This window comes from Kogia breviceps, chromosome 2 (genome assembly GCF_026419965.1).
Source record: "Kogia breviceps isolate mKogBre1 chromosome 2, mKogBre1 haplotype 1, whole genome shotgun sequence".
Taxonomy (NCBI): Eukaryota; Metazoa; Chordata; class Mammalia; order Artiodactyla; family Physeteridae; genus Kogia; species Kogia breviceps.
This window is the reverse complement of record NC_081311.1, coordinates 100,353,808-100,413,874: the sequence shown is the minus strand read 5'-3', so window position 1 is coordinate 100,413,874 and position 60,067 is coordinate 100,353,808. Positions and strand designations below refer to the sequence as shown.

Genomic DNA, 60,067 nt, shown 5'->3' with positions numbered 1-60,067 from the left:
AGCAGAGCTTTATCAATTAAATTTACAGCAATACAGTCTTTAGAAGTACCTAATTCTTCATTTTACAATAATACTTCTCCTTTAAAAATTTGTCATGGTTTGTCACAGATTTAAAGTAGAAGGCACCTAATGCTATGAAAGGATAATACAGTATATATAGTGTAAGTGAACCAGATCTTTTCTCAAATGTCGATTCTTTCTAAAGTCCTACCAAATTTGTGTGAATATATTTGCTGCATAAATTAAACATTTTTTGTGTTGTTAATTTGTAATATTCTACATAACTCAAAAATAAAATCCGTACCTATTATGGGCAGCTTATTTTAGCATTTTACCTGTAAGAAACACCGAACTATGTACTTAAAATGATTTCTTGAAAACATTTTCGTAATATAGTCCAGTATTTAACAAATAATACGTGAAAATAAAGTCTCCAGAATATTAAAATTTTATCCCTTGACTAGTTCAAATTATTTCATCAGCTGAATTCCTTGAGATGTGTAAGGCAGGTTGGTCCTTTAGATGGACTGTAGACTGAAACTTCCTATAACTGTAGTGATATGTACACAGCTACATAGCAAAGTACTTCATTATGAAAATAAAGAAAACAGACAAGAGGAAAATATGTTTTAGAGTTCCAAAGAACTGAACTGTTATTTTTCAGACTAGGCACTGAAATATTTTTCTACAAAAACTTGCCAGAGATTGTCTCTTCACCGTACATTGTTCCATTATCAAGCTAAAAATAAAAACAAACACAGAATCATCATTAGATTACAACTGTCATAGCTTTAATTTCTATAGTTTATATTTTAAAAAGCAAATTATCTTACCATTGAAATATATATCAAACACAGCCTATATACTTAATAACTGGATACCAGAAATTGAGGGGAGTTCTAAGAACTCATGAAAGTGAGTTCTACAGCAATGTCAAAGGCTGACATCCAATACTACTTTAAGATCACACAATAACAGTTTTATTCATGGTACATTCCACCATTATCCCTGTCAAGACAAAGACTGCTGCCCAACCTGCCCTACTTTATTCTACTCTATTGTAGTCCATCTTCTTCAGTCTTCACTATCTCCTCTTTATCTAGCTCTCACTTCCAAAAATCTCTGGGTGAGGGTGGGTATGACTTTGAGTATGGGAATAATGCACAGCATACTAGGGAGGGAAAATGCATAAATTATAGCATTAAAAAGCTTTCAAGAATATCTATTTGCATTTTTTTAATTTTAAAAATTAAAACAATTTTAAAAGAGCAAAATATACATACTTAGTTCTACTCTGTCCCCAAAACCTCAGTAAAAAGATAATAAAGGGATTTTTCTTTTTAAAGTATAAACCACATGGACATAGAGAAGAACAGAGACAAGAAAAGAGCAGCCACCTCTTAGCTAGCAATGAAGAAATACAACCAGATACCTCTGTAAGGAGAGGTGAAGAAACAACTAAAAATAGGCAGATTGGTACAAAGTTTATAGAAAAAGCAGTGAGACACTCAGATGCCCACCCCTCACGTTTCACAGCTGGTCAAGGGTCTCTTCTCTATCCCAGGAAAAGATCTGAGGTTTATTCTCCAAAAAGGGTAGTAACAGAGGGTCTCTGGAGTAGGGAAATGCCAGGCACAATCCTACATGGCTTAGGTAAAAGTAACATTTATATAGGCATAACAATGTAAACACTGATTACACATCTATTCAAAATCACAGGATAAATATCCTGGGTCGATGAGGAGGTAGGAATGACACAGGGCTGGAAGGCAGGCAAGTGCAGTGGGAGCAGAGGAGGGGGAAACTGAAAGTAACCTGTCCTCACGTGCCATAGTGGGAAAACCAACTGAAGATGCCTGAAACTGAGAAATCAAGAAATAGAAGTATAAGCATGGTACTTAGATGGAGAGGAAAATATGAAATGGATCAATGAAGAGTTTAAAGAGACTCCTCAGGGTGGGAAAAGAATGAAAGCAGGATAGGCAGTGCAGGGCAGGGGATAGCTGCATTGTACAATAAGAATTGTAGAACTCTAACTCTTCAAACTATGTGCATATACAACCATCCTAAGAGGAAAAACCAGAATACAAAAAGACCAATCAAAGAAAAACATAAAACCAAGACAAATAGCCTTGGGTTAGAAGTGAATTTACCATGAAGATAAACTTAAGCTTCATGGCCAATGTGAGTGCAAGGAGTTGACAGGAGTTGTTCAATGTTCTAGGTGAAGAGGGGAAGCCCAGGTGTAATCAAGAAACATTTCAATATAAATTGTCTAAAGTTATCTCAGAAGAAAGGGACCAGAATTTCCAGAATTTCAGTAATTTACTGTGATCTCTTGCTCTAAATAAATAATTGCTTTCCTACCTACCAAAGATATACGGTGGATATATTTCAAGGGCTCATTAAGAGAAACATAAACTATCACATACTTTCTGTCATGTAAGAAATATACAAGATACTATTTCTTAAAATTTAAAAAAAATGTGGAAATGTTCTTGAAACATTGTTAAGTGAAAAGCATAGTCAGAGAATCAGGATATGTATTGTGCCAGTTGTGGTAAACACGCACACATACAAGGAGAAGAGACTGGATATACACTGAAGTACTACATTTTTTCTTAATTTTATAGTCAGAAAAAAGTATTTTTCTAAACTGTATCATTAAGTAAAATGATGGCCATTAGCATGAATATAAGTAATAGTTAAAACTTGGGATCACCTGTGATCATTTTGTAGTGTCTAGTAATATCAAATCACAATGTTTTGTACCTGGATCTAACAGTGCTGTAGTCCAAGTATACTTTAATTTTAAAAAATAAACAGATAAAAAAATTTTTAATTGCCTTATTTTAGGACCATCTTGCCAATTTCCACAAAAAAGCTTGTTAGAATATTGACTGGGATTGTACTCAATCTATAGATCAGTTTGGGGATAACTGGCTTCTTAATAGTACATCTTAATGGGCTGAGTCATTCAACCCATGAACATATTATTATATCTCTCCATTTACTTATATCTCTAATTTTTCTCTGAATTATTTTTTAGTTTTCCATCTACAAGTCTTGTACAATGTTTGTTAAAGTTTGAAAGTATTTTTAAAAGTTCATTGTTTATGGAATTTTTCTTAATTTCATTTAATTATTGTTCATTGCTACATATAGAAATAATAGGAAGATTTTTTATATTGACACTGTATATGTGATCTTGCTAAACTCAATTATTCTAATAACTTTTTTTGCTAATTCCTTAGAATTTCTAAATAAAATCATGCAATCTGCAACTGAATATAATTTTATTTCTTCCTTTTCAAAAAACAAACAAACAAAACTTGGGAATCACTTAATCTGACTCAGGTACTATATTGTATGTGTTTTAAATTTACCAAGTATTTATTTCTTCTAACAACTTTGTGAGGGAGGTTCTACTGCAACCCCATTTTACAGATAAGAAGGCTGAGGCACAGTGAGAACCTTGCATAAAGTCACAGAGCTAGTACATAGAGAAGCTGGAATTGGAACCCAGGAAGTCTGACTCCAGAGTTGGACTCCCTTAGCCTCTAAGCTGTACTGCCTCTCAAACAACTAATAATGGAAAATCGATTCTGTATTTGAGCAATACAAGAATAAGAACCTTATTCAATACTACTGTCAGCTAACATACAAACCTGGACTACAGCTAACTAGCTCCATCCTCCTGAGAAACACCGTGCATAGGAATGAGACTCTCACACTGTTCGCTGTCTTCTGGAACCCTTCAAAAAAGACAATAGTTAGGAAAGCTTTAGACCTAAGGAACCCTTAAAAATGATCTATTCCACTGGCTGGGGTTTGAGGTCAGACCTAAGACAAGGTCAAGATTCCCCAACAAATTGTCCCAAATTCTTTTTAGAGTAGAATGTAAAAACGTTTCTCTGTCTTAAAAAGAAAGAAATTGAAAAAAAATGGAGGCAATGTTATCATATTTTATTATGAATTTTGTTCAAACAAACAAATGTTTTCTACATTTAAATTTGTTTTAGCAAAACAGTAAGCACTTTGGTTGTACCTATGAATCAAAACTTAAAAAAAAAAAAAAAAAAGCAGTTCCACACCATTGTAAAGCAATTATACTCCAATAAAGATGTTAAAAAATAAAAAATAAAAATAAATAAAAAATAAAAAGCATTTGGGAAGAAACTATCTTATCACCTGAAGGGTCTGAACAAATTCTTTTATCTGGCACTGTACATATAAAATTATATTTTTAAAAAAATTCTTCGCAGAATCTCTAAAAAATGAGGCCAGCATGATATGATTCCTAACTTACTTACTAAACATTATTTTTAAAAAATCTATATTAGAACTTAACCTACCTCTGAATTCGATGTTTTCTGCATATAAAGGCAAAAATTCTTCTGATTCCCACCATCACAGGATCCCAATTATTATAATGGCACAGGAGAGTTACAATAAAAAATGAAAAAAATACAGGGATAGCGCCTGCAAAAAATAACCAAGAAAACTGCACCTAAAAATAAGAGACAGAAAAAAAAAAACACCCACAATTATCATTAAGACAATTTTCCTTTTAACCTAAGTTTTCCACTTATAATAACTTGCAGGAATAAATTAAAACACCAAGAAAATAATACTAATCTTTGACAACATTTTAAGTATGCTATTATTAAATATAAGGATTCAGGACTTCAACATATTAACTACTTGCTTAAATTACCAACAAAAATACTTCTTGCCTGGAAAATAGCCTAAAGGAAAGCATGCTTTTCACTAATAAGTACAGACATAGTACATCAGAAACAGAATTATGAAATTTTAAGCATTTGCCTTACACATCACATTGCCCATTTTTTCTTTACTGATTACTGCCTGTTCTCAAGTTGATTCTTCCCCTTTAGTTCCTGAAGTCATTTTAAAAAACTCCCATTTTTGAAAAACTAGGTTATGCTATTGCTGTGATATGTTGCGTTATGTTATGGTTCTTAAGACAGTACTAAAAGCAGATGAAACTCAAGTAAAACTTTTGCAAACATTTTATTGATGAAATATAGCTTGATTATCTAGTAACAAATGAAACAGAAATTTTCAAAAGGAAATCATGACTAAGTAAAATAAAGATTACAAAGAGAAAAACTTTCAGCGGTGAGGAGCCCTCAGATCACCAAGCGTGACCCTCCAATCCATCATTTTATCAGGGTCGTCAAGAAAATTAAAAATAATGAGACGCCATAAAGTTACCAAAAAAAAAAAAATCATTCTTTCCTTTACCATCTAGATTCAACTAAGGATCAAAAACAATTGCTAAAAAGAGCCTGCACTGATTAACTATTGAGACTCAGCTGCAACACACTGGTGGTTTGCTTTCAAAATAAAGACAGAAACAGTAACTCCTATCTTTAAAATAGGGAAGAAAAACTGCTTGCCCTAAGCATTAAAAAAATGAGGCTGAGAATCAAAGGCAAGACTCCCTCTGGTGGAAAACATATACTATTCCATTTCATACCACCCATTTAGTCAGAGTAAAGGTGTTTTGTGAGAGTAATGGTTTTTTTATGAGGGACTCATAATGTGTAACACAAGAAAAACTACTGACAACTTTTAACATGCACGTTCTGCTTGTATGGTACACACACACAGGCTGAGTCAGTATAAGAACACCCAGCAGTAAGTACTAAAAAGCCTTCACACTGTTATCAAAGTATTGGTATAACATTCTTGGAATATTTTCCAGAATATTTAATAATCTAGAAAAACCATGATGAACTTAAATGACCCAAGAAAGGAAAAAGTATAAAGAACTTATGACTAATGAGAGTTTAAAATGCAGATATAGTTGATAGAATGATTTCATGAATATTCAACTAAAAACCCTATTTTAGAACTGAAAAAGGCAAACATTATAAAGGTAGGTAAAACTCTAGATGACTTTTAAAGACAAAGTTCACTTTTAACAATGCAGTTATTTACATGTTGCCAAATAATAAAAAAAACCTTTTAATTTGATTTCCAACAAGCTATGAAGACAAATTTTTTTAAATGAAGACATTTATTAACAATGAAAGCTGCCTAAGTAAACAAAAAGAGTCTAACTCCTGAATATATCTGAATATAAACCTGAAAACAATCAGGGATGCTTCCTATTATACCAAATATCAATAGGTTTAAAAAATATATATTTTAAGCACAAGAAATAAAGTTGATAAATGCTAAAATTTCAGAAACTATATATAAATATGCTTGGATATTAGAATTTTAAAAAAAACAGGAAAGTAGGTTTCTCCTACCATGTTTCTATTACAGGTCTGGGGCATACCCTGCTACTTGTACCAGAAGGTATCTTCCTGCCCTCAATTCCCACCAAAGGCCCAGCCTACTCATTTAACTGATTCCCTAATCTTGATGCAAACACAATCAAGAAATGACTGTTGGTATGTTTTTCTAATCTATTATATATACATACATTTTTCCCTTGTGTTTTGCCTTCATCTTAAAATATTTGAACAAATGACATAATCATTTAATAAAATTAAATCCGCTGGTACAGTTCTTTTTTTTTTTGCCGGTACGTGGGCCTCTCACTGTTGTGGCCTCTCCCGTTGCAGAGCACAGGCTCCGGACGCGCAGGCTCAGCGGCCACGGCTCACGGGCCCAGCCGCTCCGCGGCATGTGGGATCCTCCCAGACCGGGGCACGAACCCATGTCCCTTGCATCGGCAGACGGACTCCCAACCACTGCGCCACCAGGGAGGCCCGTGAGGATTCTTTTGATAAATGCTGGCCATGATAACATTGCAGAAAAGAGAATTGGGGTGGAGGGTCCCTCCCAGCAGCCCAAAGGGAGAAGTTTCTTTAGTGCTTCTAGGGGTACTAGGGAGAAAAAGATGTGCCACTGGCTAACACTAAAAGATGTGAAGATCCCACAAGCCGCGGAGCGGCTGCGCCCGTGAGCTGTGGCCGCTGAGCCTGCGCGTCCGGAGCCTGTGCTCTGCAATGGGAGAGGCCACAACAGTGAGAGGCCCGCGTACCACAAAAAAAAAAAAAAAAAAAAAAAAAAAAAGAACCCTCACATTCAGACCAGGACTTCACAGACGAGGGAGCATCCGGCCTGGTGAGGCCAGACAGAAATGAGCCGTCACTGAGAAATGACGCTAATCCTGTGCCACTCACATCTATGGGAGCACTAACTCCAAAGGTTAAGAAACCTTTGGAGTCTATCTTAGAAATCAAAACACTACTGTTTATATGATTAAACTATATCCCCTATTCCATACCACTGACTTACCAAAGAACATCTGGAACATAATCAGCTCCAAAACTGGAGAACTATATATAATATAAGACACTGCCCTTAATTTAGAAATTAAGGAAAAATATTGAAAGGCTAAAAAATGCAACACATTGCCCATTTCTTTGGTACTTTTTATATCTCTTTGTAGTAAAACAGCTTGGAAGAGAAGGCATCAAGTATCATTCATGGTCATCTTTATAATTTAGTCACATTCCTTACCTTTCATTAGCTCTGTTTTAATAATACACTTAAAATATCTAATAAATAGTTCGCCTTACCTTTTGCATACACATGTCAGCTATTATGGACAGAGGTATTGTAAGGCTTAGTGCAAGTGTGCCTATCAGTGATGAGGTAAGAAAGCAGCCCCTAAAAAGAAAAAAAGAAAATATACATTTCCATGTCAAAAAAGTAAAAGAACCAAAGAAAAACTATGATCAAAAACTATCTTACAATATAAGCAAGAGAGATCAGGAGCAAAAATAAAAGCTCAGGATGGACTAAGACATAATAAAAAATAAAGTTACTAAGATCATTCTTACAGTTTATCTTCAAATATTAAAAATTCAATATATAAGTATACAAATTTCAAAAGACTTTATGCTATTTTCTAGATCTGCTTACAGACGTTATTCAACTTCTGATGTATAGTTTATATTTTATTAACATTTTTAATAAAACTGTCAAAAGGGTTCTTATAGTTTTGTGATAATGATACTTAGCTAACAAAGGAAACTATATTAAAGCTATATTAAAATTTCAGGACAATACCTCATAACACAGACTTTAACAGACTGATAAGCCAATAGGTGGGTCTATCATTAAAGCAAAAATATCTCACCCTCATTAAAAACTAAAGTAGTCTTCAGATGTGTGCTGCTCTTTTGATTTGGCTTAATGTCAGAAAAAAAGAACTTGAGTATTTTTCAGGGATATTTCATTTTTCTAGCAATTGTCCTAACCAAAACCTAAGCTCTTCATTTTATTTTCACCTTGAACTATCAATGTTGGTATCAAATTTTGACATACCAATTGCATATAATTTTATATAGTTGAAGGAAAGCATTATATTGAATAGATATTTGGGTATAAAAGAAGAAAATGAATTATAGGCCAAGATAAATCCATAATGTATATAATTAGGACTACAGACCCATGGAAATTATAGGCAAGTAAATTCTAGCTCAGCATATGTTAGGATTAACAATGCTGTCCTACAATAAAAGAGGCTATCTCTTGATAAAGTGTCACTTGAAGTATTCACCAGAGGCTGAACAATTAGTTCTTACTGATGTGGTAAAGAAATCTCAAGTGCTAGTCCACTATTCATGAGCTGATCTGTGAAAAGAGGGTTCAGGGATCAAATATCTTTTTTTTAATTAAAATTTTTTTAATTAATTAATTTATTTATTTATTGGCCACACTGCAAGGCTTGCAGGTGGGATCTTAGTTCCAGGACCAGGAATTGAACCAGGGCCCCGGCAGTGAAAGCGCTGAGTCCTAACCGCTGGACCACCAGGGAATTCTCTTGGTTTCTTTTTTTTTTAATGCAGTATATGTTCTTAGAGATTTATAATGCAAAGTAGAATCACACTGAGTCTGAGATGAATTATTAAAAACCCTGTTTGACTTATACCAGCTTCTCCCAATTTAGTTGATGGCTGAATACATCTGATTTATTTTTTTTAATTAATTAATTTACTTATTTATTTTTTGGCCGAGCCACGCGGCACGCAGGATCTTAGTTCCCCAACCAGAGATCGAACCTGTGCCCCCTGCAGTGGAAGCTCAGAGTCCTAACCACCAGACCACCAGGGAATTCCCCACTTGATCTATTATTCATTCAACATGCTCCAGGATATGCTAAGACAGAGGACTAGGTAGATAATCTCACATCTATACTAGCAGTACAATATATGGAGTTAACAGTGCACTTAAAAATTTTTTTTTCAAATAAACAATGAGTGACAAGTACATATCTTTAACTTCCAAAAAATTCGCAACTGCACTTTTAAATCTTTAGTATACTACTTAGCACCTGATTATATATGCTGAAGTTTGTTGTCTATTTATAGTTAAACATACAACAATCTTGCCTTCCTAGAAAGAAATCATCATACACACACAGATTATGACTTCTGATTTAACTATTTTTAATGATCTAAAAAAGGTATAAAATATGTAGATATGCTCCTTATAATTGTTTTGAGTTACCAACAACACCTAGAATTGAAGGGATATGAAGTTTGTTTCATTACTGACTAACTTACTGCTTTTGAGTTGTAACCATAAGTACTCTTGAATGCTTGAGTATAGAAGTATATCTGAAAAATGAACCTCTTTGAGGTCCTGAAAAATCCACCCCAGGTAAGGATAAACATAGCTTTGATCATAATATATGATCTTGAGTGTCCAGTTCAGTCAACAATAAACACTTATATACACAATTGGGAATATAAATTGTGTTCCTTCTGTAGAGAATAACTTTGCAATTCTCTCAAAATCTAAAGTCTACACGTTTGATTCAGTCTTTTCAGTAGTTATCCTATAGAATACTTACATGTATATGCAAAAACATATATGAGGATGTTCAACGCCATATTATTTACAAAGCAAAAGACTACAAACTAAAATGTATCTCAAGAAGGAACTGGTAAAACACATTATGTTCTATGCATTATGTTACATAATAGATGGGAGCATAACAGATTGGAGTACTACATAGGCTTTAAAAAAATGAATCTAGTGGCTGATATGTAAAGACTTACAAGACAGTAATCTGTGTATAGAATGATATCCATAGTTTGCATGTTAAAAGTAAAACAAATTGGAGGGGGGAGGATTAAGAGACTGATAACACACTTCTGTAATATACAGACAATTTTGTAGAAGGCTTAGAAGTTAATAGTGGCTGCCTCTGGGGAAAAGAAATGAAAATTTGGGGCAGAAGGGAGAATACCTTTTCATTGTAATCCACTTTGTACACTTTTGTATGTATTACTCTCTTAATTAAAAAAAAAGTTAAATACAAAAAGAATAAAAATATTTCAAAACATGTTACTTATTATTTCTTTAACTGTAAAATTTTCCAAGGGAGCAAACTCAGGAAAGCTCACATATAGAGAGATTACATATGTCACAACTCATATTCATTCATCCCCAAAGCCTACATTAAAATCTGCTGACATAATGAAACTCTAGTGTATATATTTATTAAAAATAACTCTCTCGGGCTTCCCTGGTGGCGCAGTGGTTGAGAGTCTGCCTGCCAATGCAGGGGACACGCGTTCGTGCCCTGGTCTGGGAAGATCCCACATGCCGTGGGCCCGAGAGCCATGGCCGCTGACCCTGCGCGTCCGGAGCCTGTGCTCCGCAACGGGAGAGGCCGCGACAGTGGGAGGCCCGTGTACCACAAAAAAAAACAAACAACAACAACAAAAAAACCAAAAAAAAAACACCAAAAAAAACTCTCTCAATAAAGAATGAGTATTTTAATATTTGTAAGTGGTATAGTTCATGTTTATTATGAGTCTCAATGTAATACAAACCATACTAAACCTTTCTCTCATCTAATATCCAGAATTTTTAAAAATTATTTCTTTCAAATATGTAAAAACTCCTTGCTTTGAAATTTTCTAATCTAAGCTAAACTTAGAAAAGTAGGGAATACAAACTTCTATTAAAATACAGTGAGTGCATAATTGTTTAAAGGATATGGTTCACTGGGTTGAACCCTATGAAACTGCCATCAAAAATGGTTTAAGATCAACAATTCCTTATGGTTCAACTAAGTTCAATCAAAACACTACCAGTAAGCAGTTTCATCTGCCCAGAACCAAGACTGGAAAGAGGCAAGAGAAATGATAGAACAAAAGAAGTGATAGGACAAAAGAATGAGACATATGGTATATATTAATATATAAAATAAAATATGTAATTCTTTTTGGTTAAAAAAAAATGAGCACCTCAAATAATTTGCACAAAATGAGCAGATTTTGATACCAAAGAGTTTTAGATCAGCAAAGGAATTTAATTACATAAATTACTACAATACAAAGTAAATCTTTAAGTACTACACGAAAGGGAGTGAGTACAGAGGATATCAAGAAAATAAAGATATTTCCTTAATTGGAGAGGGGAGAGAAATGTAGGCAGAGCATTAAGGAAGACTTGATGGAAAAGGCTATTTTTGTTGCAGTCTTTTGCAAGGGAAAACTAGTCAGTAGTCTTAAATGGTATATAATAAAATACATTTAGGAGTTTAAGTACAATTTGTGTTTCTTTTAAAGTTCATATTAGATGGAAACAGGACTAAGTATTAAGCTCTCTATTTGAAGTTTTCTTAAACTCCATATACGATACTGTTGTCAAAATATTTTAAGATTATTATCATATATCAACATAGTTGATATTACAACATATCAAACTATGTTAAAATCTCAAGTTAATCAGAGCTTAGGGTTTATATATCTGCCTCACTCATATGAAAAGTCCTGAGAATAAACAAAACAAAAAGTCTATGAACAACCAAACAGACATTCCAAAGTCTCCTGAATAAGCAAAGTCCCCAGATTCTCACTTAGAATTCATGTATTCATACCTCGGATACACATCTCCTAAGTGTGACTGTCCATTAGATAAGATGCCTTTAATTAGCATAACACTCTACTTTCTAAAACATTCTATAAATTCAGATCATTCATATTCATTTATTCGTTCAGCAAAATTTATGAGCTCCTTCCATGTGCAAGCCACTACTTTATGCAATGGGTACACAGAAATTCAAAAACAAAACACAGTTCCTGCTCTAATGGAGTTACTGTATTAAGTTGTAAGTGTGGGGGGTGGGAAGGTTCACAGGAGGAGCCATCAGAAGACAGAAGAAATAGAAATGCTTAAACTAGCCAAAAGTCAATAAACTTATAACTAATAAATCATAGGGTAATAAACAGTACATACCACAACCACAGGAACTCTGAGAGCACTGTTCCAATAAGGCCATTAATGATAATGCACATTAATACTACTTTATTGGGAAATTCAAAGTCCTCAAATCCAGTATAATGAAGTAAAAAGAAACCTGGCCATAAGAGCAGCAGATTAAAGAGACCTACAAAACCTAAACATGTATAAAAGAGAGAAAAGTTAGCAACTGTGATTTATTTCAATTTTCCAAACTTATAACTCTACAATTAGAAAACATTAGATTTTACACAAAGGGCTTCAGCAGGTTTCCTTAACTGAAATTTGTTACTTTTGTTTTTAAGTAAGTCTTATGGAGAGATCAACACAAGAAAAATCTTTATCAAGCAACTGGTGATCACTGAGTGTTCAAGATTCAACTATCCCCGCTTATAGAGCAACTACTGCAGAACAAACCACTTAAAACAATTCAGAAAGAAGGGTTGTTAACCTTAGATTATAATAATATAGTGTCCTAGAACTTAAAGGAATAACTGGTACGTGTATGTGTGTGTGTATTCAGCTTAAATTATTAAGAGGAACTAGATGGTATACTCTCTGATTCGAATCATATTTATGTTTAAAGCACCCGTGCTATGCTAGGAATAATGGAGGAGGGTCCCCTAAAAAGATAAAATTTTTGCTTCCCGTCTTCTCAAGAGCTCATAAGCTAGTCTGTGAGATTACACACATACATCAACAGCTATTCAAGTATGAACTAAGCATGGACTATGTGTAAAGGAAGGCTATAATATTTAGTGGTTAAGTGTGTGCTCTGCAGTCTGATTGCCCTGGGCTCCAATCCCAGCTCTACCATTCACTAATACTGTAATCTTTAGGCAAACTTTAGGCAAGATGCTCAATCTCTTATAAACCTCAGTTTTCCAATCTATAAGTGTAAAATAATATTTAATTAGGTTACTAGGAAGATTAGACAAACACATAAAATACAGCACAGTACATGGCATGGAGTAAATAGTTAATAAAGGCTAGCTATTATTATTATAGAAATGTAAACTTATATAAGACTACAACATGTGAATGTAAAGAAAAAAATATTATAATTTTATAGAAGTTTTTATTGGACTTTGCATATAGTTTAACACCACAATTCCACTATGAGATCCAGAGGCAACTATAGAGCTTTCCTAAAAGAAAATTAAATTACAGTAGGTATGTATTTTATATTTGCTGCTAAATAATAAACTAGTGTCTAGGATGCCTAGTTAAATCTTAATAGGGCTGGGGCACCTACTCTCATCTGCTGCTGAAGACTCACAGGACCTGACTTCTCCGAAGGACTGTCTTGGACAGTGACCAAGTCTGCCTTTCCCAGGAAGTTCCCACCCCTCCCCACTCCACACCCTGTGCGGCCAAACCCTAAGGGCTCTAGGCCAGGACAACTCTGAGGAGTGCCTAGATACATTACCTGCCCCCACTATGCTCCCTGCCCAGGAACCTGCAATGAGCTGGGCCACGCCTCGACCGTGCCAGAGGTCACGTGGCTCTCTCCCCTTCTCCCTTCTGCTCCTCTCACGCCCTTGCCAGTCCTTCCTGCAGAGCACCCCTTCAATGCATCCCCCATACCAAATCCCTGTCTCACACCCTGCTTCTAGGAAACCCAACTTAAGACACCTAGTGATAAAAATAAAAAGGAACAAAACAACACACGTACAGAAGGCTTGTATACTATTACAAAGTTGTTCTAATTAAAACACCAAAACTTGGCATTATCAAGAACCAAATCTCTTTTCTGTTCCTTGAACTATGAAACCTATGAAAACCCACATTAAGTAACAACTTTTGGATCTAGAGATAAAAGATCCAAATCACTTCACCTGTTCTCTAGACCCTCCAGAAGGCAGCCACATGCACTTCTGCTCTCCCCTAAAGTGAACACTCCAGCACAATGGATCTACTCTATGCTGTGCTCTGCTCACATCCCAGTGCCGAAAGAACCCTCCACGTCCCAACCCTAACTACTACTTCTCTAATCCGAGCTATTCTAAAGCCCATGTCAAATTCATATTTCTTTCCATATTACAGCACATATGAAGAAGATCAACCAAGTTATATGCCTGTTACTACTCTCCAATAAGAGTAAATAAGCAATTTTTCTTGAAAGCTGCCAATCTTAAAAAAGAACACTGTAAAACATGAACATTTTAATCCATTCCAGATGGAATTTTCTTTGACTTTAAAATAATAAGACATCATTAAAATTATCTTCATATTTAAAGTATACTTATTGAATTCTCTACTTGAAAGGAACTTGAGTGATCACCCAGTCTAGCAGCTTTTCAAAGATTTTATTTTTGTTAATCTTTAGGTGAAGATATACAAACTATTTTTAGCAGAAAAATCATTTCTACAAATTAAATTATAATGCTAAAAAGCCAACAAAGCAGAATTGCTCCAGCAGAAGCAGCAAAGGAGTCTGAGAACCAGACTCACATGTGCAACTCCACCTCCTTCCAACCTTCCCAGGATCCTCTGTAAATCAGCTACTAACTTAGTCCAATCTTCTCATTTTCAGATGAGTATGAGATAAATGAAGTTATAACAGCTAGAGTCCATGTCTCCTGGTTCCCTGTAAGCTGCACTTTGAATTCTCATCACCATGCTTCTTTATCTATAGATATTCAGATATCTTTTGGAAGATATCTTGTCAATGTGCTCTTCTTTTGCAATCCTAGATATCACAAGTTCTTTACTGAGCTGATTTCAGGCAAAGGAGAATTTATAAATCATATTAGCCATTTACCAAAATTAAGAATTGATGCCAGAAACTATAACTGGATAATTTGAAAATCTATGTCATAAAAGAATCTGAGTCTTAAAGATAAAGTGCAAATGGAAAACCTTCAAAAGACCTACAATTTTTAGTAAAAACAAGTACATAGACTGAAACAGTATTATACGTATCATTTTGGGGCAGTTTCCCCAATCTTACACTTCTAACAATTCAAAAAAGGCAAAATGTATAATACAACAGGTATACACTCACATGCTTATAACAGCATAACCTGTCATATCAGTGAGGAAAATATCTGATTCACGGGCTGAAGACATTAATTCGAAAAAGGTGTTAGAAGGAATTTCTTTACCTCACACTGAGGGAATGAGCGTTTCCTCACAGGTGCACAACTATGCAGAACAAGGTAAGAGAAAAACATTGAGATTGAACTTCATAATCTTTAAAATCTAATGGTTTTAAAGAATCATATGGGGGAGCGGGGAGGAAGACTACCCTATTCCCTCCAAAAAACAAAAATGAAACCCTAAGTTAATCATTCAGAGTAAATAGCCTCACAAGTTAAACATAGTCTTACCAAAGAACATTGGAATATCCAACTTATCTTCTCTGTCTACTTTTCTCTTGATCATAACAATATAGACAGCATAGAGCATGGCTCCAACAAGAGACCAAATGGAACCTGTAAAAATCAAGATAATAATTTAAAGCATCTGTTCATTAACTCATTTATCACACACTTATTTAAAATCTGACACAGTCAGCTCCTATTTCAAGAAATGAGTATTCAAATATGAAAAGATAAAGTATAACCCACCTTATCCATGGCCTCCAGGAATACAGGAAGGAGTTTAAAGTATAAACAAATAAATGCAAAAACATTCACCTCAATGATCTAATCAATGTTATACATGTTATATTGCCAAATTTTTGGTATTTAATTTTGAAATGCATACTTCATATTGTCCCCTACATAAGCAATTATGACACCTGACACAGCCAACTTAACAATGCTTCCTTCCCTCTCTAAGCTGTTGTTTATATTGTTCTCCCCACTGCTATGTATAATTTTTAATATACATTCTACCACCATTTTCAATACCCTATTAAAGTCCCACCACTGCCACCAAGCATCCTCTTTCTACTCCACTGAATTTCCATCCTTCTTGTCTTCTATTTTAGATAATGTAATACTTACTATAGTTAAATACAGTGTTATTTTATTCTCTAGGGGCTTCATTTTGTTAATCATATATTATTGATTAAAATCAAAAACTCCTTGACAACTGCAAACACATAATGTATACTTTTTAACGTTCTAAAATATCTAACATAATGTAGGGCTCACAGTACCTGCATAATAAATATGGATTCTCTTTAATATATTAACTCACTCGCAAGAACATTTAATTAAGTAAGCCTTTAAAAACAGCTGTATAGGGCTTCCCTGGTGGCGCAGCAGTTGAGAGTCTGCCTGCCGATGTAGGGGACACGGGTTCGTGCCCCGGTCCGGGAGGATCCCACATGCCGCGGAGCGGCTGGGCCCGTGAGCCATGGCCGCTGAGCCTGCGCGTCCGGCACCTGTGCTCCGCAAGGGAGCGGCCACGACAGTGAGAGGCCCACGTACCACAAAAAAATCCAGCAGTATAAGGTGCTATCTGCCAGGTGACCATATTCAATACTTTAATCAACTATCCAAAAGTCCAGTGTTTCATTAAATCTATTTATTATTACTACTAAACTATTTTTTTAATTAATTTATTTATTTTTGGCTGTTTTGGGTCTCGTTTCTGTGCGAGGTCTTTCTCCAGTTGCAGCAAGCAGGGGCCACTCTTCATCGCAGTGCGTGGGCCTCTCACTGTCGCAGCCTCTCCTATTGCGGAGCACAGGTTCCAGACGCGCAGGCTCAGTAGTTGTGGCTCATGGGCTTAGTTGCTCCGCGGCACGTGGGATCTTCCCAGACCAGGGCTCGAACCCGAGTCCCCTGCATTGGCAGGCGGATTTGTAACCACTGCACCACCAGGGAAGCCCACTACTAAACTATTTTTAAAAAGCAAAGGGAAAGCCTGTCAACAAAATCTCTCACACACATGCAACAAATATATATATATTGTTTTACACATACAGATCTGCTCTGGGTGAGAAAGAGGTAAGGCAGTTCAAGACACAGCTCCCTGGACAGTAACCAGGAATAGTTTAGAAAGCATTGCTGTATTTAATAAACTTTAAATGTCTAAAGAAAGTATCCAGAAGGAGGGACTTCCCTGGTGGTCCAGCAGTTAAGACTCCACGCTCCCAATGCAGGGGGCCCAGGTTCAATACCTGGTCAGGGAGCTAGATCCCGCATGCTGCAACTAAAGATCCCACATCCCACATGCCACAACTAAAGATTCTGCATGCCGCAACTAAGATACTGCATATTGCAACGAATACCCAGCACAGCCAAGTAAATAAATAAATAAATATTTTTAAAACTAAATAAATAAATAAAAAATAAAGAAAGTATCCAGAAGGAAACCAGTTAAACTAGATTCTGATTACCCTTCTTTTGTTAAATCTAAACAATGGATCAAAAATGAAGTGTTTACTGTAGTAGCAACAGTGAATGACAAAATTAGCAGGTACAAGCATGATGGATAGGATATATGTATAGTCTCAGTATCTCTTACAAGATGATTATTACTTACAAAGGGAAAAATCAGTAACTACACTGGAACAACCTGACACACCACTTTAAAATTAATGTCACCAGTAATGGGACAAATCAACATCATGTGCCTTCTGATATGATGTACTTATCAGGACACAATATCACTTCCATGGTATTCTTGCCAAAAATGCACAACATAAATTTAACCATAAGGAAATATCAGACTAACTCAGATTAAAGGACATTCTACGAAACAAGTGGACAGTATCCTCCAAAAATATTAAAGTTATGAAAGACAAAAAAAGACTGAGGGATAGTTTCAGATTAAAGAAAACTAAGGAAACATGACAACTAAATGCAACAAATGATGTTAGACCAGGAAAAGAAGATTAGTGGAAAAAATGGTGAAATTTGAAAAGGATCCACAGACTAAATAAAAATTATTGTAATCACTGTTAATTCCTGATTTTTAAACCTGTACTGTAGTTATGTACATTGCAAATAGTTAAGAGAATCTGGGGGAGGGCTATATGAGAGTTCTGTGAAATATTTTTAAATTTTTTTACATTATTTCCAAAGGAAAAGTTAAAAAAATAAAGGCCTTGTTAGTGCTCACCCTGTGTGTGTGTGTATGCACGCACGTGTGTGGACACGCACATGCATGATGACATGCACAGAACTTTTCTTGTATACTCTAACAGAAAGAATGCAGAATCAGATACTTACCTATTGGGTCTCTTCCAGCAGATTTTTCAGACCCTGACAGGTTTACCAGCACAACACCTCCGATGCTATGAGAATAACAGTCATTACTGATAAATGAAATAATAAATTCCTTAAAAAGACTAACTTCAAAGATCAAAATTATTTACAAGTAATAAAGACTGATCTCAACATTGGGTAAAACTATCAAAGAATTAATGATTTAATTAATAATATCTAACAATATTATCAGTATAGTATAAGTGCTATACTTATATTAACTCATTTAATCCACATAAAATGCCCAGTATTACCTTATAAGGAAGGTATTATTATTATTATCATTCCCATTTTACACATGAGAAAATTATACGTAATGCATAAAGAAATGAAGTAACTTGACCAAAATCACACAGCTGGAACTGAAACGCAGACAGTCTACTTCCAGAGCCCAGTGTTCTCATCTGCTATGCTATCTTCTGCCTTTTTTCAATTAGGAAAAAATTAACCAACTTGTCACCGCTCTTCCAATCTTTTTTGGCAAAAATGTACAAATATCAAAACCCATATAAACCTAGCAACAGCACTAACTCTCACTGGTAAAACAGAAATTAATGGTAAAGCTATCCTTAAATGTTTAAATAATTAAATTAATCCCATTATTTTAATGTAAAAATAAGACCAAATTAAGTATGTAGAAAAATCAAGAGGTTATTCTTTCATCCAACTGTTGCTTATTGAGCTAAACTTCGGGTTAAGCAATGAACAAGAGAGATGTGGTTCCTGTCCTCATGCAGCCTTATACTTTCTATTTCTATGTATCTTTCTACTTTTATTAAGACAATGAAAAGAAAAGTTAGAAATAGGCATGAATTTTGAACAAAGTTGGATAAACCTCATCACTTCCCTAAGACAAATATACTGTATTTCCTTAATGCAAAAATATGTTTGGCTAAAACATGGGCCAATCATGCAAAAAGAATAAATTCCTAGTGCCCATAAAGTCTAAATGGTAAATTAGTTGGTTCAACCAGATTGCCCATGAAAAGTACCATGGTCAAGTCACCCTTATATCTAAAAGAGAGAAACACCACTTATGTGATTGCCAAGTGCCAGTCTCTAGGATAATCACTTTCTATATACATCCCTCTAAACTTTAAAACAAGACTGCAAAGTAGTAGATGATACTATCATCATTTTGTCATCTAGGAAATCCTCTCAGAGAGTTTAGGGCAAGTGCCCAGGGGCAAAAAGCAGAGCTCTGATTCAAACCCAGCTCTGATAGTTCAGAAACACTAATCTTTCTGGTAAATTATTCTGCTACCTTCTCTGATTTCTGATTTTCTCTCACAAAAACAACAGCTTCATCAAACCAACACATCTTTTTTGAATACTGACTGTGAGCAAAGCTTTATGCTAGGCCTTTGATGACACAAAGAAGTAGAAAACAAGGTTTTGACCTTCAAGGGTTTATAATCTCATAGGGATACAAAGTTAAATAAAGTAAAAGATTTAAATTAGTCATTAATGATACTTATGTATTGTATTACAAACAGCAATACAAAATTGCCAGATAATTTATACAGAAATAATTGAAAGATTGAGGCTGAGACAATCAGAGAAGACTGCAGGTTAGATTTCTAGAAGTGGGAGAAGTGAAAACTAAAAATTAAACAAAAAGGGGAACTTGTTTTAGGAAAAGGATACAGAAACTTGGGAGCTTATGAGGATTAACATGCAGTTAAACATGAATGTCAGTACAATACTGAGTAGTCCAAAGTCACATGAATGGGAACCAAAGCTGCTTTGGGGTCCTCCCTCCAGTTACCCTCCCCAGGAAGGTTTCAAAAACTAGCCAAGGATGTGATGCAGAGCTGAGTAGCATAATGTCCATTTAAAACCTTTTATCCTCATCTATCTTTGCCTATACAGTATATTATAATATAAACTATCATCTATGATTACCAGAAATGCTTTAAACATTGCATTTTTAAGCAGAATAAACCAGCTATTACACTATATTCTTACCTTAAAATTACAGCTAATAGTTTAGAAAGAGTAAATCTATCTCCACTGTTACTTGGAAACATTGCAGCAAGGATTAAGGTAAAAAGTCCTATGGAGAGAAAAGGATAAAAAAAAGATACATTAGCTTAAACACTGTCAAATTTATTTATTACCAACTTGATTGTTTAAATAAGTTAATTACACACCTAACTTTTAAACTGATTTTTGTCATTTTTAAATGACTAAGAATAAGACTGCAGTTACCTAGGCTGAAATGTTCAGAGATCACACATAAAAAGTCTTCAGATGAAACCATGTTTATTTCAACAATACAGATCAAGTACAGTCCTATTTATTTTAAAACTAATAAGAGAGTTAAACTGAGCATTCAGAGTAACATTCTGACCTCATCATAATCAAGCATGTGAACTAAAGTTATTTTTACAACTTCAAAAATACTTTTATTAATCTTCCAGATTTGGAAGGTGATTCAATTTTAAAAATAAAACACCTTTCATAGGACAAATTATAGTTATGAAATAAGCAATTACATTTAGTCAAAGGGTTGAAAAAAAGATCTTTAGAAAGAATATGTGAAAGGAAAGACAGCTACAATACAGAGTCAGCCTATAAAATTTTAATATATTGTTGTATAAAAATACTGTAAAGTATTGGAAGGAATATAAATAGCACAAGGCTATGGCACAAAATTTAAAGATTAAATAGTAGTTATACCAATATACATTAGAAAGAATGAAATAATTTAAAACAAGATAAAAATATATGTATATGTACACATATATATCAGAAATAGGTCTCGAGTTATAATACAGATTTTGAAGACAAATTTCTTACCAGAAGTTGAGGACAAAATATTAACTATAGCAACTTTTGTGTCTGAAAGTGCTTCTTGATATGACAAATTTGCCAAAAACCACTAAAGAAATAGAAAATAAAGTGAAACCTAATAAATGACTTTTTATATTTGTCATTATAATTTATAGTCCCCTCCTTTTTTCTCCCTCTAAATACTGCTGTCATAAGTTTTAAAATCTGCTTTGTACTGAAAAGTCACAGGCCCAAAAAGAACACAAACATTTATATCAGACCTAATATCTTTGCTATCCAATTTCCCTTAAGAAATTAACAACAGTTGGTTAAAAATTAGCACTGTTCAGGCTTTTTTAAAAATCAGGGTAAATTTAATATCAAATGAACATTGAAATTTACTTTATCCAAGCACTGATAGTACTCTATTAAGTTTATTTAAATCAAATTTAAGTTGGGGGGAATTCTCAAACATTAAAATACGTACAGATGACTATAACATGAGAGATCAATTGAACAAGGTGATGCCTAAGGGGATGGATGGAACTAGCCAGATTGATAGACAAAAGGTTACATTCAGTTTGGAAATTTTAAAATGTCCAAGAAATCGTGAATTTACTGGCTAACTGTGATTGTTTCTCTGATTCTCAGTTTTGAGACATAATATAAAGAGTTCTCATAACTTTGAATATAATGAAGGAAGTTTTCCAGCTATGAGGATTTTTTTTCTTCTTTTTTCCCCTTTTGCTTGTCTAGGCTAGGTTATTCTTTTTTTTTTTTTTCGGTATGCGGGCCTCTCACTGTTGTGGCCTCTCCCATTGCGGAGCACAGGCTCCGGACGCGCAGGCTCAGCGGCCATGGCACGGGCCTAGCCACTCAGCAGCATGTGGGATCTTCCCGGACCGGGGCACGAACCCGCGTCCGCTGCATCGGCAGGTGGACTCTCAACCAATGCACCACCAGGGAAGCCCCTAGGCTAGGTTATTCTTATATTCCCAACCCTGTGCCTACTTTGACTAAGAGAATAGAAATAGGACCTCTTTTGATGAAGCCTGGTGCGTGTGTGTGCATGTGCGTCCAAAGTTCATTTATTTTTACTGCTATCAGATAATCTAATACAGCTAATACAACTCATCCATTTTTTTGTTGATGAACACTTTTTGACTATTTCAAACAATGCTACCAAGAATATTCTAGCATATGCCTCCTGGGGCATATGTGCATGAGTGCCCCTAATGTAGTATATACTATGAAGCAGATTTCTGGGTCAAAGTAAATTAACTGCTTGTCTAACTGTTTTCCGTTACTTAAACAGACTGACTGGATAATCATATTCTACTGGAGAATGACTTGTCTCTACTAAGGGAGGGACATCTCTTGATATCTCTCAGAACTTGTAGTTTAGTGAGAAGTATAGTTTTTAGCATTTATATTTCAAAGAAGCAGTATAGACACATGACCTTAGAGCTACATCTTACTGCTGAAAGGCAGCAGATGGCTGAGAGTCTAGAAGTCTTCATTCAGTAATATACTGTACTCAAAGCTAAAGCCAGACTCTGATTCCATCTGTAGTCCTCTGACTTCCTAATTTCACTTGACTATCTAAATAAGAAAATGAGGTTAGCAACTGGTAAGATGGGCAATATCAAATATATATATGACAATAGGAGCCACAATCTGCTTGCAGTTGAAGTGCTAAAAAAGAAGCAGAAGATTCTGCCCTTAATTATCTTTTGGAGATTCTCTACAAGGATAGGCCATGCTTGCAGGGTGATAATTAGCTTTCCTGACCCACTTTCCTTACCACTTTAATACTTAAATACTGTGCTCATTTTCCAAACAATCTTACTGGCCTCTGCTAATGTGAGATAAAGAAATAAAAATAGACAACTTAGATTGCAGGAATTCAAAGAGTATAACTACTCATCATTAGCTATGAACTCTTTCCAGAAAGATCTTCCCATTCTCCAGCTCTCCCCAAACTCTATTCTCTGGCTTTCAAACCCAAGGCAGCCTCTTCACAAAAGAAGACCATCTCAATTGACCTCTGGTAAAAATTATCTTTACAACGTTTCCTTTCATTATTCCAGAGTTGAGGACAACCACTTACTAATAATTAAGCTGTGACAAATAATTTATATAGTATTTCATTATTTCATGAGTGATAATTCATTTTAAAATTAGCATAAAAGCCTGTACGACCTAAATTACATCTTACAGAAGAAATTAAAACACCATAAGTCCTAATGAGACAAAACAATTAAAGAAGGGCTGGCAAATACAGTACTCATTAACTCCTCTTGACCTACAATGTACAATACATTAGCCACTAGCCGCATATGACTACTAAGCAAATGAAATGTGGCTACTTTGAATTGAAATGTTTAGAAATTGAAATAAAAACTGAAGTTGAAATGAAACAGAAAAAGAAACTGAAATGAAATAGAAATTGAAATGCTTAAAAATGGAAATGTTTAGAAGATTTTAGTATAAAAAAAGAATGTAAACTATCTCATCAATAATTTTTATATTGATAATATTTTGAAGTGTTTTACATATAGTGGGTTAAATAAAAATATAGTGGTGGCGCAGTAGTTAAGAATCTGCCTGCTAATGCAGGTGACATGGGTTCGAGCCCTGGTCTGGGAAGATCCCACATGCCGTGGAGCAACTAACCCGTGTGCCACAACTACTTAGTCTGCGCTCTAGAGCCTGAGAGACACAACTACTGAGCCTGCATGCCACAACTACTGAGACTGCATGCCACAACTACTGAAGTCCACGTGCCTAGAGCCCATGCTCTGCAACAGGAGAAGCCACCGCAATGAGAAGCTCTGCACTGCAATGAAGAGTAGACCCCACTCGCCACAACTAGAGAAAGCCCATGCATAGCAACGAAGACCCAACACAACCAAATAAATTAATCAAAAAATATATATATAGTATTAAAAGTAACTTGTTTTTCTCTCTTTTTTTTTAATGTGGCTACTAGAAAATTTAAAAATACCTATGTGACCTGCATTTGCACATTGTTATTTCTATTGAACGGCATTGCTCTAGAGCTCATCCAAGCTTATTACTCTATTAAGTCAGGTTTCTAAAAAGATATATACCTGGACTATATTACTCTGACTTTCTACAGAAATGCCTTCACTTAAAATTAACACAGCTCCCTGCTCTTATAACTTACTTAAGGTTGATTTTTCAAAAAAGACTATTAAAGGTGGAAGCAACGTAAGTGTACATCAATGGATGAATGGATAAACAAAATGTGGTATATACATACAGTGGAATATTACATAGCCTTAAAAAGGAAAAATATTCTGACACATGCTACAAAGATGAACCTTGAAGACACTGTGCTAAGTGAAATAAACCAGTCACCAAGGGAAAAATACTGTATAACTCCATTCATATGAGGTTCACAGAGCAGTCAAATTCACAGAGACAGAATATAGAACGGTGGCTGTCAAGGGCTAGGGAGGTGGGAAAGAGAAGTTGTCATTTAATGGGTATAGTTCTAGTTTTGCAAGATGAAAAAAGTTCTGCTAATAGACAGTGGTGATGGTTGCAAAACAGTGTGACTGTATTTAATGCCAGTGAACTGTACACTTAAAAATAGTCAAAACAGTAAGTTTTATGGTATGTATATTTTACCACAATTTTTCTAAAGGCTGTTATCTGTACATATCTACCTGTAAATCTGCTACACAGAATAGTGCCTTTCTACATAAGAACTATGAAATATATTCTCTCAGTTTTGAGTTAGGAAAAGTTTATTTTATCAATAGACGACAAACTGTGTAACTCAGGAAGTTTTCCTTTTTTCCTTTCTGCCCATTTGTCTAGAGATGAATTGTGTTTCTTTCTTTCTTTAAATGGAAGTTCCTGATATAATCAACCCATTCCACAGCCAGTTTGCACCCTACACAGACATTATCTGTTTAGTCTGGCTCTTATCCACCCCTCCTTTTTAAACTTTTACTTTATAGATCCTTTTATCATGTTTCACCTCAAGTCTCCTTTAAAAATTAGGAGATATAATTAATAAATCTTAGTCTTGCCTTATACTCATTTAAAACAAGCAAACTGAAATCACAATAGCATAGTCCAAATATATAAGCCTTTAAATTAATTTTATTACCTATGTAATTATCATATTACAACTCCCAAAGATTCTTTGATTTGTACTCCTGAATATATTAATCAAGGTATCACTAAAACAGAGGTTATTCAGTTAGAAGATGGTGAAAAATTGGCTATGCAGTAAATATGAGAGGCAAAACTGTAAAGTAAAAAAATCCTATAATCAGGCTAATAATATTGACATTAGCATTGTATTACCTAGTGGTTTAAAATGGTCAGTATAAATTTAAACCTTAAAGGCTCATACTAAACCACCTTGGAATAGTCTACTTCCAATGATACATATAGAAAAGAGCACTAAAATTCATTTTTTAAATCGTAAATCAGTTTACTAACTCAGACACGTTTTCTAATCCCAGATTAGCCCAAAATAATATTTTATTTGCTATATGAATATTTATTGAAACATTAAGCATATTTGTTTCTACATCAAAATAAGTAAGAAGCCATAAACAATATTATAAGAAAGAATAAAAAATGTTTACTATGAGTACTTATAAAATATTTGACCACATTTATATGAATTTAAAATAAAACCTCAGGGCTTCCCTGGTGGCGCAGTGGTTGAGAATCCGCCTGTGGATGCAGGGGACACGGGTTCGTGCACCAGTCTGGGAAGATCCCACATGCCGCGGAGCAGCTGGGCCCATGAGCCATGGCTGCTGAGCCTGCGTGTCCGGAGCCTGTGCTCCGCAATGGGAGAGGCCACAACAGTGAGAGGCCCGTGTACCACACACACACAAAAAAAAAAATTTTAAAAAAAAATAAATAAAATATAAAAAATAAAATAAAATAAAACCTCAAAAGGACTTATTTGAAGAAATCAATGCAAACTCTTATCTGGACATTTACTAGTGCTTGTATATATCATAGTGTGAAATAACTCTATTCATTATTCTGACCATGAGGCAATGTCAAATTCTAAATATACATGAGTGGTTGTAGTGTATAGTATTTATTGAATTCTTTTACGTATGCCTAGTATTTATTAATTTTAATACTCTAATTTTCCTATGATAGCAGATAACAGAGTTTAAAGTCATGACTAAGGCAACCTAATAGTCATAAACTTTAATACTATATTGTTGGTATGTCTACTGTCTTAAAAGTCAAATTCCAAACATATAAAAAAGAGAAGACTTACCACAAAGCAAAAAAAAAAGCTAATTTTTGCTACTTGAGTTGCAGTAAGTTTCCCCACTGTTTTGAGTAAGGATTCTTGTTCTTTCACGGTAGGATATGACATGCGAGACAACTTAGCTTCCAATGCATGGCTTGATGGAAGCTGTCGAATCTCCATGATATTACTAAACCTTACACGAGACTTTTTGGGAGCTTGAAAAGAAAAGTAAAGTATAAAATCATTAAACGTTTCCCCTTGCAACCAAAAAATGTCACAAGTTTTAATTTACTTATAAATGGATATTATTTAATCCATCTATAATCATATTTGAACAGTCAAAAAAAAAAAAACCAGTTAAATTATTACATGGGACAGCTCTGCTCATTCAAAAGAGTTGGTGGGAAAAATGTTTCCAACTATAAAAAATTTGGAAGGTTTTAAAATAAGACCAGGGCTTCCCTGGTGGTGCAGTGGTTGGCAGTCCACCTGCCGATGCAGGGGGCGCGGGTTCGTGCCCCGGTCTGGGAGGGTCCTGCATGCCGCGGAGTGGCTGGGCCCGTGAGCCATGGCCGCTGGGCCTGTGCGTCCGGAGCCTGTGCTCCGTGACGGGAGAGGCCGTGGCAGTGAAAGGCCCGCGTACCACTAAAAAATAAATAAATAAATAAATAATAAAATGAGACCAATATTCAACAAAGTTTCAAACAACTACCTGGTTCAGGATTATAGTATGATTATTATTTTAGCATTTATAGTAAAAGTTTATTTGGATTTTTCCTCATAGATATCCAATTTATGAGAATTATTTTCCTGGTCAAGCACGCAGAACATTCTTCTATAGTTCCATTCCTTGAAAGAGAGAATATCATGGATGAATACTGTGCGTTATGTTGAAGCTGGCATTCTTTACCATGTTGAAAGAACCAGCAAAACTCCTGTAATTTGCTATCAAGGTCTTTGATGGCCTGGTTGAAGAGGATACTGTTCATTAATAAATATATCTATATATACGTAATAACACCATAGAGATTTCTGGTATTTGGAAGTTATTTCCATTGAATTAATAAAAACATCCAGTCAACTGGACAACTACAGGCTGAGCCAAAACCACATGGAACAGAAGAACTGCCAGGTGATCCCAGGCAACCCACAGAACCACTAAGTTTTGGCATGGCTTGAATGAAGCTAAAATTTTCCACCCATTTCTAAGTTATGAAATTCTAAGTTTTGCTTACATTTTTCAGTATCAATGTTTGTGTTCTCAGGTTTTTCACTCGGAAGATCATGAAATTTCACAGGAACATACAGAGGTTCACTCTGGAATGCAGCAAAAACAGAAACAAATATAAACAAGTATAATAGCTGATATACTGGCTAAATTTAAGTGGATGGTATATAGACACACATACCACCCCAAACAGGGCTGTTCACCACCATGTTTATACAGCATAATTTTCCCAAAATGCATTTTCAAGACTTATATAGGAAACTCAAATGATCCACCCAGGTACAATGACAGAAAGAATCAATTTAAAGCTTAGAAATGTAATCACACAGCACTGGCACATTATGATATTTAATTTTTAAATGTCATAAAAACAGACCTCTCTCAGCTAACAGATTATCTCCCATTCCTTTTAATTCATTCTTTTAACATATACATATTGAACTCCTACTATGTCAGGGGCTGTTCTAGGTCCTAGGGATATAAGACCAAATAGAGACAAAGTCTCTGTCCTCAGTGATATAAAATAATCTAGTGGTAGACAACAGAATTAAAGCCAGGTTTGTCTAACCATGCTCTAAAAGTCTACATTTTTAAGTGGTTCTGAAGCCCCCAACTGCTTTTGTAAATGTTCTTCAGATGATATGTATTTAAGGCACAATTCTGTTAATTTAAGAAACAAGGCTGTTTCTTAAATTAACATAAAATATTTTTTATTTCTTTATTTTTAACTCCTGATACAGACTCTGCCAATGAAAAATATTCAGTAAATGAAGAGACAATAGGATTTGGAAATAGATGGAGTCTCATTGTTGCACTGAACTTTCCATTATAGCATTTGGCCTAGAACAATTTGACATGTCCATCTTACAGATAATAGAAAAAAATAGTAGAAGAGTAGGCTGCCATCTCAACTCTGTCTTCTACGCTGATAGAGACAACTGATATTAGTCTTGTTTTTGTTTTTTTCTGTTTTTTGTTTGTTTGTTTTTTGTTGTTTTGGGCCACACAGCGAGGCTTGCAGGATCTTAGTCCCCCAACCAGGGATCAAACCCACGCTCTCGGCAGTAAAAGCGCAGAGTCCTAACCACTGAACCACCAGGGAGTTAGTCTTGTTGATGCTTAGGATCCCAGAGAAAAGAAATGACATCTTCTCTAAGCTTCACAAACCATTCACAGCACCCGGTAAGCTACCTTGCAAGTAAATGTAGTTCTAAAAGTCAGAGGAACAAAAAACTGTACTGTCAGTAAGGTCACCGAGCTAGTGCTTCATAAATTGGTATTAAATTTTAGAGTTAACTTTAAAATTTTTCTCAGATAGAATGCCACATTTGGAATAATATATTTTAAAGAGATGCCTTAGTAATGGTGCAAAAAGAATAGATTTTTACATACTCTCTCTCCAACAAGATAATAAATGCTTAAATAGAGTGACTGATAATTCCTTCATGTGCTTGCTTATTATCTGTGTCCCTCCCTTCCCTGAACACACATTCTCACACACTAGAACATAAGCTGTATTTTGAGAGTCCAGAACAAGTGTTTAACATATATTAAGTGCTCTTAAAAATTTGTGAAATGAATAAACAATCTGCTTATAGAGTCTCAGTGTCAAGTAAATGTATTTGTTTCTAAGTGGTAATAATATAATAACAAACATGAAGTGACAAAGTTGGTAAGAAACAAAGGACAAAGGACTTCCTTTACTATTTTCAGTCCTTATAATTTCCTCTTCCTTTCTCTCCCCAGAGGTGGCTGAATTGCTTACTTTTAGGTCTCAGGTATCTCTAAGAAAGTACCAAATTACAACTCTCATGAAGAGCAGCCAACATTGAGATATATTTTTATTTTAATATAGCTGTGCTGCTATCAACGCTATTTCAGTCCTTCCCACCACGGTCAACTCCACCCACTCTCTTCCTGAGGAGAAAAGAAACGCTTACCAAAGAACTATTCATGGTTGTATCTGTTGTGCAAGCAGCAAAGTAACCTTCAGCATCTGCAAACTACAAATAATGAGACATAAAATTCAATTAAATTCATGAAATAGGGCTTCCCTGGTGGCGCGGTGGTTGGGAGTCCGCCTGCCGATGCAGGGGACACGGGTTCGTGCCCCGGTCCGGGAGGATCCCACATGCCGTGGAGCGGCTGGGCCCGTGGGCCATGGCCGCTGGGCCTGCGCGTCCGGAGCCTGTACTCCGCAGTGGGAGAGGCCGCAGCAGTGAGAGGCCCGCGTACCACACAAAAAAATAATAATAATAATTCATGAAATAAAGTAGAACTAGTGGGAGTCACAGCTCAAAGGAACAGAACCAAAAATCCAGAGCAGACCTATAAGGATATAATCATTATTTTTTTTTAAAGATACCAATTGTACTTGAACATTTGTTACTTTTTTAAAAAAATTAATTAACTAATTAATTTTTTTTTGGCTGTGCTGGGTCTTCGTTTCTGTGTGAGGGCTTGCTCTAGTTGTGGCAAGCGGGGGCCACTCTTCATCGCAGTGCACAGGCCCCTCGCTATCGCGGCCTCTCTTGTTGCAGAGCACAGGCTCCAGACGCGCAGGCTCAGTAGTTGTGGCTCACAGGCCCAGCCGCTCCGCGGCATGTGGGGTCCTCCCAGACCAGGGCTCGAACCCACATCCCCTGCACTAGCAGGCAGACTCTCAACCACTGCGCCACCAGGGAAGCCCTATAATCATTATTAATAATAACAGCAGCTAATACCAAGTACTCAACCATGTAAGGTAAGTATTATCATCTTTATTTTATTGATGAAGAAATTGAGGATATGAAATTTCATCTAAGTAACAGAACTAGGATTAAAGCCCAATTTAGCCTAACTCTGAACTTAAGCCCTTTTCACAATATTATAATAACATTTCAGATCACCAGGGAGAAGATGGGTGGGTTAGTGAAGAAGACAAATAACATCTCAGCATTATCATGATAACAGTGTTAACCTCAAGAATCCCCTAAATGGATTCAGACACTGAACCACTTTGAGAACCACTGTGCTAGTGCTGTAAAAGCATGCTTTTACGCACACCCACAACTACCCTATCATTTATCCCTGCTTAAAGTTTGAAGAGGTTAAATAACTTGCTAAAGATCACACAATCAGCAAGTGACAGAACAAGATTCAAACACCAGAAGCCTATGCCCTTAAAAAACCCTTATAAATTAGTAAGAAAGAGTCAATATAGAAAAATGGACAAAATATGGACAACTCACAAAAGAATTCTACTGTGCAACAAATATATGAAAAAGTAACCAAAAACACACAGATTAAACAAGATACCACTGTCTACCTATATATTGGCAAAGCATTAGGGTTTTGCTAACAGTTCAATCTCATGCACTGCTTACAGACATGAATCAGGTGCAATTATTGTTGATGATAATTTAGCAAAAGGAATCAAAAGCTATATAATGACATTACTGTTTTATCCAGCAATTATACTTTTAGGAATTTATCCTAAGTAAATAACTACAGATGTGTACAAAGACATTCCTATTTAATTACAACAAAAGACAAAGTGAAGGGACTGCCCTGGTGGCGTAGTGCTTAAGAATCTGCCTGCCAATGCAGGGGACACGGGTTCCAGCCCTGGTCCGGGAAGATCCCACATGCCGTGGAGCAACTAAGTCCGTGCGCCACAACTACTGAGCGTGTGCTCTAGAGCCCGTGAGCCACAACTACTGAGCCTGTATGCCACAACTACTGAAGCCCACGTACCTAGAGCCTGTGCTCCGCAACAAGAGAAGCCACCACAATGAGAAGCCCGTGCACTGCAAGGAAGAGTAGCCCCCGCTCGCCGCAACTAGAGAAAGCCCGTGTGCAGCAACAAAGACCCAACGCAGCCAAAAATAAAAATAAATAAATTTTTAAAAATTGGGGAAATGAAAATGGTTAAAATGGTAAATTTGATGTTATGTGTATTTTACAATTTTAAAAAGAGAGAGAAAGATAGAGAATTTAAAAAGAAAAAAAAAAGGAAAAGGATTAATGTAAAAAAGAGTTTTATGGTCTTCCCTGGTGGTGGCACAGTGGTTAGGAATCCACCTGCCAATGCAGGGGACACGGGTTAGAGCCCTGATCCGGGAAGATCCTACGTGCTTCAGAGCAACTAATCCCATGCGCCATAACTACTGAGCCTGCGTTCTAGAGCCTGCGAGCCACAACTTCTGAGCCCACATGCCACAACTACTGAAGCCCGTGCGCCTAGAGCCCATGCTCCTCAACAAGAACAAGAGAAGCCACCGCAATGAAAAGCCCACGCACTGCAACAAATAGCCCCCACTCACCGCAACTAGAGAAAGCCCGCGCGCACCAATGAAGACCCAACGCAGCCAAAAATAAATAAATAAATAAATGTGTAAAAAAGAAAAAAAAAGAGTTTTATATTCTTCATTATCAAAAATTCAGTTTCTACTACATGGAAGACACATCACTACATAAACTGCCATTTCTTTCAACACTTAAAAAAAAGCATTTTATGTGACATTAATGATGGAATATAATTTGTTTAGCCAAACACCTGAAATATGCCCTGAAATATGTTATTTTCATATTTGAATTAGTTTGCTTCTACAATCAACTTTACAGCTAATTAGATGATATTTACTTGATCTGAAAATGATCATACACTCTAGATATTCTTCTTATCCTTTATCTTCCATCATCTTCTCCACATTAATTGATTTGGACTAGTTAAGTAAGTATTAACAACTCAGAGCATGTCATGAGGTAAGGGAAAGAAAGTGATTATGTACCTTTGACTTCTCACAAAACATTCTGATGCCAAGCTGATTAGAAGAGTAAATTTAAAAGTATGGACAAAAGCAAGTTTTTCTTATATCATGCTATCTTCACTCATTTAATGAACAAGTTAAAATCTGTTTTTCAAGAAACTAATAGTTTGAAAATATTTACCCCTGCTCCAACAAATACTTAAAATTTTAAACTTACAAAAGCAGCATGCTTTCCTCGAAATCCTCTTGTACACTGTTGTCTCCATGGCTTCCAAATTATAAAGCCCAAAAGGTACAGAACAAACATAGATGTTTTTGCAAAGGTGCTGAAGAATGGTTTGTTGTACTGAGTAAAAACATACTGTGGAGGAAAAAGTTACAGAAACTATGAGACAAAGCTTATTACTCATTTCCAATAAAATACAGTTATTATATGATTTTTAACTCCAGAAGTTCATTTGGAGGGGAAAGATCAAAAGGGATTATAAAAATATTTTGAATTCATTTCTGAATATTGTATTTGCCTTGAATACAAAGGATAATATTTCCAAAACAAAGCAGCAACAACTTGCAAAACAACTTTTGTTCAATATTCACTGAAAACCTACTATGCAACAGTATCTATACTAGCAGCTAAGGAATAATAAGACAGGATTTCCTGAGAGGAGATCTACAGATACAGATACAGATATATAGACATAGATATAAATATGAAGAATACACAGTGTAATATGCTTATACCATGATAGGGGGATACCATGGGAGTACCAAAGAAAGATGGACCATTTTGAACGTTACAGAAGTTTCCCAAAAGAAGCTATTCTTGATCTGTATCTGAAGGTCTGAATAATAGCCCAAATAGAGGAAATAGCATAAAGAGAGGCAATGAAACACTATGGGGTATAAAGAAAACTGTATGAAGTTTAATGTTATTAGGAAGTTATACAACAACCTGTAATCATTGTTTTTTTGTTTGATATTTTTAAATCGAACTATAGTTGATTTACAATGTTGTGTTAGTTTCAGGTGTAGAGCCAAGTGATTCCGTTTTTTATGTATATATACATATTCTTTTTCAGTTTCTTTTCCATTATAAGTTATTACAAGATATTGAATATAGTTCCCTGTGCTATACAGTAGATCCCTGTAATCCTCATTTAAATTGAAAATATCAGAATGAACTCATAATTTTTGTTTCCAAGAAAACCCCAAACAAACCTAGTTATGTTCATTGAAAAGGCCTAGAAAAAAATAACCCAGAGAGGGCAGACAGCAAAAGGAAGAAGAACTACAATTCTGCAGCCTGTGGAAGTAAAAGTATATTCACAGAAAGACAGACAAAATGGAAAGGCACAGAACTTTGTACCAGATGAAGGAGCAAGATAAAACCCCACAAAAACAACTAAATGAAGTGGAGATAGGCAACCTTCCAGAAAAAGAATTCAGAATAATGATAGTGAATATGACCCAGGACCTCAGAAAAAGAATGGAGGCAAAGATCGAGAAGATGCAAGAAATGTTTGACAAAGACCTAGGAGAATTAAAGAACAAACAGAGATGAACAATACAATAACTGAAATGAAAACTGCACTAGAAGGAATCAATAGCAGAATAACTGAGGCAGAAGAACGGATAAGTGACCTGGAAGACAGAATAGTGGAATTCACTGCTGCAGAACAGAATAAAGAAAAAAGAATGAAAAGAAATAAAGACAGTCTTAAGAGACCTCTGGGACAGCATTAAACGCAACAACATTCGCATTATAGGGGTCCCAGAAGGAGAAGAGAGAGAGAAAGGACCCGAGAAAATATTTGAAGAGATTATAGTCAAAAACTTCTCTAACATGGAAAAGGAAATAGCCACCCAAGTCCAGGAAGCGCAGCGAGTCCTATACAGGATAAACCCAAGGAGAAACACACTGAGACATACAATAATCAAATTGGCAAAAATTAAAGACAAAGAAGACATTATTGAAAGCAGCAAGGGAAAAATGACAAATAACATGTAAGGGAACTCCCATAGGGTTAACAGCTGATTTCTCAGCAGAAACACTACAAGCCAGAAGGGAGTGGCATGATACACTTAAACAGAATGAAAGGGAAGAACCTACAACCAAGATTACTACCCGGCAAGGATCTCATTCAGATTTGATAGAGAGATCAAAAGCTTTACAGATAAGCAAAAGCTAAGAGAATTCAGCACCACCAAACCAGCTCTACAACAAATGCTAAAGGAACTTCTCTAAGTGGGAAACACAAAAGAAGAAAAGGACCTACAAAGACAAACGCAAAACAATGAAGAAAATGGTCATAGGAACATACATATCAATAATTACCTTAAACATGAATGGATTAAATGCTCCAACCAAAAGACACAGGCTCGCTGAATGGATACAAAACAAGACCCATATATATGCTGTCTACAAGAGACCCACTTCAGACCTAGGGACACATACAGACTGAAAGTAAGGGAATGGAAAAAGATATTCCATGCAAATGGAAATCAAAAGAAAGCTGGAGTAGCAATACTCATATCAGATAAAACAAACTTTAAAATAAAGAATGTTACAAGAGACAAGGAAGGAAGTACATAACGGTCAAGGGATTGATCCAAGAAGAAGATATAACAATTATAGATACATATGCACCCAACATAGCAGCAACTCAATACATAAGGCAACTGCTAACAGCTATAAAAGAGGAAATCGACAGTAACACAATAACAGTCGGGAACTTTAACACCTCACTTACAATAATGGACACATCATCCAGACAGAAAAATAATAAGGAAACACGAGCTTTAAATGACACAACAGACCAGAGAGATTTAATTGATATTTATAGGACATTCCATTCAAAAACAGCAGATTACACTTTCTTCTCAAGTGAACATGGAACATTCTCCAGGACAGATCACATCTTGGGTCACAAATTGAACATTGGTAAATTTAAGAAAACGGAAATCGTATTAAGCATCTTTTCCAACCACAACGCTATGAGATTAGAAATCAATTACAGGGAAAAAAACGTAAAAAACACAAACACATCTAGTCTAAACAATATGTTACTAAATAACCAAGATCACTGAAGAAATCAAAGAGGAAATCAAAAAATACCTAGAGACAGATTACAATGAAAACATGATGATCCAAAACATATGGGATGCAGCAAAAGCAGTTCTAAGAGGGAAGTTTATAGCTATACAAACCTACCTCAGGAAACAAAAAAAATCTCAAATAAACAATCTAAACTTACACCTAAAAGAACTAGAGAAAGAAGAACAAACAAAACCCCATTAGTAGAAGGCAAGAAATAATAAAGATCAGAGCAGAAATAAATGAAATAGAAACAAAGAAAACAATAGCAAAGATCAATAAAACTAAAAGCTACTTCTTGGAGAAGATAAACAAAATTGATAAACCTTTAGCCAGACTCATCAAGAAAAAAAGGGAGAGGACTCAAATCAATAAAATTAGAAATGAAAAAGGAGAAGTTACAACGGACACCGCAGAAAGACAAAGCATCATAAGAGACTACTACAAGCAACTCTATGCCAATAAAATGGACAACCTGGAAGAAACTGACAAATTCTTAGAAAGGTATAGCCTTCCAAAGACTGAACCAGGAAGAAATAGAAAATATGAACAGACAAATCACAAGTAATGAAATTGAAACTGTGATTAAAAATCTTCTAACAAAAGCCCAGGACCAGAGGGCTTCACAGGTGAATTCTATCAAACATTTAGAGAAGAGCTAACACCCATCCTTCTCAAATTCTTCCCAAAAATGGCAGAGGAAGGAACACTCCCAAACTCATTCTACAAGGCCACCATCACCCTGATACCAAAACCAGACAAAGATACTACAAAAAAAGAAAATTACAGACCAATATCACTGATGAATATAGATGCAAAAATCCTCAACAAAATACTAGCAAACAGAATCCAGACAGCAATCAGAGAAGAAAAAGAAATAAAAGGAATCCAAATGGGAAAAGAAGTAAAGCTGTCACTGTTTGCAGATGACATGATACTGTACACAGAGAATACTAAAGACTCTACCAGAAAACTACTAGAGCTAATCAATGAATTTTGTAAAGTAGCAGGATAAAAAATTAATGCACAGAAATCTCTTTCATTCCTATACACTAATGATGAAAAATCTGAAAGAGAAATCAAGGAAACACTCCCATTTACCACTGCAACAAAAAGAATAAAATACCTACGAATAAACTTACCTAAGGAGACAAAAGACCTGTATGCAGAACAGAATAAGACACTGATGAAAGAAATTAAAGATGATATAAACAGATGGAGAGATATACCATGTTCTTGGAGTGGAAGAATCAACATTGTGAAAATGACTATACTACCCAAAGCAATCTACAGATTCAATGCAATCCCTATCAAACTACCAATGGCATTTTTCACAGAACTAGAACAAAAACATTCACAATTTGTATGGAAACACAAAAGACCCCAGATAGCCAAAGCAATCTTGAGAAAGAAAAATAGAGCTGGAGGACTTAGACTCCCTGACTTCAGACTATACTACAAAGCTACAGTAATCAAGACAGTATGGTACTGGCACAAAAATGGAAATATAGATCAATGGAACAGGATAGAAAGTCCAGAGATAAACCCATGCACATATGGTCACCTTATTTTTGATAAGGAGGCAAGAATATACAATGAAGAAAAGACAGTCTCTTCCATAAGTGGTACTGGGAAAACTGGACAACTACATGTAAAAGAATGAAATTAGAACACTCCCTAACACTATACACAAAAATAAACTCAAAATGGATTCAAGACCTAAATGTAAGGCCAGACACTATCCAACTCTTAGAGGAAAACACAGGCAGGACACTCTATGACATAAATCACAGCAAGATCCTTTTTGACCCACCTCCTAGAGTCATGGAAATAAAAAACAAAAATAAAGAAATGGGACCTAATGAAACTTCAAAGCTTTTCCACAGCAAAGGAAACCATAAAGAAGACAAAAAGACAACCCTCAGAATGGGAGAAAATATTTGCAAATGTAGCAACTGACAAAGGATTAATCTCCAAAATTTACAAGCAGTTCATGCAGCTCAATAACAACAACAACAAAAAAACCCAATCCAAAAATGGGCAGAAGACCTAAACAGACATTTCTCCAAAGAAGATATACAGACTGCCAAGAAACACATGAAAGAATGCTCAACATCACTAATCATTAGAGAAATGCAAATCAAAACTACAGTAAGGTATCACCTCACACCAGTCAGAATGGCTATCATCAAAAAATCTAGAAATAATAAATGCTGGAGAGGGTGTGGAGAAAAGGGAACCCTCTTGCATTGTTGGTGGGAATGTAAATTGATACAGCCACTATGGAGAACAGTATGGAGGTTCCTTAAAAAACTACAAATAGAACTACCATACAACCCAGCAATCTCACTACTGGGCATATACCCAGAGAAAACCATAATTCAAAAAGAGTCATGTACTGCAATGTTCAATGCAGCTCTATTTACAATAGCCAGGACACGGAAGCAACCAAAGTGTCCATTGACATATGAATGGATAAAGAAGATGTGGCACATATATACAATGGAATATTACTCAGCCATAAAAAGAAACGAAATTGGGTCATTGGTAGAGACATGGATGGACCTGGAGTCTGTCACACAGAGTGAAGTAAGTCAGAAAGAGAAAAACAAATACCCTATGCTAACACATGTATGTGGAACCTAGAAAAATGGTACAGATGAACCGGTTTGCAGGGCAGAAAATGAGACACAAATGCAGAGAACAAATGTATGGACACCAAGGGGGGAAAATGGCGGGGGTGTGTGCGGGGGTGTGATGAATTGGGAGATTGGGATTGACATGTATACACTGATGTGTATAAAATAGATAACTATTAAGAGCCTGCTGTATAAAAACATAAAATTTTTAAAAAAGATAACCCAGAAGGAATGAGCACCTCTAGAATCCAGATGATGATCTGTACCATTTTGCACACAAAAAAACCACAGGCCCTTGAAGAAAGGGTCAAATCCAAGTATGGGGCAGGAATGTATGAGATGAGTCTGGGGCATCTTGTGCCAGAAGGCAAACAGGATTTTAAAGATTAATGGGGTAATATTGAAAGGACACTGGAGAGAATTTACAGGGGCTCCCACCAGCCAAAGATAGGGCAGTTTAAGCATCAAAAGGGATAATAACCACAATTACTTAAAACACATCAAATATACAAAAATCCATAAATGTATAATGATATGCAAAAAATCCTCAATGGTTTCTTCTGGAAGTTGCTAGGCAACATTAGTTTAAAATGAATAAAGGGGAAAAAAATGAATAAACGAAAAGAATCAAGATTTATCCAACCTTTCCTATATGACCCATGTATCAGGATAACCAAACAGTAGTTGTGGAAAAGTTTTCCTTAAAGAATTCTAGCTAATAAACGCAGAAGGAACGACCCTTAGAAAAATCATCATTTTACAACCCTAGTAAAACACTCTATCTGGGCAATAATCATATGGATATTCAACCACTACCTAAAGATTGATGAGGAACTTACAGTGCTCAAATTGGCATCATCCAAAGTAAGACTTGCAGGCATTATGGGCCTCATGTTGTGTTGTCAAAGGAAGTACACAATACCACCAAGGCATCTTTTCCTAAAAACTGAACCTAAATCAAATCAAGACCTTACATCTAAATACCATTTTACAGGAAATAAGAGAGACAAAGGAGCAAGCTAAATGACATCTCAAGGAAGTAATTAGCCAAATCCAGAACGTGTGTGCTGTGGACTGAATGTTTGTATCCCCTTAGGTGAAAATCTTAACCCCCAATGTGATGGTATGAGGAAGCAGGAGCCTGTGGGATGTGATTAGGTCACGAGGGTAAGTCATGAATGAGATTAGTTCCATATAAAAGAGACTCCTGAGAGCTCTCCTGCCCCTTCTGCTTTGTGAGGACACAGTGAGAAGACTGCCATCTAAGAATCAGGAAGCAGTTCACAACAGACATCAAAACTGCTGGCGCCTTGATCTTGGGTTTTTCAGTCTCCAGAACTGTAAGAAATGTTGTTTGAACCACCCAGTCTACGGCAGTCTGTTACAGTAGCAGCCCAAATGGACTACGACAGTGTGATATATTCTACAGAAAGAATGATCCAATTTCTCCAATAAATCAAAGAAAAAAAAAAAAAAAAAAAAGAAAGGGAGGGACTATGGTTAAGGACTAAAAGTGACTTAAAAGTTCCAACAAATGTAATGTGTGATCTTTGACTAGATCCTAACCTAAAAAGACGTCCTCGACAACCAGGGAAATTTGAATATCAGATTATTTTAATGAATTATAATTGATTTTGTGAGATATATTAATGGCATGGTAATTATATTTAAAAAATTATAAGTCCTTTTTAGATAAATATGAAAGAATTTATAGGCTAAATGACAGGTGGCCAGAATTTGCTTTAAACACTTGGAAGAAAAAATGTTTGGGAAGGGGTTGATAAGATTGGCAAAATTTGGGGCTCCCCTGGTGGCACAGTGGTTAAGAATCCGCCTGCCAAGGCAGGGGACATGATTTCGAGCCCTGGTCTGGGAAGATCCCACATGCCGCAGAGCAACTAAGCCTGTGCACCACAACTACTGAGCCCTAGAGCCCACAAGCCACAACTACTGAGCCTGCGAGCCACAACTACTGAAGCCTGTGCGCCTACAGCCCATGCTCCACAACGAGAGAAGCCACCACAATAAGAAGCCCGCACACCGCAACGAAGAGTAGCCCCTGCTCGCAGCAACTAGAGAAAAGCCCGCCTGCAGCAACAAAGACCCAACACAGACAAAAATAAATAAATAGAATAAATTTATTTTTAAAAACAGATTGGCAAAATTTGATAACTGTTAAAGGTAAGTGATGGGTACGTGAAGATCCATTATACCATTCTCTCTACTTTGTATATGTCAGAAAATTTCCACAATAAAAAAACTGATTTTCAATTTTGAAGTACACAGTATATCTTAAGTTTGAAGAGCATATTTGGTTGAGGAATTAGACACATTACATATGCTCCTGGATAACCAAATTATAAAATATCCTCTTATCAACAGGTTTTATTTTTTTCAAAAATAGGGACAAGTTTGTTGTTGGGTTTTTGTGTTGTTTTTTTTTACTTTGCTTAGATATGGATTGTTAAATTATAATTTAATCAGGTGCTCTTTTGTCCTAAATTTTATTACGTGATAAATAAAAACCAAACTATTTATTTAAAACTAAAATAAAATTTTAAAGATAGGCTTATTTCCCTGTCAACATTAAAGAGGTTTCTTTGTAGTTAAACTACAGAATGTTAATCTAAAAACTAAAAAGATTGTAGAAGAGTGAAAAATAAATGGCCTATTGTATTCCAGAGCCTAAATCCAAAAAGGCTAAACATTTATTCATTCATTGGATACAATGTCAATGTCAACTATTTACTTAGCTACCATGTGAGATGACCAGCAGTATCACACTGCTTCTTTTGACATTTAAGCTCATTTTATAAATGCTAGTCTTCCTTTTGCCTTAAGATAGCAACATGTAAGTTGAAATGCAGTAACTTCTGAAAATAGGTTTTTACAGGGATCATTAGCCAAACAGAATAAAGTACTTGTACGAGATGAAAGAAAAACTAGCTTGTGAACTCAAAATACCACATTACTACCAACAGGTCATCAAATAAAATTTAACTAAAGGTAATCACTGTATACATATACTTCATAATAATGTTTGAATCGGCAAACATATAAATGTCCATGCACACATGTATGTGTACAATAGTGCCCTGTACATGAAAACTCATATATCACTTTCACTCATCTGTCCTAAAGCATTCTCACTTTCTACTAAATGATGACAAATGGATTCGCATCCTATATGGCTGTTCCACTAGATGATAGTATTTCTAAAGAAAGAAATTAATTTAGGAAAAAAACAACAAAAACACCCACAAATATCAAGAAAATATGCATGTATCTCATTTTCTAAATAACCTCCCTAAAAGATATAAGAAAACTGTATGAAGCAACAAAAAGAGTATCCTTTCAGTTTCAACTTGTATTGATACTAATTCATTATCAAAAAAAAGATAAATAATTCAACAATCTTCAAAATACTGCTTTAAGGGCTTCCCTGGTGGCGCAGTGGTTGAGAATCCGCCTGCCGATGCAGGGGACACGAGTTTGTGCCCCGGTCCGGGAAGATCCCACATGCCGCGGAGCGGCTGGGCCCGTGAGCCATGGCCGCTGAGCCTGCGCGTCCGGAGCCTGTGCTCCGCAACGGGAGAGGCCACGACAGTGAGAGGACCGCGTACCACAAAAAAAAAAAAAAAAAAAAAAATACTGCTTTAAGTAAGATAAGAGATAGTAATGACGAGAGATACTATAACAATAATAATATTTCTATAACGCAACATCATTCCTAGACAAGAATTACATACCGAAGTAAGTTCTGAGGATGCGACCCATATCACATCAACAAGTAGGAGAATAACAATCCCAAGAGCCATTCGCCTGCGCTGAGTGAAACCACTGCTCTGGGAATTCATTCGGTTCATGATAAATACACACACCATTTGCAGTCTGTTTCGTGAAAATACAGATCACATTAGAGGAGATATTTTTTAAATAACCATATAAAAACGAGAAAATTAGTATAACAGAAATATCTTACATTTGTTAAGCTAATGTTCAGGTTGAAAGTCATACAGGTAAAAAAAAGTGTGTAATTTACCTTATTTTAAAGGCCTTTCTGAGGTCTTCAAGAGCAGTGCCTGAAAACTGGTCAGATCTGAGTCTAAACGGAGGTGAAGAACTCAGCGCACCTAAAAACCACCACAAAACAATGCTTATGAAAACAACCACTCAACATAAGATTCCTAAGCTCTTTTTCACTCTTCATCTTCCAAATGAAAGCAAATTAAAGAATATCAAAGTGTGTAAATTATAACTGACACTTTCCTCTAGACTTTCATGTTATCCGTTGTGCATTTCAAATTATACTCAGAAAAGAACATGGTACAGGAAAAAAATAAAAGCAGTATTCAACAAACGGCATATTTAAGAATAGTTAGCTACTGAAAAATAGCTTCTCCGAGTTTCATAAATACAGAACTGCATTCGCCTCCCGTGCCTCTCTCCGGAGGTACCCACTCCCGGGACAGCGTCTAGACACGCGCCTGTTTCTAAGTGCCTTTTCCGTCCCCGATCTCGAGCGGAGTTGGGTGATGTGAGAGGAAGAGATTTGTTGTGAGTCTCGACGGCACGTTTCCAAGCACCTCACGTGGTAAAGGGAAAGGATCCTCCAGGCTTCCCCACCCACCCCTGTCACTTATTTTAGATCTAAATAGTCATTCACGAGATGGGTGGGGAAACAGCTGTTAAAGGGAATCTTCCTTTTTCGGAGGAAGAAAAAAAACAAAAGTTAAGACGGGGACGCCTCCCCAGGGAAGGCGAGTAAAGCCCTGAAGCGGCGGCGCCCAGGCAGCTTCCCCATATACCGTTGCCGTTTCGGTCAAAGCACGTCGGCTGCTACCAAAGGCTGGAGGTGGGGCTGTTGGTGGACCCTCGATCCCGGCTTCGGCTCCGGGTGATTTCGCGGGCCTCCCGTGCCTACTTACCTGGCCTTCCTGCTCCGCGATAGTGTCGTGGCGGCACCATGAGCAGACCCGGCCCGGACCCGCCGCCGCCCAGGGCCACGGCCGCAGCCTCGGACTCACAGGGCTGTCGCGGCGCCTGACATTGCGCTGCGCTGGAGGCCCAGCCCCTGAAGCCGCGGTGCCCCTCGGGGCTAGGCTGCCGACGCCACCCGGCTCCACTCGGCCCGGGAGGGCGGGGAAAGGGCAAGAGTGAGGAACCGCGCAAGCAGCGATGGCCGCGGAGGCCTGGAGCTGGATCCTGGAGCTGGATCCTGGCCCCGCCCCCGGGCCCGCCCCCGAGCCCGCCCCCGGGCCCGGCCTCGGCCAGCCAGCCTGGCCTGTGGCCCTGCCCCACGGCCTGAGGGCGGTGGCGTGCGGGTTACGTCACGGAGGCGCAACGGCGGCCGCGGGAGGGTCCGCCTCTAGGGTGGTTTGGCGGCGCTGGGCACGGAGCGCGGAGATGCGGCTGGAGCGGCAGGGAGGAGCGGAGGTTGATAGAAGGGAAGTGGGGCGCGGTGGAAGGAGAAGAGGGAAGCGGGCGTGGGTGGCTGGGTTGGAGCGAAGGTCAAGGGAGGTGGCCGAGCCTCCAGATGGCCCCGCACTAAAAGAAGAGATAGCGACTCCATTTCTTACAAAGTTCGGTCAGGCAACTCTGGATATTCCTTTCTCGAGAAGAGGCCGGAAAAGCAAAATGGCTTGGGAGAACTTTTGCTTTCTGGAAACTTTTTGTATGTAAAGTAGATCGTAGCTCTGGGAATTAGAAGCTGTGTCCCTAGGGCAAGCTCCTTCACCTCTCTGACCCTCAGTTTCCTCATCTGAAGAGTGGGCATAATAATAGTACCTGCCTCATCTGTTAGTTTTTACATATGCCAGGATTACATGAGCGTACAAATGTGAAGAGCTTAGATAATTCATGGCAGGTAGAACACAAATGTTAATAATTATTACATTGTACAGATTTTTTTCTTAATCATCTTTTCAGTCTCCCGTAAGAAAAATGGCTTGCCAGCGTGCTGGTTTGCATTTAGAAAACAAAAACAATACTACAAGGTTCTGTATGGAGTTGTTTACCACCAGCGCATTTGTAACATCTTTATGAGATGGTGTGAAGAAATGAAATTTTCTTACTTCTATAGTCAAATGTAGTGCATTTCTTACCTTTTTAATCTCTCGTTTTATTGAAATTGAATGTACTGAATTTTTTCAGTTGACTAATAAAACAATCCCAATGGACATTTTTTTGTGTTAATCTAGTCAATTTCTAATAAACTATCAGCATCAAGCTCCTCTAATAAATTATTCAGAAACGTATCATGCAGAATAGAAAAACCTTAACCATTTACTTAAAATTACTACTTAGGGGAAATTTGTTTGCAGACATTAATCAAATTATTTCAGTACTTGCCTTATCCTTCTTTCTTTAGGGTGTCAGTCTCATAAGTGTCAGTCTCATAAGATGCTTAAGAATTTTTAAGCTACATTTATGATACACAGACTGAAAAAAATAGTAGCATTATGAATACCTCCCAGGATCTAAGAGTCAGGAAAATTAGGTTCTAATTCTTAATCTGACCACAATTTATTGTGTAATCTTGAGGACTATTATTCTCTCTACCTCAGGTCTCCATCTATAAATATGCTGATACTCTTTATCTGTTTCTTAAATAAATAATGCAAATGTAAGTACTTTGTAAATGTATATAAATTATCATTATTACCACTTATTTCCAGAGCATCTGCTAAAGGCCGGTGCCTCTAATCCTAGGTTAATCTTCCCTTAACATTTTTTTCCCAGCACACTCTGATGGAAATTCCACTGGACTACTCTGAGTCAACAGGCCCTGGTGTGGTTTCTGTGCTGTGGCATCCTGACCTCAGGCATTTCTTTCTTTTGTCCCCATATGTCTTGTCCAAGGCCAAGTCCTCAGAAACTTCAAAGTCTTAGAAAGCTGCTTTCTGATATGTTTAACTCATCTCTGTGTGATTAAGTCTTAAAAGCAAGTATCTTTACATTTCCCTTCGTACCAAATCCCAGCTGTCTACATTTTCAAATATAAATTACACAAGAGCAAGGATTTTTGCCTATATGGTCCTCCACTATCTCCTCAGCACCTAGAATAGTGCCTGACACAGAACTGCAGTCAATATTTGTTGAATGAGCTTGAACATCCTGCTGTCTCTTGACCTTTTAAAGCCAATTTTCTTCCTCATATCTTCATTTCTGTCGGTAGTACTATTTTCGTAGTCTCACAGGCTTAAAAAGATTGATCTTTCATTTTTATTAATTTCCTTTTTACTTTTCAAAGTCGATCACTCTTCAAGTCCTTTTGAAATCTCTCAATAGTAGACCCTTAAGATTCATCAGTTAAGTCTGAAAAAAAAAAATCCCCCGAAATATAGAGAATATAATTTATTCAGTAAGTACCTATGTTACAGTATGAATATGAAAGCAAAGTTGTATGTGAGTGTACAGGGCAGTCACTAGTTAACTAATTCCTGTACGCCAGTATCAAAGATTACATTTTAAATTCAAGCCTCAGTAAAATTACAAATGGCTACGTCATGAGCCTTTGGAGTACCCAGTTAATAGTTGAACCACTTATAATAGTTCTGTGAATTCCAAGTGTGGAAATAAATAAATAACACTCAAACGAGAACAAGCAAAAGATATTTATTCAGAGCTTGTGATAGGAAGGCAGTCAGCTCCCATCACTTGTATTTGGCAGAGACTCAAAGACAGGCAGGGAAGTGTAAAAGCTTTACAGTAGAAAAGGGGAACTGCTTCAGGATGCCTTGATTGTTGGCATGGGGAAACGAGAAAGACTAACCAGAAGCAAGGCATCCTATGTGGTTGGTTAGGGGTGCGTATTTGCCTTTCTCTGGTTGCTCCTAAGTTGGAAACAGGGCAAAAACTTAGGAAGCTGGCAGTTACTGATTAAGTCCTGGCCAACGGTCTACTCTTGTAGTTTGTATGTTATCATCATATTCTCTTTAGTACCTACCAGAATGCTGGGTACACAAGCTCAATAAATAATTGATTTGATTTGTATCTAACACATGGTCTAATGGATTGAGGGTCACAATTTTTTTTTTAATTGTACACAAGAGACTGCTTTTGAATTTGAATTACTGCATTTTACGGGGTAAATAATATGCTGTAATGGAAGTCATAACCTTGGGAGATTCTGAGATATCTAAGGTCCTAAGGGTTTATTGTGTACACTCAAGTCCTAGACTTTAAAGGGTTTACAGGCAGGTTGGAGGAGCAAAATAGCAAGAGATCTGAATAAAAGTTCCAAACATATATAGAATAGGCATCCCAGGACAGTGCTTGATTGCTGGCTACTCATTGCCATGCCCTTGAGGGTGTGGGCCAGAGTTTCGAAGGCGTGATCTCTTTAGGTAAATATAAAGAAGGCTTTAGAAAACAGGTGGATCTGAGCTTCATTTTAATGATGGGTAGAATTTTGATGGGGGCAGGATAGAGGAATGATTTTTTTTCTAAGAGAGTAAAAGAGTATGAGTGTAGGGGAGGAAAAATTCTTTTTTCCTTTCATCCTTCTAGGTTCTCCAGCTGGGGTCCTGTAAAATTAGACTGACAAAAGACAGATTAACAAGGGAACAACAAACAGTTTATTAACACATACAGAGCATATCGTTGGGGAGAAATCTCAAGGAAAAGTAACTCAAATGGGCAGTTAGAGCTTGGGCTAATGTAGCATCTTAACAAAACAATAATTTCTAGAGATGTGACAAAGGAAAAGAGTTTCAGACTTTCAGGTGCAGCAACCCATGAGAAGGTAAACACGTAGGGGCAGCTAATGGAATAAGGTTGGTTTGTGCAGGTCCACCTCGGCTTTCTGCCTTCTTCGTGGCCGTAAAACTTCCCAATGAGAGGGGATTTAAGTATGGCAGTCCTTAATTTTTCAGAAGTTTCTGCTTTTAGTCAGGAAGGCTTCTTTCTTCATCTGTTGATCTCATTTGCCTCCAGCTCAAAATAATCCTTATGCCAAAGTGACAGTTTTGGGGGGTGGTACATTCTGGTCTCTGACATGAGCAAGAAAGAAAGGTGTGTCCAGAGGCAACTGGTAAACCACTTGACAGAACACAGCATATATGGAAGGAAGGAATGGGAATTAAGACAGATCCGGTGAATTCTGGGGAGGTTGCAGCGTGTTTGTGGGAACTAGTTCAGGGAATTTGGACTTATAATTTGTGAGGAGAATCGAAGAGCTTTTAAATAAGAGAGAAACACTTTTAGTAAGGCAGAAATTATTCAGTGTCCACTTGATGGCTACCAGTGTGGTAGTATTGTTGGGGCATTATGTGAGACATGGCCCTCAAGAAAACCATGTTATGGACAAAACTGATTATCTAATTAAAGCAGGCATTTGCTAAGCTAGAAAGTACTGAATCTAAACGTACTGGGCTAGTATCCTTTTAGCACTATGTACCATGCTGGACGCCAAATCGATGCTCTTTTTGAAAATGGTCTCACTGAAGTGTTACTTCCTTTTTTATCTTACCGGTGAAGGCTTAATTGGTGAGGAATGAGATAAGAAAATAAGAGCCCCATTTAATTGATGCTGAGGAATTTAAAAGTGGCGCCGCCCGTGCCCGCCCTGTGCTTTCAGCCAGCCCATCCATCAGCCTCCTGCCAGCTGAGTGGCCCCTGCCAGCAGGTTACAGCATGGTAACGAGGAGCTCACTGACAGCCATACGCACTTCCCAACGTGATCCTGACTTCCTCAGCTTCTCCCTTGTTCTCTCATCTCACTCCCATCTTGGTCTTGTGCTCTGCTCCTGATACTTGATACCTGATACCACTCGCCCAGTACAACCTTGGCTCTTTCCTCTCTTATCATTTGCACCAACCCCTGCGTTCCGATCTGCTGCGAGGCAGTAAATGAACAAACACAGCCTGAGCCTCGCCGTCCCTGGAACACTCCCACAGCCCATGTGGCCGATGAACAGCCCAGGTTGCCTCAACTCCCAAATGAGAAAATTTGAAAAAACCAAACTGAGGCTATGGTATATGTAACAGGTCGTCAGATGTGACTCTTTGTGTTATCTTCTGCTTTGAGCCGAGGCCCCCAAAACAGAATAAACAATAAGTAGCGAAGACAGTCATGTTCTAAGGTAAGGGATTCGACTGTAAACGGGGTGTCCTAACCCAGTTTTACTCTCAGCACACCACTCACATCCAGGCTGTATATGTAGACTAAGAATCCATGAGAGGAGTCTAAAGATGGGAAACTATGCATTTGTTAGAAGAGCGTTGTCACATTATCTGAATATTCCCATCAGCATCCCCCTAGGGATTTGGAATGTGTGCTTCTCCCCACCTCAGGACCAGCGGGGGAGGACGTAGGCACTTCTAGAGAGTATTCACATGTTCTCTTGAGTTTAAGGAACACAAGGGCTGGTGCCTGAGTGGGGGCAAGAAGATGCAACTAGGGCTTACTGGAGCCTTGCTGCTCTGTCTGCATGATAAGGAAAGAGAATTCTGATGGGAATGGCCTGTATTTCCAGGAAGAAAAATGCAGATGAATTTCTCACAGGCTAGAAGTGGACCACATAGGAAGGAGCCATATAGGGTTTTTTAAGAGTGACTCTACCAACCAGGGCTGCCTCAAGGGATGAGATATCTCTAACAGAGAACGACTCAGGGGAAAACTGTAAGTGGTCAAAGAGATGAGACAGGCCCTTGCCAAGGAAACTACAGGAAACATATGTCCCAGCAGAAGCATTCCATGAGAATGAAGATCTGCATTTGGAATACACCATGCCAGTGGTGCTCTAGTAAAGGGTTAACAATCAGATCTCCAGGAAAAGAGTCCGGATTTGTAGCATTTATGACTTCCACGGTAAGATACCTTGGCTCCTGCCGCATCCGACTTCGGGGTACCAACGTGACATCACTAAACGTGGAAAAGATGCACAACAAGACACCACTGTAAAGTGCTTCCACCGTGCATATACGGTAGACAGAAATAAACTCAAGACAAGAACATAGAAAACAGTAAAATGTAGTTAAGTAGTTAGAAGATAATGAGTATTTGTTATCTTTGATTTTAAAACATTTGTTTAATTGTAAGTTTATATATGATTTAATTTTTAATGATGTCTGGAATTAACAACCACACAAAATTCCTGATAATTGAACAATTAGCTCTTGAGGGTTGGTACAGGCAAACTTAGCATACGCCACTGTACCATTCCCAGAAGGCAGAGATGTCGTATTACAGCCAAACCAGTCTGGTAAGACCTTTTCTGTCCCTTCCCTGGCATCCTTCCTCTGCCGTATCCCCTATCCACAGAGGTATCAGACACAGCCTGGTGAGTGGCAGAAAGGAAGTAAAATAAGATAGGGGATAAAGAAACCAGCCAAGCTTCCCTCCCAACTGCAGGTTTTCAGGCCTGAAACAGCCCTGGGCTGGCAGAAGGGTGAAGCTTAAATTGAATGAGGGTTAGGAGTTATATGATTATTAGACTAAAATGAGTTTTAAACATCTAAACGTATCCAGAAAAGCTAAGCAACATGCCTACTATTTCATCCCGGGGCAGCAAAGAACAAAGAGAAAAATCAACTTTATAGGGGAAAAGGTGAGAAAGCATAATGTCATTTTATGTGTGTATCCTGCAGTCATTCAATAAACAAATATCCTAACTATGCATTGCCGTGTAACCAATACTCTAAAACTTAACATCTTAAAAATTATTTCACAGTTTCTGTGGCTCAGGGATTTGGGAGTGGATTAGCTCTGCGGTTCTGACTCAAGGTCTCTTCGTGAAGTTGCAGTCAAGATGTTGTCTGGGCTGCCATCATCTGAAGGTTTGACTGGGGCTGGGGAATCTGCTTCCAAGATGGAGCGCTCACATGGCTGCTGTCAGGAGGCCTCGCTTCCCCGCTAGTTGTTGGTCTCAGTTTTTCTTGCTAGCTTCTGGTCTCAATTTTCCCCCAGGTGGGCCTCTCCACAGACTGCTTGGGTGTCCTCATGACGTGGCAGATGGCTGGCTTTCCCCAGATCAAGCAGTGTGAGAGGGAGAGCAAGAGAGAAGCCACAATGACACACCATCAATCTTCACTATACTCATTTGAAGCAAGTCACTGAATCTACCCCACACACATGGGGTGGGTCGGGGGGATGAGGCTCTGCCCTTTGTAGGGGGACATGTCAAATTTGTGGACGTATTTTAAAACCAGCACAACCAATAAACACATCTAAATGAATAAATGCATATGAATTTGCTGTAGTCAAGTTATCTCCAATCAGGAGGTAGCCATTTGTGAATTTATTGAAGATAATTTATTGAACTGACTCTTTTTATCTTTATGTGACAGGAGCGCTAGCTTGAGTCTTAGAATCATTCAGAATTATCTGGGAACCCTTGGCAAACTGAAAGCTGGTGGTACAAAAAGACTGAGGTTTTTCAGGAAAATGACTGATCCTAAGAAAGAAATAATCAGAGAGCAATCCTGTGGCCCTGAAAGAAAGTCTTGGCCCTCAGAAAGAAGGAGAAATTCTAAGTAAAACATGGTATTAGTCTCATTTTTAGCATCCCAGCCTCACTGCGGCGGGACAACAATAATGCTGAGAGGTGGAAGTCCTCTGTGGTGCTCCAGCAAGAGGAGGCTAATATACATGTAGATGCATATTCCCAGCAACACTATTCACAATGGACAATGGAAGCAAGCTGTCTCAGTACCTTCCAGCAGCTATAACAAAATATCACAGACTGAGCAGCTTATCAACAACAGACATTTATTTCTCAGTTCTGGGGGCTGGGAAGTACAAGATCAGGCACCAGCATGGTCACGCTTTAGCAAGAGCCCTTTTCCTGGTTCACAGCTGGCACCTTCTCTCACTGTGTTCTCACGTGGTGGAAGGACCAAGGGATCTCACTGGAGCCCCTTTTATTAGACACTAATTCCATTCATGATGGTTCCACCCTCATGATTTAAAGAACTTCCCAAAGGCCCCACCTACTAATACCATCACATTGGGCTTTAGGATTTCAACATATGAATTTGGGGTGGACACAAACATTCAGACTATAGCACATCTCAAGTGTCCATCAACAAATGAATGCATAAACAAATTGTGGTATATATATTTATATATATAACAGAACAATACTCAGCTGATTGAAGGAAATAAGTGCTGATTCACGCTACAACATAGATGGACCTCAAAAACATTACGCTAAGTCAAGGAAGTCAGACAAAAGGTCACATATTGTACGATTTCATTTACGTGAAATATGCAGAATAGGTAAATCCCTAGCGACAGAACAGAAATCGGCGGTTTCAGGGGCTCAGGGAGGAGAGAACTGGGAGCAACTGATCAATGGGTAGAGGGCTTCCTTTAGGGATGATGAAAATGTTTGGGAACTAGATGGGCGTGGTGATTGCACAACATTGTGCCACGGAATTGTTCACATTAAATTGGTTCTCTCCCAGCCGCCGCCATCTTGAACTGTTGTGCGTGGCGTTTCTGCACACGGGCTCGGAGCTGAGGGGTCAGGCCCGGCTCTTTCACGCTAGGAGCTGTGGCGTGAAGGGCCGTTGATGCAAGCCCTCTGCATGCGGCACCCTGTGAGCAAGTGAAACTAGACCAAGCATGCAAGAATAGGTTAAGACTTTATCACCTGGATTCCATCTTGTTTTTCCTGGGGACCTCAGTGGACTTTTTGCCTGTGACTGATAAGAGGTCCAGTCACAGGCCAAGTGGACTTCACTCCAATGCTGTGCCAATTGTGGGGAGCAAGAAACGGAGCCACGGCTGCAGGAATTCACCAAGCCTTCTCCAGGCTGGCCAAGCAGGCTCTTCTCCTGAAAAACTCCCATGAGTGGGACTCTGGTAATGAAAGTCTTAGGAGCCAGAACCAAGTTATCTGTTTGGTGCAAGACTGGTCCTGCATATCAAAATACAGCATCAGTGTTGATCCACATAAAATTTTCAGGAAGCACATTTTGCAGAGGAGGAGAGGGGATTAAGCGCGCCGCTTAAAGGAGCCCCAGAAACGGGCGTGGAGCTGCCGAAGAGATAAGAGACTTTTTCTTGCCTCTTTGCTTCCTCGGGCGCGAGGAGAGGGGATTAAGAGCACCACGTAAAGGAGCTCCAGAAACGGACGCGAGCCGTGGCTGTCGGCACAGACAGTAGAGACGGGTGTGGGACGCTAAGGTTGCTGCTGCCACGAGGCCTGTGTGTGAGCACAGGTCACTCTCCACACCGGCCCTCCCGGGAGCCCGTGCAGCCCGCCACTGCCGGGGTCCCGGGATCCACGGACAGCTTCCCCGGGAGAACGCGTGGTGCGCCTCAGGCCGGTGCAGCGTCACGCCGGCCTCTGCCGCCGCGGACTCACCCCGCCGCCGTGCCATTTCCTCCCCCCAGCCTGAGTGAGCCGGAGCCCCCCAATCAGCTGCTCCTTTAACCCCGTCCTGTCTGAGCAAAGGGCAGAGGCCCTCAGACGACCTACACGCAGAGGCGGGACCAAGTCCAAAGCTGAACCCCAGGGGCTGGGTGAACAGAGAGGAGAGGGGGAGGTCTCTCCCAGCAGCCTCAGAAGCGGTGGATTAAAGCTCCACAATCAACTTGAAGTGCCCTGCATCTGTGGAAAACCTGAATAGACAACTAATCAAAGGGCAGAGGCCCTCAGACGACCTACACGCAGAGGCGGGACCAAGTCCAAAGCTGAACTCCAGGAGCTGTGCGAACAGAGAGGAGAGGGGGAGGTCTCTCCCAGCAGCCTCAGAAGCGGTGGATTAAAGCTCCACAATCAACTTGAAGTGCCCTGCATCTGTGGAAAACCTGAATAGACAACTAATCATCCCAAGTTGAGGAGGTGGACTTTGGGAGCAAGATATACTATTATTTTCCCCTTTTTTTCTTTTTGTGAGTGTGTATGTGTGTGCTGCTGTGTGAGATTTTGTCTGTATAGCTTTGCTTTCACCATTTGTCCTAGGGTTAGACCGACCTGTTTTTCTGTTTTTTTTTAATATAAATTTTACTTCTTAATAATTATTTTTTATTTTAATAACTATACTTTATCCTACTTTATTTTGTCTTCTCCCTTTCTTTCTTCATTTCTTCCTTCCTTTCTTCCCTCCTTCCCTCCCTTCTTCCTTCCTTCCCCCCTTCTTTCCTCCCTTCCTTCCTCCCTTCCTCTCTTCCTTCCTCCCTTTCCTCCTCTCCACCTTCCTTCCTTCCTTTCTTGCTTTCATCCTTCCTTCATTTCTGCCTTCCTTTCTTCCTTCCTTCCCTCCCTCCCTCCTTCCTTCCTTCCTCCCTTTTCTTTCCTTTCTATTTTTTCTCCCTTTTATTTTGAGCCGTGTTGATTAAAGGCTCTTGGCGCCCCAGCCAGGCACCAGGCCTGTGTCTCTGAGGTGGGAGAACCAACCTCAAGACACTAGTCCACAAGAGACCTCCCAGCTCCACGTAATATCAGACGGTGAAAATCTCCCAGAGATCTCCATCTCAACACCAAGACCCAGCTTCACTCAAGGACCAGCAATGAACAGTGCTGGACACCCTATTCCCAACAAAGAGCAAGACAGGTCTACAGCCCCATCTATTAGCAGAGAGGCTGCCTAAAATCATAATAAGGCTACCAACATCCCCAAACACACCAACAGACGTGGACCTGCCCACCAGAAAGACAAGATCCAGCCTCATCCACCAGAACAGAGGCACTAGACCCCCAACCAGGGAACCTACTCAACCCACTGAACCAACCTTAGCCACTGGGGACAGCCACCAAAAACAACGGGAACTACGAACCTGCAGCGTGCAAAAAGGAGACACCAAACACAGTAGGATAAGTGAAATGAGAAGACAGAAAAACACACAACAGATGAAGGAGCAAGATGAAAAGACACCAGACCTAACAAATGAAGAGGAAATAGGCAGTCTACCTGAAAAAGAATTCAGAATAATGATAGTAAAGATGATTCAAAATCTTGGAAATAGAATAGACAAATCACAAGAAACAGTTAACAAGGACCTAGAAGAAATAAAGAGGAAGCAAGCAACAATGAGCAACACAATAAATGAAATGAAAAATACTCTAGATGGGATCAATAGCAGAATAACTGAGGCAGAAGGACGGATAAGTGACCTGGAAGATAAAATAGTGGAAATAACTACTGCAGAGCAGAAGAAAGAAAAAAGAATGAAAAGAACTGAGGACAGTCTCAGAGACCTCTGGGACAACATTAAACGCACCAACATTCGAATTATAGGGGTCCCAGAAGAAGAAGAGAAAAAGAAAGGGACTGAGAAAATATTTGAAGAGATTATAGTTGAAAACTTCCCTAATATAGGAAAGGAAATAGTCAACCAAGTCCAGGAAGCACAGAGAGTCCCATACAGGATAAACCCAAAGAGAAACACGCCAAAACACATAATAATCAAACTGTCAAAAATTAAATACAAAGAAAACATATTAAAATTAGCAAGAGAAAAACAACAAATAACACACAAGGGAATCCCCATAAGGTTAACATCTGATCTTTCAGCAGAAACTCTACAAGCCAGAAGGGAGTGGCAGGACATATTTAAAGTGATGAAAGAAAAAAACCTACAACCAAGATTACTCTACCCAGCAAGGATCTCATTCAGATTTGATGGAGAAATTAAAACCTTTACAGACAAGCAAAAGCTGAGAGAGTTCAGCACCACCAATCAAGCTCTACAACAAATCAATCCTAAAGGAACTTCTCTAGGCAAGAAACACAAGAGAAGGAAAAGACCTACAAGAACAACCCGAAACAATTAAGTAAATGGTAATAGGAACATACATATCGATAATTACCTTAAGTGTAAATGGATTAAATGCTCCCACCAAAAGACACAGACTGGCTGAATGGATACAAAAACAAGACCCAGAACTCGGTTTAAAGATGGCGGAAGAGTAAGACGCGGAGATCTCCTTCCTCCTCACAGAGACATCAGAAATACATCTACACGTGGAACTTCTCCTATAGAACACCCACCGAACGCTGGCAGAAGACCTCAGACCTCCAAAAAGGCAAGAAACTCCCCACATATCTGGGTAGGGCAAAAGAAAAAAGAATAAACAGGGACAAAAGAATAGGGACGGGACCTACGCCAGTGGGAGGGAGCCGTGAAGGAGGAAAGACTCCCACACACTAGAGGCCCCTTCGCGGGCGGAGACTGCGGGCGCCGGAGGGGGAAGCTCCGGAGCCGCGGAGGACAGCTCGGCCACAGGGGTGCGGAGGGCAAAGCGGAGAGATTCCCGCAGAGGATCGGTGCCGATCGGCACTCACCAGCCCGAGAGGCTTGTCTGCTCACCCGCCGGGGTGGGCGGGGCCGGGAGCTGAGGCTCGGGTTTCAGTCGGATCCCAGGGAAAGGTCTGGAGTTGGCAGAGTGAAGACAGCTTGAAGGGGGCTAGTGCGCCACGGCTGGCCGGGAGGGAGTTCGGCAGAAGTCTGGAGCTGCCGAAGAGGCAAGAGACCTTTTCCTCCCTCTTTGCTGCCTGGGCACGAGGAGAGGGGATTAAGTGCGCCGCTTGAAGGAGCCCCAGGGGCGGGCCTGGAGCTGCCGAAGAGACAAGAGACTTTTTCTTGCCTCTTTGCTTCCTCGGGTGTGAGGTGAGGGGATTAAGAGCACCGCGTAGAGGAGCTCCAGAAACGGACGCGAGCCGCGTCTGTCGGCAGGGACAGTAGAGACGGGTGTCGGACGCTGAGGTTGCTGCTGCCACCACCAAGAGGCCTGTGTGTGAGCACAGGTCACTCTCCACACCGGCCCTCCCGGGAGCCCGTGCAGTCCGCCACTGCCGGGGTCCCGGGATCCAGGGACAGCTTCCCTGGGAGAACGCACGGCGAGCCTTGGGCCTGTGCAGCGTCACGTCGGCCTCTGCCGCCGCAGACTTGCCCCGCCCCCGTGCCACTCCCTCCCCCCAGCCTGAGAGAACTGGAGCCCCCGAATCAACTGCTCCTTTAACATCGTCCTGTCTGAGCGAAGGACAGTCGCCCTCGGACAACCTATATGCAGAGGCGGGACCAAGTCCAAAGCTGAACCCCAGGAGCTGTGCGAACAGAGAGGAGAGGGGGAGGTCTCTCCCAGCAGCCTCAGAAGCGGCGGATTAAAGCTCCACAATCAACTTGAAGTGCCCTGCATCTGTTGAAAACCTGAATAGACAACGAATCATCCCAAGTTGAGGAGGTGGACTTTGGGAGCAAGATATACTATTATCTTCCCCTTTTTTTTCTTTTTGTGAGTGTGTATGTGTGTGCTGCTGTGTGAGATTTTGTTTGTATAGCTTTGCTTGCACCATTTGTCCTATGGTTAGACCGACCCATTTTTCTGGTTTTTTTTTTGTTTTGTTTTGTTTTTTTCTTTTTTTTTTAAAGGAAACTTTTCTTCTTAATAATTATTTTTTATTTTAATAACTATACTTTATACTACTCTGTCTTCTCCTTTTCTTTCTTCCTTTCTTCCTTCCTTTCTTCCCTCCTTCCCTCCTTTCTTCCTTCCTTCCCCCCTTCTTTCCTCCCTTCCTCTCTTCCTTCCTCCCTTTCTTCCTCTGCACCTTCCTTCCTTCCTTTCTTGCTTCCTTCCTTCATTTCCTCCTTCCTTCCCTCCCTCCCTCCTTCCTTCCTTTTCTTTCCTCTCTATTTATTCTACCTTTTATTTTGAGCCGTGTGGATTAAAGGTTCTTGGCGCCCCAGCCAGGCACCAGGGCAGTGTCCCTGAGGTGGGAGAACCAACCTCAAGACACTAGTCCACAAGAGACCTCCGAGCTCCACGTAATATCAGACGGCGAAAATCTCCCAGAGACCTCCATCTCAACACCAAGACCCAGCTTCACTCAAGGACCAGCAAAGAACAGTGCTGGACACCCTATGCCCAACAAAGAGCAAGACAGGTCTACAGCCCCATCCATTAGCAGAGAGGCTGCCTAAAATCATAATAAGGTTACCAACATCCCCAAACACACCACCAGACGAGGACCTGCCCACCAGAAAGACAAGATCCAGCCTCATCCACCAGAACAGAGGCACTAGTCCCCCCAACCAGGGAATCTACTCAACCCACTGAACCAACCTTAGCCACTGGGGACAGCCACCAAAAACAACAGGAACTACAAACCTGCAGCATGCAAAAAGGAGACCTCAAACACAGTAAGATAAGCAAAATGAGAAGACAGAAAAACACACAACAGATGAAGGAGCAAGATAAAAACACACCAGACCTAACAGATGAAGAGGTAATAGCCAATCTACCTGAAAGAGAATTTAGAATAATGATGGTGAAGATGATGCAAAATCTTGGAAATAGAATGGACAATTTGCAAGAAACAGTTAACAGGGACCTAGAAGAAATAAAGAGGAAGCAAGAAACGATGAGCAACACAATAAATGAAATTAAAAATACTCTAGATGGGATCAATAGCAGAATAACTGAGGCAGAAGGACGGATAAGTGACCTGGAAGATAAAATAGTGGAAATAACTACTGCAGAGCAGAAGAAAGAAAAAAGAATGAAAAGAACTGAGGACAGTCTCAGAGACCTCTGGGACAACATTAAACGCACCAACATTCGAATTATAGGGGTCCCAGAAGAAGAAGAGAAAAAGAAAGGGACTGAGAAAATATTTGAAGAGATTATAGTTGAAAACTTCCCTAATATAGGAAAGGAAATAGTCAATCAAGTCCAGGAAGCACAGAGAGTTCCATACAGGATAAACCCAAAGAGAAACACGCCAAAACACATAATAATCAAACTGTCAAAAATTAAATACAAAGAAAACATATTAAAAGCAGCAAGGGAAAAACAACAAATAACACACAAGGGAATCCCCATAAGATTAACATCTGATCTTTCAGCAGAAACTCTACAAGCCAGAAGGGAGTGGCAGGACATATTTAAAGTGATGAAAGAAAAAAACCTACAACCAAGATTACTCTACCCAGCAAGGATCTCATTCAGATTTGATGGAGAAATTAAAACCTTTACAGACAAGCAAAAGCTGAGAGAGTTCAGCACCACCAAACCAGCTCTACAACAAATCCTAAAGGAACTTCTCTAGGCAAGAAACACAAGAGAAGGAAAAGACCTACAAGAACAACCTGAAACAATTAAGTAAATGGTAATAGGAACATACATATCGATAATTACCTTAAATGTAAATGGATTAAATGCTCCCACCAAAAGACACAGACTGGCTGAATGGATACAAAAACAAGACCCATATATATGCTGTCTACAAGAGACCCACTTCAGACCTAGGGACACATACAGACTGAAAGTAAGGGGATGGAAAAAGATATTCCATGCAAATGGAAATCAGAAGAAAGCTGGAGTAGCAATTCTCATATCAGACAAAATAGACTTTAAAATAAAGACTATTACAAGAGACAAAGAAGGACACTACATAATGATCAAGGGATCGATCCATGAAGAAGATATAACAATTGTAAATATTTATGCACCCAACATAGGAGCACCTCAATACATAAGGCAAATACTAACAGCCTTAAAAGGGGAAATCGACAGCAACACAATTATGATGGGGGACTTTAACACCCCACTTTCACCAATGGACAGATCATCCAAAATGAAAATAAATAAGGAAACACAACCTTTAAATGATACATTACACAAGATGGACTTAATTGATATTTATAGGACATTCCATCCCAAAACAACAGAATACACATTTTTCTCAAGTGCTCATGGAACATTCTCCAGGATTGATCATATATTGGGTCACAAATCTAGCCTTGGCAAATTTAAGAAAATTGAAATCGTATCAAGTATCTTTTCCGACCACAACGCTATGAGACTAGATATCAATTATAGGAAAAGATCTGTAAAAAATACAAACACGTGGAGGCTAAACAATACACTACTTAATAACGAAGTGATCACTGAAGAAATCAAAGAGGAAATCAAAAAATACTTAGAAACAAATGACAATGGAGACACAACGACCCAAAACCTATGGGATACAGCAAAAGCAGTTCTAAGAGGCAAGTTTATAGCAATACAATCATACCTTAAGAAACAGGAAACATCTCGAATAAACAACCTAACTTTGCACTTAAAGCAATTAGAGAAAGAAGAAAAAAAAACCCCCAAATTTAGCAGAAGGAAAGAAATCATAAAGATCAGATCAGAAATAAATGAAAAAGAAGTGAAGGAAACAATAGCAAAGATCAATAAAACTAAAAGCTGGTTCTTTGAGAAGATAAATAAAATTGATAAACCATTAGCCAGACTCATCAAGAATAAAAGGGAGAAGACTCAAATCAATAGAATTAGAAATGAAAAAGGAGATATAACAACTGACACTGCAGAAATACAAAAGATTATTAGAGATTACTACAAGCAACTGTATGCCAATAAAATGGACAACCTGGAAGAAATGGACAAATTCTTAGAAATGCACAACCTGCCGAGACTGAACCAGGAAGAAATAGAAAATATGAATAGACCAATCACAAGCACTGAAATTGAAACTGTGATTAAAAATCTTCCAGCAAACAAAAGCCCAGGACCAGATGGCTTCACAGGCGAATTCTATCAAACATTTAGAGAAGAGCTAACACCTATCCTTCTCAAACTCTTCCAACAGATAGCAGAGGGAGGAACACTCCCAAACTCATTCTATGAGGCCAACATCACCCTGATACCAAAACCAGACAAAGACGTCACAAAGAAAGAAAACTATAGGCCAATATCACTGATGAACATAGATGCAAAAATCCTCAACAAAATACTAGCAAACAGAATCCAACAGCACATTAAAAGGATCATACACCATGATCAAGTGGGGTTTATTCCAGGAATGCAAGGATTCTTCAATATACGCAAATCAATCAATGTGATACACCATATCAACAAACTGAAGGAGAAAAACCATATGATCATCTCAATAGATGCAGAGAAAGCTTTTGACAAAATCCAACACTCATTTATGA

At 38.3% G+C, this 60,067-nt stretch overlaps 1 protein-coding gene across 13 annotated transcripts; it reads right to left on the bottom strand.

Annotated features, from left to right (window-relative positions):
• Positions 1-623: 623 nt before the first annotated feature.
• SLC35F5 (solute carrier family 35 member F5) lies at positions 624-43,405 on the bottom strand. Of its 13 annotated transcripts, none has more exons than XR_010839085.1 (18): positions 43,098-43,357; positions 42,212-42,302; positions 41,919-42,060; positions 32,654-32,797; positions 29,626-29,688; positions 27,693-27,774; positions 26,482-26,672; positions 21,219-21,300; positions 20,385-20,472; positions 18,381-18,445; positions 15,582-15,686; positions 15,357-15,396; positions 14,704-14,967; positions 12,247-12,406; positions 7,566-7,656; positions 4,356-4,510; positions 3,669-3,755; positions 624-739 (listed from the first exon to the last, which is right to left on the bottom strand). XR_010839085.1 is itself a non-coding variant. In XM_059052573.2 (16 exons), exons 1-15 carry the CDS (start codon positions 43,135-43,137, stop codon positions 3,680-3,682), a joined length of 1,575 nt encoding a protein of 524 aa, XP_058908556.1. In that variant the 5' UTR covers positions 43,138-43,405; the 3' UTR covers positions 624-739; positions 3,669-3,679. The 13 variants fall into 13 exon arrangements, 5 of the variants coding, with proteins under 5 accessions (XP_058908556.1, XP_066881987.1, XP_058908558.1 ...); XR_010839084.1 differs by having other exon boundaries at positions 14,704-14,941; XR_010839086.1 differs by lacking the exon at positions 14,704-14,967.
• Between the last annotated feature and the right edge of the window lie 16,662 nt (positions 43,406-60,067).

What these genes read in the sequence shown, in the direction of transcription:
- SLC35F5 (XM_059052573.2), bottom strand. Translation starts at nt 43,137, where the DNA reads ATGGTGCCGCCACGACACTATCGCGGAGCAGGAAGGCCAG. An exon ending in AGAAAGGCCTTTAAAATAAG is followed by an intron (nt 42,061 to 42,211) that starts GTAAATTACACA and finishes TTCACGAAACAG; the next exon opens with ACTGCAAATGGTGTGTGTAT. An exon ending in CAACCATGAATAGTTCTTTG is followed by an intron (nt 27,775 to 29,625) that starts GTAAGCGTTTCT and finishes GCTGCATTCCAG; the next exon opens with AGTGAACCTCTGTATGTTCC.